General features: G+C 32.7%; 11 non-coding genes across 11 annotated transcripts; 3 read left to right on the top strand and 8 right to left on the bottom strand.

The window, feature by feature from the left end:
• Window positions 1–46,860: 46,860 nt before the first annotated feature.
• On the bottom strand, window positions 46,861–46,986 carry TRNAL-CAA (transfer RNA leucine (anticodon CAA)). The gene is made up of 2 exons: window positions 46,949–46,986; window positions 46,861–46,905 (listed from the first exon to the last, which is right to left on the bottom strand). It is a non-coding gene; the product is annotated as a tRNA-Leu (tRNA).
• Window positions 46,987–53,078: 6,092 nt separating this feature from the next.
• TRNAL-CAA (transfer RNA leucine (anticodon CAA)) lies at window positions 53,079–53,208 on the bottom strand. Its single transcript has 2 exons — window positions 53,171–53,208; window positions 53,079–53,123 (listed from the first exon to the last, which is right to left on the bottom strand). It is a non-coding gene; the product is annotated as a tRNA-Leu (tRNA).
• Window positions 53,209–53,626: 418 nt separating this feature from the next.
• TRNAL-CAA (transfer RNA leucine (anticodon CAA)) lies at window positions 53,627–53,751 on the bottom strand. Its single transcript has 2 exons — window positions 53,714–53,751; window positions 53,627–53,671 (listed from the first exon to the last, which is right to left on the bottom strand). It is a non-coding gene; the product is annotated as a tRNA-Leu (tRNA).
• A 1,083-nt stretch (window positions 53,752–54,834) lies between these two features.
• On the bottom strand, window positions 54,835–54,964 carry TRNAL-CAA (transfer RNA leucine (anticodon CAA)). Its single transcript has 2 exons — window positions 54,927–54,964; window positions 54,835–54,879 (listed from the first exon to the last, which is right to left on the bottom strand). It is a non-coding gene; the product is annotated as a tRNA-Leu (tRNA).
• A 668-nt stretch (window positions 54,965–55,632) lies between these two features.
• On the bottom strand, window positions 55,633–55,762 carry TRNAL-CAA (transfer RNA leucine (anticodon CAA)). Its single transcript has 2 exons — window positions 55,725–55,762; window positions 55,633–55,677 (listed from the first exon to the last, which is right to left on the bottom strand). It is a non-coding gene; the product is annotated as a tRNA-Leu (tRNA).
• A 1,435-nt stretch (window positions 55,763–57,197) lies between these two features.
• Window positions 57,198–57,324, bottom strand: TRNAL-CAA (transfer RNA leucine (anticodon CAA)). Its single transcript has 2 exons — window positions 57,287–57,324; window positions 57,198–57,242 (listed from the first exon to the last, which is right to left on the bottom strand). It is a non-coding gene; the product is annotated as a tRNA-Leu (tRNA).
• A 909-nt stretch (window positions 57,325–58,233) lies between these two features.
• On the bottom strand, window positions 58,234–58,363 carry TRNAL-CAA (transfer RNA leucine (anticodon CAA)). The gene is made up of 2 exons: window positions 58,326–58,363; window positions 58,234–58,278 (listed from the first exon to the last, which is right to left on the bottom strand). It is a non-coding gene; the product is annotated as a tRNA-Leu (tRNA).
• A 189-nt stretch (window positions 58,364–58,552) lies between these two features.
• On the bottom strand, window positions 58,553–58,682 carry TRNAL-CAA (transfer RNA leucine (anticodon CAA)). The gene is made up of 2 exons: window positions 58,645–58,682; window positions 58,553–58,597 (listed from the first exon to the last, which is right to left on the bottom strand). It is a non-coding gene; the product is annotated as a tRNA-Leu (tRNA).
• A 1,173-nt stretch (window positions 58,683–59,855) lies between these two features.
• TRNAL-CAA (transfer RNA leucine (anticodon CAA)) lies at window positions 59,856–59,977 on the top strand. Its single transcript has 2 exons — window positions 59,856–59,893; window positions 59,933–59,977. It is a non-coding gene; the product is annotated as a tRNA-Leu (tRNA).
• A 753-nt stretch (window positions 59,978–60,730) lies between these two features.
• On the top strand, window positions 60,731–60,860 carry TRNAL-CAA (transfer RNA leucine (anticodon CAA)). The gene is made up of 2 exons: window positions 60,731–60,768; window positions 60,816–60,860. It is a non-coding gene; the product is annotated as a tRNA-Leu (tRNA).
• Window positions 60,861–61,429: 569 nt separating this feature from the next.
• TRNAL-CAA (transfer RNA leucine (anticodon CAA)) lies at window positions 61,430–61,559 on the top strand. The gene is made up of 2 exons: window positions 61,430–61,467; window positions 61,515–61,559. It is a non-coding gene; the product is annotated as a tRNA-Leu (tRNA).
• The last annotated feature ends 10,530 nt before the right edge of the window (window positions 61,560–72,089 follow it).

Here is a 72,089-nt window from a genome sequence, read left to right as displayed (position 1 = left end):
CACCATATTTTTTCCCTTAAGAAAACAGTATTTTATCACGAAATTCCTTTTTTCTAATTTGTTTCACAATAACAAAAGTTGCTTCACAAAATACGCTCTATCTCACAAACTAATTGACTTACAGACGTCAAATTTTGACACGAATCATTTGACTATATAAAAGTAATATGCATTTAATACTAGCGACGCCATCTATGTGTCAGACCGGGGACTTATCAGCCAACCTGTTATGATAAGCAAAATTCCCCATCGTATTTTAGGGACATGAAATCTTTGGCCTCATGACAATATTGTTTTCAATATATGATGAGATTGTCTCGACTAATTTTGTTGTTTTTTTTTTTGGTAAATACATAATTACATTTGTGCGCTTTAGTTTTTCAGCGAAATCTTTTATTGTGCTTATTGTCATATCCTGAAAACTTCTAGAACTCATTAATGTTGTGCAAACTATTACATACCTTAGAGAAATAGACAGAAAGTTCTTATCGTAACCTGCATCTACAAGTTACTCAAATGTGTCCTCTTAGTGGAAGCACCCCTTCAAAAACAGAAAAACTTTTAATCAAATTGCATACTTTTCTAACCAAAAATATAGATAACAAAAAAACTTCAGTGAAACTTTGTCGCCAATAACTACTTAAACGGTTAGATGTTTATCTTGTTGCTTAATGGAACTTGGAGGATTTTTATCGTCAACATCATAGATACAATACTTTCGTGGTTCTTGTCATTTTTATCCCCAAAGAAGGTGATAAACTCCGGAAAAAAGATGACAATATGAAAGAAAACAATTTATTTTCACTCCAAATGTTCGGCTCGAGTTGATGCGAAGAAGAAAAGAACGTTTGTTAAATTTTTCTAGCAAAGAAAATATGAACTTCTACTTAAAGGAAATATTCAACTTTTTTTGGTAGGATCTTCTGTTTGTTTTTTGTATTTATACGACATTTTCTCGTTATACAGCTTGACTAGCAAAAAATATTTTTTTATCTAATTCAAAAGTTTTAGGTACGGACAAAAAAGTTGGTATATCATTTTAAAAGTTAGGCAAATTGTTGATTTAATTTTTCTAGTAATATTAGGGGAAAACATTTGTTTGCATTCTGTCATACGAGTACACGGATGAAAAAGACTGTTTTTCATATGTTTGGCTATAAACATTATATGTTTGGAACACAAATTTTTAAACACAATATTTTTGAGTGCAAGCATATAATGTTCATAAACTAGCATAACATGTTTGGGACATATATGTTAATATGTTAGAACATATTATGTTTGGGACATAAAATGTTTGTAAATATAATATGCTTGGATGCAAACATATATTAATTTAGAAATAGCCTATAAACATATATGTGTTTAGTAGCTTGGGGCGCTATTTAACAGGGAGCGATATTGAATTAAGTTGGTGGTTGTTGCTTGTTATTACAAAATTAACATTTTATTTTCCCTTGGGCAATTGATCAGCTACTTCTTTGATCCTTACAAACTGTGTGGTCCGCTGTTCGAATCCCCGTCCGGCAAAAGGTAAAATTAAAATAAAAAAAATCATAAAATTGAATAATTTCTTCTACAATGTTTGTATTACAGAAAAAGGTGCTAAGAACTAAAAAATCTCGTGGAAGTGAGAAAGATGTGAGGGAATATACAATTAGGCAGAAACAAAATTTTGAGCATTCAGGTCGAAAACCTATGTTGTTAGCACCTATATTACCTGTTTAGTTTCATAATTCATTATGATTGTAAATATATAAATAAATAAATAAAATTTTGAGCACAATATTGTTTGGGAGATTTTTTTTTAAGCATATAATATTTTTGGGTGCAAAATGCTTCCAAACATATTATATGTTCACATAATAACATATTGTTTTTTGGAAGACAACATTATTGAATTTGGATGCAAAAATACAAAATGTTTGGCACTTAGACTACCCAAACATATATTGTTTAGACCAATATGCTTTCAAACATATTATATATTGGAAGAGATCAAACATATAAATGTTTGGGCAATACCCAAAAATGTATATGCTTGAAGCAAAATATGTTTGGGAGTATATGTTACAGAAGCGATTTTTTGTGAGCGTGTAGCTGATACGAAATTTCACCGATTTTTGTTTTGGAAGCAGATGTCAATTTCATTGAAATACATATATGTCCCAAACATGTTATGCTAGTTTATGAACATTATATGCTTGCACTTAAAAATATTGTGCTAAAAAATTTAAGTTCCAAACATATAATTCTTACACCCAAACATATGAAAAATAGTCTTTTTCGTCCGTGTACTTATACATTTCATAGGCAATATGGCGTGAATTTGATTGAATTCGAGCCTTTACCCACCGGACCATTTCAGGTGTTGTTGCAGTTTTCTGGGCCTTTAACGAATTATTTTGCGATACACAAACAGTTTCTTAATTCTTAAGTTCGCCTAGTTTTTCCAAGTAAATATCTGACAACAGCACTTGAACTCCGTCTCGAATTAATTTCTTTTTAACATAAACGTAGAACGGCCTCTTGCGGAAAAGCCCAGATTATTTTCCTAATGTGGAAATCAAAAACCGTATAGTCACCCACAACGACAACTCAACAAGCCAGTTCTACTCGCGGTGCTGCAAAATGAAGACTAATTTGCAACTTGAATTTAATCTATTTTACTTTAATCTTAAATAAACATTTAAACAATCACTGGATATTTGAACGATCATTCAACCTAAATTTTATGCCACGATTATTATTGTGAAAAATAATTAAAATATGCTCCTTGCTTTTACTATAAAATTTTTCCATAAAATTTAGGACAAGTATTTTTGAATTTTTTTTGAAGTAAGCCAAATTTTCTCAAAGAAAAAATACTTATTTTGGGGATTTTGTATCATTGGTTTTAATTTTGTTATACCCTCCACCATGGGATGGGGGGTATATTAACTTTGTCATTCCGTTTGTAACACATCGAAATATTGCTCTAAGACCCCATAAAGTATATAAAGGGTGATTCTTTTGAGGTTAGGATTTTCATGCATTAGTATTTGACAGATCACGTGGGATTTCAGACATGGTGTCAAAGAGAAAGATGTTCAGTATGCTTTGACATTTCATCATGAATAGACTTACGATCTGCCACAACGTCGAATTTTCAGTGAATGGGCCCTAGAAAAGTTGGCAGAAAATCCGCTTTTTTATCGACAAATTTTGTTCAGCGATGAGGCTCATTTCTGGTTGAATGGCTACGTAAATAAGCAAAATTGCCGCATTTGGAGTGAAGAGCAACCAGAAGCCGTTCAAGAACTGCCCATGCATCCCGAAAAATGCACTGTTTGGTGTGGTTTGTACGCTGGTGGAATCATTGGACCGTATTTTTTCAAAGATGCTGTTGGACGCAACGTTACGGTGAATGGCGATCGCTATCGTTCGATGCTAACAAACTTTTTGTTGCCAAAAATGGAAGAACTGAACTTGGTTGACATGTGGTTTCAACAAGATGGCGCTACATGCCACACAGCTCGCGATTCTATTGCCATTTTGAGGGAAAACTTCGGAGAACAATTCATCTCAAGAAATGGACCGGTAAGTTGGCCACCAAGATCATGCGATTTGACGCCTTTAGACTATTTTTTGTGGGGCTACGTCAAGTCTAAAGTCTACAGAAATAAGCCAGCAACTATTCCAGCTTTGGAAGACAACATTTCCGAAGAAATTCGGGCTATTCCGGCCGAAATGCTCGAAAAAGTTGCCCAAAATTGGACTTTCCGAATGGACCACCTAAGACGCAGCCGCGGTCAACATTTAAATGAAATTATCTTCAAAAAGTAAATGTCATGGACCAATCTAACGTTTCAAATAAAGAACCGATGAGATTTTGCAAATTTTATGCGTTTTTTTAAAAAAAAAGTTATCAAGCTCTTAACAAATCACCCTTTATATTCTGGGTCGTGGTGAAATTCTGAGTCGATTTGAGCATGTCCGTCCGTCTGTTGAAATTACGCTAACTTCCGAACGAAACAAGTTATCGACTTGAAACTTGGCATAGTTGGTTGTTATTGATGTAGGTCGGATGGTATTGCAAATGGGCCATATCGGACCACTTTTACGTATAGACCCCATATAAACCGACCCCCAGATTTGGTTTGCAGAGCCTCTTGGAGGAGCAAAATTCATCCGATCCGGTTGAAATTTGGTATGTGGTGTTAGTATATGGTCTATAATAACCATGCAAAAATTGGTCCATATCGGTCCATCATTATATATAGCCCCCATATAAACCGATCCCCAGATTTGACCTCCGGAGACTCTTGGAGGAGCCAAATTCATTCATAGGAAATTTTCTTACATTTCTTTTATCTACCTGTAATCGATACCTGTCATCGATGTAATCGATATGGTTGCGCGTGGGTTGTTTTTATACCCACCACCATAGAATGGTGACGGGGGTATAATAAGTTTGTCATTCCGTTTGTAACACATCGAAATATCGATTTCCGACTATATAAAGTATATATATTCTTGATCAGGGAGAAATTCTAAGACGATATGACCATGTCCGTCTGTCTGTCTGGCTGTCTGTTGTAATCACGCTACAGTCTTCAATAATGAAGCAATCGTGCTGAAATTTTGCACAAACTCGTCTTTTGTCTGCAGGCAGGTCAAGTTCGAAGATGGGCTATATCGGTCAAGATTTTGATATAGTCCCCATATAAACCGACCTCCCGATTTGGGGTCTTGGGCTTATAGAAATCGTAGTTTTTATCCAATTTACCTGAAATGTGAAATCTAGAGTTATTTTATGACCATAAAGAGGTGTGCCAAAAATGGTGAGTATCGGTCCATGTTTTGGTATAGCCCCCATATAGACCGATCTCCCGATTTTACTTCTTGGGCTTATAGAAACCGCAGTTTTTATTCAATTTACCTGAAATTGGAAATCTAGAGGTATTGTAGGACCACAAATACGTGTGCCAAAAATTGTGAGTATCGGTCCATATTTTGGTATAGCCCCCATATAGACCGATTTTACTTCCTGGGCTTATATAAACAGCAGTTTTTATCCAATTTACCTGAAATTGGAAATTCAGAGGTACTTTAGAACCGTAAAGAGGTGTGCCAAAAATTGTGAGCATCGGTCCATGTTTTGGTATGGTCCCCATATAAACCGACCTCCCGATTTGGGGTCTTGGGCATATAGAAACCGTAGTTTTTATCCAATTTGCCTGAAATTGAAAATCTAGAGGTACTTGAGGACCATCAAAAGGTGTGCCGAAAATGGTCCGTATCGTTCCATGTTTTGGTATAGCCCCCATATAGACCGATCTCCCGATTTTACATCTTAGGTTTATAGAATCTGTAGTTTATATACAATTTGCTGAAATTGGAAATTTATAGGTATTTTAGGACCATAAAGAGGTATGCCACAAATAGTGAGTATCGGTCCATGTTTTGGTATGGTCCCCATATAAACCGACCTCCCGATTTGGGGTCTTGGTCTTATAGAAACCGTAGTTTTTATCCAATTTGCCTGAAATTAGAAATCTAGAGGTATTTTCGGGCCATAACGATGTGTGCCGAAAACGGTGAGTATCGGTCCATATTTTAGTATAGCCCCCATAAGAACGATCTACCGATTTAACTCCTTAGGTTTCTAGAAACCGTAGTTTTTATCCGATTTGCCTGAAATTGCAAATATACTGGTATTTAAGGCTCACAAAAATGTGTATCGGATTAAGTTTTTATCGGTCCATTGGTATTGCCTCCATATAGACCGATTTCACTTCTTGAGAGTATAGAAGGCGCACTGATCATGAAAATTGCTTGAAACTCAGTGTCAAATTTTCAGATTTTATTTCTCGGGTGAAAATCTACATATTTAAGATTTCAAATCAAGACGTTATTTTATAATTTTCTTGCACATTTACAAGAGATGTTAATGATTCCTCTAAAACTGAAACAAAAATGGGTCTTATAAATCCAGAATCTGATATAGTCTTCATAGGTAAAATCTTTAAATGTATCTTCGTGAAATGTACTGGTTGAACTGCTCTGTTTGATCTGTCCTCAAACCCTCTGAAATTTCAAAGGAAACCCTAATAGTTGATTCATGGTGGTGGGTGTTTAAGATTCGGCCCGACCGAATCTTAAACATTTGTTTTTACATATTATTTACAATTACGAAATTTCTGGGACATTACATTAGTGAGTTTTTAAGCTAGTATTCTTAAATTATGTTATTGAAACGAAAATGTCACATACCAATCTGCACAAGCCTAAACTCAAAAACCAAAAAAAAGTTTACTTGAATCCAAAGATTTTGACCTTTTTAAGGATTTTGGTATTCCGGCTTCTTTAAAATAAACACATGTTCTAGCGAAGTATCTGGCTTTAAATCTAGGATAAATAAAAATAAAATTAATTTATCGAATCTTCATTCTCGTTTTCCGATATGTTAATAAAACTATTCTCATAAAACCAAATGCCAGTTTAAATATCCAAATTATACGGACTACTTCAAAATAAAAAATTTTTTCTTAAATCCAAAAACAAACTTTAAACTAAAGATGCAAAATTCTCAAAATAAGTCTTGGTCTATATTGGAAGCATTTTTATCTTAAATCTAAAGATGCAATATTCCAGTTAATTTGAGGACGATTTCTTTAAATCAAAAAGAGTTTCTTTAGCACAATTGGCTGTAGTTGAAAGACATTAAGGTAGATGCACAAATTTCCAAACTTTGCGCCCAAAAATTAAAAAACAAATGTTGAAGCAATGATTATAAAAATTCTTTTAATTAAAATTTCATTTTTTTAAAGAAATGTTTCCTTAAAGGGTGATACGGTCAAAATTTGGTCAATATAAACTTGACGTATTTCTTTCAATTTTGCATTTAAAAAACCTGAACATCCCTCATTTTGAAGGTGTGTGTGTGTAGAATGTTGCTCCTATTTTGATTTTGGAATTCACTCTTCAGTTGTCAAAATGCCGTCCAAGCAGAAGAGCAGCGTATCAAAATTTTGCTCGCGCATCGCGAAAATCCGAGCTACTCGCACGCAAAGCTGGCAAAATCGTTAAAAGTTGCCAAATCAACCGTTACAAATGTAATTAAAGTGTTTGGGGAACGTTTGTCGACAGCCAGGAAGTCTGGATCGGGGGGAAATCGAAAACCGGAAGCCGCAGAGACGACAAAGAGAGTTGCCGGTAGTTTCAAGCGAAACCCTAACCTCTCTCTCCGAGATGCCGCAAATAAGCTGGGTGTATCGTCTACAACCGTGCATCGAGCCAAAAAACGAGCCGGACTATCAAACCGCAAAGGTAGTGACTCCAAATCGCGATGATAAACAAAATACGACGGCCAAAGCGCGATCCCGGAGGCTGTACACGACGATGCTGACGAAGTTTGACTGCGTGGTAATCGACGACGAAACCTACGTCAAAGCCGACTACAAGCAGCTTCCGGGACAGGAGTTTTATACGGCAAAAGGAAGGGGAAAGGTAGCAGATATTTTTAAGCACATAAAACTGTCAAAGTTCGCAAAGAAATATCTGGTTTGGCAAGCCATCTGTACCTGTGGCTTGAAAAGCAGCATTTTCATAGCTTCCGGGACTGTCAACCCAGAAATTTACGTGAAAGAGTGTTTGAATAAACGTCTGCTGCCTTTCCTGAAGAAACCCGGTTGTTCCGTACTGTTTTGGATGGATTTGGCATCTTGCCATTACGGTAAAAAGGCCATGGAGTGGTACGCCGCCAACAACGTGCAGGTGGTTCCTAAGGACAAGAACCCTCCCAACACGCCAGAGCTTCGCCCAATTAAGAAATACTGGGCTATTGTCAAGTGGAACCTAAAGAAGACCAAAAAAACTGCTAAGGACGAGCAGCAGTTCAAGGCAAACTGGCTTTCTGCGGCGAAGAAAGTGGACAAGGTTGCTGTACAAAATCTGATGGCAAGTGTCAAGCGTGAGGCCCGGCAATTCGGATTTGGAAAAGCGAAAGCCTAACTGCATATTTTTCCTGAATTTTATACTAATTGAACTTGAAAAGGAAATTTAATTTGATTTTTTAAATAAACGATTTCACCGATTTACACGCGTTTTCCCTTGACCAATATCACCCTTTACTATTGTGTAAATGGTACATCATAAAAATTAAGTTGCGTAATCTTTAAATATTTTTTTCAGTGTAGCTAGATGATGATGATTTCTTTTGGGCCTTATATGCTTACTTCTAATGGAAATATGAGAATAAAACTTCCCAAATTGAACCATTTCCACCACCATCACTGTGCATCTTTTTTTATTAAAAATTACTCAATTTTTTAAATTTATTCCACGACAAGGTCAAATTTTGCCAATAGCAGGTGTTTTATATATAATTTTGTTGTTAATTTTTATTCTAAAACAAATAATGGCCTTGGTTTGATATGATGGTACCGCTCTTTTTGCTTCTATTAGTATTTGTGTCCCAAAACTATCATATTTCTCAAACCACTTTTTGTTGGATATAACCCCATTACAGGACTTGTTGAAATTGTGAAGGGAGGGGGTTTCCTTTTTTATGGAATTATATTTAACAAACACATATAGTGTTTGTAAAGGTGACGTTATGAGGGTATCCTACAAACATTCTAATCTATTATTTGTCCCTTTTTTCACTTAACCACAATACATAGGCAATGGGTTTATTGCATAACAAGGAAACCCGCAAGGCAATTCGCAAAAAAAATTCCTTATTTTGACAATCATGTCGGTGAGGGTAGCTCTATATGCTCGTTAGCACTAAGGAGCTAACAAACCGCAAAATTTCAAAACGTGCTGGTATGACAGTTTTTGGCTTCGATACCCTAAAAATAGCTTTGTTAAGATATAAGCTGAAGAACTGTATTCGGTTTTTCATTGTTACGAAAGTAATATGCTTCGCTTCAAAATGTCCTTTTAAAGAGTAAACTAGTTTGTTTTTTTTTTGGCTTTCCTTTATTTTTACGAAGTTTGTGTGTTATGTGAAATTCTTCGCTTGTCGCACAAGTTCCTGGAGACAACAAGAAGTAATTTAATATGCCACTTCAAAAATGAGGATAATGAATCCCAACACATACAACACTCGTAGCCCTTCATTTGTCCCCATTTTTTCAATGGGCACTTCTTCTCATTTGCTGTTGTGAAGGCATGTTAAAGTGGTGAACGAGATAATGTTAGTAGGGGGAGAGTATGGGATAATCACTATGCTTACATGCCAAATTAAACTCAAGCCACACATAAACATTTTTTAGAGCAACAATCCGGGACAAGGAGGAACCCTTTTAAAGACTTAAGTTTTGAGATTTCAAAGAGATTTGCGGCTATTTGGTGAAGATTATCATTGTTACCGGAAACAATAGGGTTTCATTTCATGTATAAAGGTAACCCGTAACGGTATTTGAATTTAAGAGTAAAATATAATAAAAATTTGATAATTTTTCGGTTTAAATTTACGTAAAAAATTAGCCAATAGGGGACCGTTAGTACTTTCCATTACTATACCGACGCTCTAGAGATTTTCGAATAATCATCAAAAGTCAAAAACAACGTCGATTTTTCCTAATCGTCAAGTCGACTTCTGATCGAGCTATTCAAACTTCCGATTGCATTACTTGTTTTTAATGCAATGAAACCAACTTTAGGTTTCTAAAAAGCTAGTATACCAACTTTACAGATTTCGATTTCGATCGCACACCGAAAAAAATTCCGTAGTTAAACTAACTCTAAATGTAACTTATTTTGATTGCAAAAAAATTATTTAAAGTTAAATTTTATTTTATATGAAAATTTACTTTTTTAAGTATATCTCAAACATTTTATGAACTAAACGTGGGTATAGGTTCAATATGAAATAAAGCAAAAGAACATTTTCGTACGATTCCCAAAAGTAGTACGAATGAAATGGTAACAAGTAAAGGGTGATTTGTTAAGAGCTTGATAACTTTTTTTTTTAAAAAAAACGCATAAAATTTGCAAAAGCTCATCGGTTCTTTATTTGAAACGTTAGATTGGTCCATGACATTTACTTTTTGAAGATAATTTCATTTAAATGTTGACCGCGGCTGCGTCTTAGGTGGTCCATTCGGAAAGTCCAATTTTGGGCAACTTTTTCGAGCATTTCGGCCGGAATAGCCCGAATTTCTTCGGAAATGTTGTCTTCCAAAGCTGGAATAGTTGCTGGCTTATTTCTGTAGACTTTAGACTTGACGTAGCCCCACAAAAAATAGTCTAAAGGCGTCAAATCGCATGATCTTGGTGGCCAACTTACCGGTCCATTTCTTGAGATGAATTGTTCTCCGAAGTTTTCCCTCAAAATGGCCATAGAATCGCGAGCTGTGTGGCATGTAGCGCCATCTTGTTGAAACCACATGTCAACCAAGTTCAGTTCTTCCATTTTTGGCAACAAAAAGTTTGTTAGCATCGAACGATAGCGATCGCCATTCACCGTAACGTTGCGTCCAACAGCATCTTTGAAAAAATACGGTCCAATGATTCCACCAGCGTACAAACCACACCAAACAGTGCATTTTTCGGGATGCATGGGCAGTTCTTGAACGGCTTCTGGTTGCTCTTCACTCCAAATGCGGCAATTTTGCTTATTTACGTAGCCATTCAACCAGAAATGAGCCTCATCGCTGAACAAAATTTGTCGATAAACACATTTCGAACCGAACACTGATTTTGGTAATAAAATTCAATGATTTGCAAGCGTTGCTCGTTAGTAAGTCTATTCATGATGAAATGTCAAAGCATACTGAGCATCTTTCTCTTTGACACCATGTCTGAAATCCCACGTGATCTGTCAAATACTAATGCATGAAAATCCTAACCTCAAAAGAATCACCCTTTATATACAGCACTAAGTTCGGCCGGGCCGAATCTTAAATACCCACCACCATGAACCAAATATTAGGGTTTCCTTTGAAATTTCAGGAGGGCTTGAGGACTTGAGGACACTTCCCGAAGATAAATTTACAGATTTCACCTATGAGGACTATATCAGATTCTGGATTTATAAGAACCATTTTTATTTGAGTTTTAGAGGAATCATTAACATCTCTTGTAAGTGTGCAAGAAAATTATAAAATAACGTCTTGATTTGAAATCTTAAATCTGTAGAAGTAACATCTGGAAATTTTACATTGAGTTTCAAGCAATTTTCATGATCAGTGCGCCTTCTACACCCTCAAGAATTGAAGTCGGTCTATATGGAGGCATTACCAAATGGGCCGGTAAAAACTAGATCCGATACTACGGTTTCTAGAAACTCAAGGAGTGAAATCGGGAAATCGTTCTTATGGGGGCTATACTAAAATACGGACCGATACTCACCATTTTCGGCACACCTCTTTATGACCCGAAAATACCTCTAGATTTCCAATTTCAGGCAAATAGGGTAAGAACTTCGGATTCTAGAAGCCCAAGAAGTAAAATCGGGAAATCGGTCTATATGGGGGCTATACCACAATATGGACTGATACTCACCATTTTCGGCACACCTCTTTATGGTCCTAAAATACCTCTAGATTTCCAATTTCAGACAAATTGGATAAAAACTACGGTTTCGATAAGCCTAAGACCCCAAATCGGGAGGTCGTTTTATATGGGGACCATACCAAAACATGGACCGATACTCACAATTTTTGGCACACGTATTTGTGGTCCTACAGTACCTCTAGATTTCCAATTTCAGATAAATTGAATAAAAACTGCGGTTTCTATAAGCCCAAGAAGTAAAATCGGGAGATCGGTCTATATGGGGGCTATACCCAAACATGGACCGATACTCACCATTTTTGGCACACCTCTTTATGGTCATAAAATACCTCTAGATTTCAAATTTCAGGCAAATTGGATAAAAACTACGATTTCTATAAGCCCAAGACCCCAAACCGGGAGGTCGGTTTATATGGGGACTATGTCAAAACCTAGACCGATATAGCCCATCTTCGAACTTGACCTGCCTGCAGACAAAAGAAGAGTTTGTGCAAAATTTCAGCACGATTGCTTCATTATTGAAGACTGTAGCGTGATTACAACAGACAGACAGACAGACGGACATCGTTATATCGTCTTAGAATTTCTCCCTGATCGAGAATATATATACTTTATATAGTCGGAAATCGATATTTCGATGTGTTACAAACGGAATGACAAACTTATTATACCCCCGTCACCATTCTATGGTGGAGGGTATAAAAATGGTCATGATTTGGCTCCAATGATGTTTTCTTTACTTTCAGTTGATTTTTTTTATATGAGGGGGTGTAATTTGGTGAGTTGTAGTTAACCATGAATCGTCTAACAACCGAATCATATTAAAACGACTTGCACAAATTTTGATGCTCACAGCTCGCGTAACGGTGGGGCTATTGAAAGGTGAGTTCGGTGAAAATGTTATTTCACGTTAGCCGCTTAGATCCCGTTTACACATTAAAAGACATCATTGAAACATTTATTTGTGTGATATCGGTCGAAATGTTGCAAAGAGTATGACAAAACTGGACTAAGCGGATGGGTCAGTTGAGACGCAGTCGCGGTCAAAATTTGCATGAAATAATCTTCTAACATTAAATTCTATAGACCGTAGTATCGATTCTTTTTGCGATATATTAATAAAGTCGTTACGTACAAACAAACGTCAGTTTATAGGTCCAAATAATATGAAATAAAAAAATGGTTTCTTAATTCAAAAACCAAAAATGCAAAGTTTTAGCCTACACGCAGAGAAGAAACATGATTGTCACAATCATATTCGAAGAGCAAAATAATAAGATAGCAGCTATTTTTGCGGCGACCATGTAACATTTTAACCTGCAACCATGTTGGCTCAGTGAACATGGTTCTAAGAAAAATACAATTGTCCTCATCTAAAATGTTATATTGATAAAAAGAATTTTGTTTCCATTAAAAGACAATGGTCACGATCTAAAATGTTATGTTATTCGCCAAAAATGTTTTTCTTCTAGTTAAAAGAACATGGTCACAACCGAAAATGTTTTGATTTTTATGAAAAAAACTTTTTTCGTCGTCAAAAAAGGACGCCACTTGAGAAAAGAAATACAAAATCAACTTTATTTATTTGTTTTTATTTATTTATAAACTAATTCATTGTTTATTTGTATTTATATTGTCGTGCAAGCAAACATCACATATTTTTACACACTCTAGTTTGGTTCAATTTCAACAATAAGTAATCATTCCATATTTACTTCGTGCCCATCAAATGTACAAACGCTGGCATCATGTAACTGTAAATAAAAATAAATTATACCATATATCAAAATGGAGAACAAAAACCAGGTACATTTTTTTCAATTACACTTTCCTTTTTTGTATTCACATAAAACCACGTGCCATTTCTGAATAAATAAATTAACACAAAACACAATAATTCCGTATTCTCCGTCCATTCCAACAAACAATCAACACACGACTGACGCGCAAAATGAAAATCGTGTGTACCTGCTCAATGTTTTTATAAAATTCTTGTCGCTGCAAAAAAATTAAAAAATTAAATGGTCACGAAAACAATGTACATGGTCTTTATGGCCATGTAATGGCTGTAGACATGTCTATACGAAAACTATAAAAATACTTTTTTCTCTGCAAAAAAGTAAAAAAAATTGAATGGTCAGGTACATGATTTTCCTGACCCTATAATGGTCTCAAATTCTATCATTTAAATAATAGAACATGTTTGCGGCATTTGAGAACCATTTAAATGCTTATTGCCAACATATATTTTTCTCCGCTCGAAAATTATTTTTACAAAGACAAAATACATGGTTTTCGCGACAATTACATACTCTAAATAAGCATTAAATGGATGCGGCAACCATGTCCAAACATGTTTTTTCTGTGCGTGTATATTTGATGAGTTTTTATAACTTAAATCTAAAGATTCAATATATTAGCTGATTTAAAACCAATTTCTTTATTTCAAAAATGTGTTTTGCTTTTCTATAAAGATATACGACTTTAGCGTAGGGACGCAAATTTCCAAGATTCGTGTTAAGGAAAAACAATTGTAGCAAAGTTTATAAACTTTCTTTTAATTAAAATTTTATCAATTTAAAATATTTGCGTCCAAAAATTGGACGGAAAAATTCACTGGAAATGATCCGAAAAGTGAATCCGCAATTTACATCTTCGATTGGCCAACAGAACTCAAACGCCTCAGATAGTACTACAGTGGACTGTCCTATTCAGCAAAAAGATTATTTGTTTGTAGTAAAATTTTATTATTCTTTTCAAAATGAAATTTTCCGTTTTTTAAGTATGTCTCAAAAAGTTAATGAACTATACGTGGGTATAAAGTTCAATGACTGTATACAAAAGTTCGATATGAGGAAAGTTTTCGTATGAGTCACAAAAATAGTAACAATGAATTACTGTATGGTTAAAATGATCATGATTTGGCGCCAATGATTTTTTCTTTACTTTTAGATCATTTTTTTTCGTGAGAGTGTGTAATTTCGTGAGTTGTAGTTAAAAAGTACATCAAGGCAGAAATTTTTCCTGGTTGTAACAACGCTTTGTGGAAATCTCAAAATGTGGAGTAAAATTTAGTTCAATTTTCGCACCATGTAGTTCATCCTTGCTATAACATAGTTTAATTTTTTCTCTGTAATTTCTTCCGTATAATAATCACTAAAATCTCCGGATCTATATCCGTTTGACTTTTGCGCCTGGAGCATTTTTAAGAGTAAAGTTGAATAAAAAAAATACCAAAGTGTTGATCATCTCAAGACGGCGCTTGGAATGGACAACAAATACCACAGAGCCACTTTCATGCAGCGTTTGATGGCTTTGACGGCTTAGAATTAAATTCTGAGTCGATTTAGCGATGTCCGTCTGTCTGTCTGTCCGTCCGTCTGTCTGTATATGTAATTTTGTGTACAAAGTACAGCTCGCAATTTAAGTCCGATCGTCCTCAAATTTGGCATAGGGCCGTTTCTTGGGACAGAGACAATCGCTATTGGTTTTGGAAAAAATCGGTTCAGATTTAGATATAGCTGCCATATATATTTATCCCCGATGTGGTCATAGTTAGCGTGTTTATCAACCGATTTTCTTGAAATACCGTACATCCAAATATTTTATGAATCTCGAAAATCTTGCAAAATAAATTTTAATTCTAGAGGTTTTGTAGAAGTACAAAAAATTGTTTCCATTAAAAGTATTTGTATCTGGAAATGCAAACTTTTATATAGCTCCCAGCAAATTTTAAGTAGTTGAGCTGGTAACACAAATGTTTGTCTACATAGTGGTGAAGGGTATAATATAGTCGGCTCCGCCCGACTTTAGACTTTACTTACTTGTTTCATTTAAAAAGCTGTTATTTTATTTAATAGAATCAATACTTCCAATAAAGAATACAATTGAATATTTTGGGAATAGTTACTAGTCATTGTTCATTCGATTATTGTAAATAAATTATTATTAATTATTGTTTATGCCAAACAGGAATGTACAACCCTACAAACATCCTCTCATAAACAGATCCCTAAAATCTTAATGAAAATATCCAGTTACTCGTACTAAAAAACATACGATATGTTTGACATTTATCGAAGAAAACAAGTATAAACGGCCGTAAGTTCGGCCAGGCCGAAGCTTATGTACCCTCCGCCATGGATTGCGTAGGAACTTCTACGAAAGACAATACGACTTCATTGAAAAGTTTATCGACTTTTGGACAAGGAAAATAACTTTATTTTAGAGAAATGCGTCTTCTATGCTAAGCAAAATTTGTATTCGTACTTTAAAGACATGAAATCTTTGACCTCACGACAATATTTTTTTCAGTGTAGGTAAGTCTACAAATAATTACGAATCGATATGGACTTTTCACCGATACGTAGAGACCCAGAATTGCAATATGGGGGTCGCTTATATTGGGGCTATATACAATTATGAACTCGATATGGACCAATTTTTGTGTGATTGGGGATCGATTTATCTGAGGGATATATATAACTGTAGACCGATATGGACCTAGTTAGGAATGGTTATTAACGGCCATATACTAGCACAATGTACCAAATTTCAACTGACTCGGATGAAATTTGCTCCTCCAAGAGGCTCCAAAACCAAATCTCGGGATCGGTTTATATGGGGGCTATATATGATTATGGACTAATATGGACCACTTTTGGCATGGTTGTTGGATACCATATACTACCACCACGTACCAAATTTCAACCGAATCGGATAAATTTTGATCTTCCAAGGGGTTCCGGAGGTAAAATGTGGGGATAGGTTTATATGGGGGCTATATATAATTATGGACCGATTTCGTCCAATTTTTGCATGGGTGTTTGAGGCCATATTTTAACACCACGTACCAAATTTCAACTGAATCAGATGAATTTTGGTCTTCCAAGAGGCTCCGGAGGTCAAATCTGGGGAACGGTTTAAATGGGGGCTATGTATAATTATAGATCGATGTAGACGAATTTTTGCATGGTTGTTAGAGATCATATGCTGACACCATGTACCAAATTTAAGCCGGATCGAAACAAATTTGCTTCTCTTAAGAGGCTCTGCAAGCCAAATCAGGGGATCGGTTTATATGAGGGCTATATATAATTATGGACCGATGTGGACCAATTTTTGCATGGTTATTAGAGACCATATACTAATACCATGTACCAAATTTCAGCCGGATAGGATGAAATTTGATTCTCTTCGAGGCTCCGCAAGCCATATTTGGAGGTCCGTTTATATGGGGGCTATACGTAAAAGTGGACCGATAGGCCCATTTGCAATACCATCCGACCTACATCAATAACAACTACATGTGCCAAGTTTCAAGTCGATAGCTTGTTTCGTTCGGAAGTTAGCGTAATTTCAACAGACGGACGGACGGGCGGACATGCTCAGATCGACTCAGAATTTCACCACGACCCAGAATATATATACTTTATAGTGTCTTAGAGCAATATTTCCATGTGTTCCTATGGTGGAGAGTATAAAAATGTTGTAACTTTCTACTAAACCCTACCACGTCAAATGGCAATTTCCGCTAAATTCTTTAGACCTTCTGTCTCAGTCAATTGTTAACTTCTTACTCGTAAGAATCAATCCTCTGGAAATAGATCTTGAATGCCAAAACCAAGTCTAACTCCCGTGTTTTTCCTCCTTATTTCTTGGTTCATATGTTTATTGGGAACATAACATATTCTCCCCGAATTCGTTTGGAGGTGCAAAGCCAACCGTCATCTGCCACTCTTTGCATCATATTCATCCGCTCTGCCGTCTCTCTCGTAGATCCACCACTTTCTCCGTGCAACATTTGTCTAAATTGTAAAACTAATTGAATTTTGTAATTTCATTTAAAAATTTAATTGGACCAATTAATTACTTTATTGAAAAAAGTAAAAAAAACAAGTATATACATCAGTAAGTTCGGCCGGGCCGAATCTTAAATACCCACCACCATGAACCAAATATTAGGGTTTCCTTTGAAATTTCAGGAGGGCTTGAGGACTTGAGGACACTTCCCGAAGATAAATTTAAAGATTTCATCCATGAGGACTATATCAGATTCTGGATTTATAAGAACCATTTTTGTTTGAGTTTTAGAGGAATCATTAACATCTCTTGTAAGTGTGCAAGAAAATTATAAAATAACGTCTTGATTTGAAATCTTAAATCTGTAGAAGTAAAATCTGGAAATTTTACATTGAGTTTCAAGCAATTTTCATCATCAGTGCGCCTTCTACACCCTCAAGAAGTGAAGTCGGTCTATATGGTGGCATTACCAAATGGACCTATAAAAACCTAATCCGATACACGTTTTTGTGAGCCTAAAATACCAGAATATTTACAATTTCAGCAAATCAGATAAAAACTACGGTTTCTAGAAACCCAAGGAGTTAAATCGGGAGATCGTTCTTATGGGGGCTATACTAAAATATTGACCGATACTCACCGTTTTCGGCACACCTCTTTATGAGCCGAAAATACCTCTAGATTTCCAATTTCAGGCAAATAGGATAAAAACATCGGATTCTAGAAGCCCAAGAAGTAAAATCGGGAAATCGGTCTATATGGGGGCTATACCAAAATATGGACCGATCCTCACCATTTTCGGCACACTTCTTTATGGTCCTAAAATACCTCTAGATTTCCAATTTCAGACAAATTGGATAAAAAATAAGGTTTCTAGAAGCCCAAGACCCCAAATCGGGAGGTCGTTTTATATGGGGAACATACCAAAACATGGACCGATACTCACAATTTTTGGCACACGTATTTGTGGTCCTACAATACCTCTAGCTTTCCAATTTCCGGTAAATTGAATAAAAACTGCGATTTCTATAAGCCAAAGAAGTAAAATCGGGAGATCTGTTTATATGGGGGCTATACCAAAATATGGACCGATGCTCACAATTTTTGGCACACGTATTTGTGGTCCTACAATATCTCTAGATTTCCAATTTCAGGTAAATTGAATAAAAACTGCGGTTTCTATAAGCCCAAGAAGTAAAATCGGGAGATCGGTTTATATGGGGGCTATACCAAAATATGGACCGATACTCACAATTTTTGGCACACGTATTTGTGGTCCTACAATACCTCTAGATTTCCAATTTCAGGTAAATTGAATAAAAACTGCGGTTTCTATAAGCCCAAGAAGTAAAATCGGGAGATCGGTCTATATGGGGGCTATGCCAAAACGTGGACCGATACTCACCATTTTTGGCACACCTCTTTACGGTCACAAAATACCTCCAGATTTCAAATTTCAGGCAAATTGGATAAAAACTACGGTTTCTATAAGCCCAAGACCCCAAATCGGGAGGTCGGTTTATATGGGCACTATATCAAAACCTGGACCGATACAGCCCATCTTCGAACTTGACCTGCCTGCAGACAAAAGACGAGTTTGTGCAAAATTTCAGCACGATTGCTTCATTATTGAAGACTGTAGCGTGATTACAACAGACAGACAGACAGACAGACAGACAGACGGACAGACGGACATCGTTATATCGTCTTAGAATTTCTCCCTGATCAAGAATATATATACTTTATATAGTCGGAAATCGATATTTCGATGCGTTACAAACGGAATGACAAACTTATTATACCCCCGTCACCATTCTATGGTGGTGGGTATAAAAACTGATTGTAGTTGTTAAAATTTTAAATAAAAAATTAATATTTTTTTAATCAAATCAAATTCAACTATACCAATTAAAATTTTTTTGTATTAAAAGATATCTCCAAATAAATATATAATTAAACTTTTCTTTGGGGTAATTAGTTTCTATATACAGTGAGCGTCAAAATATAGTGTACAAAGTGTTTGTTTAAAAAAAGTGTTTTGAGGTGTTAATTTCTTTTGATTTTTTGGTTTATTTAGAGATATGAATACACTTTTGCTATACCAAATAATGGTCAATAAGATTGTAAATATAAATGTTGAAGTAAAAGTTAATTTACAACAAATACTTAAGTGCTGGTTATTTTGACGCTGACTGTACATACTCATTCATTAATTGATTCACTAAATTTTAGCCAAAAAAGATTCCAAGTATTGTTACTATCGAAAAATGCATAAAAATCTATAAACTCTTATAAAAACACAAGAAACAAATTCCTAATGGCAAAATAATTATATATAATAATACAATAAATAATTGATTGTCTCAATAAAAAAAGTAATTGAGTTTTTCGACTACAGCATTTTTTTTAAATGCTTTAAATTTAAATTGAATCAGAAAAAACATTTTTTTTGTGTAGATGACACAAAAAATTTAAAATGGTATTACTTTTTTTGTATAACTGTCATTTTCCTATTTCCATAATATCATATGTTATGCGATGATCTATGTGTATTTTACTGAATGTGACTCTCCCCAACTCTGAATTCCTCATGGAAAAACCTTGTATCTAAGAGATGACAAAAAAAAACCGACCATCACATCTCATTCCTTTGTGGATAATGGTGAATGGAGTTGTAATTGTCATGCTCCATATTGGTCGTAACATAGACACATAGTACTACATTTGAATATAGGAAAAAATGCTATAATAATGAACTGCATATGGTTGTATATGGTATGTTGGTGGATCTGCAACATTCCCATAAAGCCCGAGAGGCATTTGCATCACCAGACAATATGGGCTTCTGTGACTGGAGCGGAAAGCACATGACACCACATCATAGGACCATCATCGAACGAGGTGTTATGTAAAAATGTTATAATAAATATTTATTATAAATAATTACAAAACTATTTGCATGTAGTAAATATGTTGTGACAGCTAGTGCAAGATGGAGGTTTGGTTTTTATATTAACCCTTTCAACAACGAATAAAATCTACGGCACTGAAAAAATATTCCCTTGGTTTTAGTATTGAAAATAATTTTAATTTACTTGTACTAACAGAATATAGAAAACAATTTTAATTTCGAGAGCCTACCTTAATTACCCAGCAAAAACTCTCATTGCCCGGTAATCATGTAGGTAAGCCTATTTAAAAATTAATAACCACTTATTAATTGGCATCGCTTCGGATTACATTTACATACGCATGTCCTAGGAGGAAAGTACTTCTCCCCAGGCATACTTTCGGCCATGAAATAAGTAGTGCTTTTAAAGCATATAATCACCTAATATATAATCACTTATTCGTACACCCTCAAAAAAAATCGCTTCTTTAACATATGTTCCAAACATATTTTGCAGGAAGCACATATATTATTGGATACTGCCGAAACATTAATATGTTTGTTTTATGTGAACATATTATATGTTTGGAAGCATTTTGAGCCCAAAAATATTATATGCTTGGAAGAAATTTTGCCAAAGACGATTGTGCTCATTCCCTAACATACTCGTAATTTTCACTTCCACGAAATATTTTAGTTCTTGGCACCTTTTTCTGTAATACAAATAATGTTGAAGAAATTATTCACTTTTATACATTTTTTAAATATTACCTTTCGCCTGCACGGAGAATCGAACCGAGGATCATACAGTTTGCAAGCCAACACACTATCCACTGGCCTACGTAGCTGTTGTAGTCACCAGCAGATAATTATCGTTATAAGTTACATTTATATAGCGAGCCCATGCAAACATAACATTATTTAACAGAAACATACATTTGTTTGCCACGTGGAGCTGCCTTGCATACAAAGGGTCGTGGGTTCAATCCCTGCTTCGACGGAACACTTTTTTTTAATTTACAGATTTATATTTATACTATATTAAATTTTTATAATGAAATTTCGAAATGTGGGTTATTAAAGATTTATAGTCAGTTACAGTGCTTGATGTAGACGAAATTGACTGATTTTTGGATAAAATATTATTTTTTTATTGCAAAAATAACAATTTTGTAACAAAAAACCTATATTTGGTACAAAATTTTTTGAAAGGAATTCAAAAACTCTAACAAAAGAAGAACGTGGAGTCGAGTATAAACATACATAAATAATTTTAAATACAAACATAAATTTATTTAGGCGTGAACAGTTTTTTACTAGCATTTAACACCATCGCTCTAAAATGCCTTTTATTTTTCTTTAATAATTCATTTTAAAGAAAATAAACTCTTTAAATTGTTTTAGCTGCAAAACTCTAACTTAATGCCCGCTTTTATATTTGAAGGTGTCCGTAAACTCCTCGTGGACTACTTATTAATAAAGAGGAACTAAACTTTGTTTTTATACATTTTACTGTGTAACAGAAATTTACTGTGTTACAGAAATTGTTCTCTTTTGAATCTTTCGCTGTGTATGTTGATATCTTTTGTCAACTCTCCCGGTTTCCATCTCCATTTCTTTCTCTATACTCTCTCTATCGCTTTGAATAAAATATCACAACATATGTATGTTTAGTCGAAATTTGTAAATTTACATATGTTTGCATTCACACATCTGATTTTTATGAAACATTCATACCCCAAACATAATATATTCTAACATATTAACATAGATGTCCCAAACATTTAGTGTTAATTTAGGAACATTACATGTTTGCACTTAAATATATTGTGTTTTAAAATTGTGCCCGAAACACATTTTGTTTATATCGGAACATATGAAAAACATATTTTTCTAAGAGTGTAGATACACCAAAGCTTGCAAAATAGCCACTTATTGTCTCAGGCAACCAAATCTCTAAAATATTGATTTCTATCGCCGATTACAATGGATCAAAATATGGCGAGTAATGCTGTAAAAGGTAATTAATTTAAAACGAAACTACACCCTCAAAAAAAAATCGCTTCTTTAACATATGTTCCAAACATATTTTGCAGGAAGCACATATATTATTGGATACTGCCGAAGGGTCGTGGGTTCAATCCCTGCTCCGACCGAACACTTTTTTTTTTTTTTAATTTACACATTTATATTTATACTATATTAGATTTTTATAATGAAACTTCGAAATGTGTGTTATTAAAGATTTATAGTCAGTAACAGTGCTTGATATAAACGAAATTGACTTATTTTTGGATAAAATATTATTTTTTTCTTGCAAAAATAACAATTTTGTAACAAAAAACTGTTTTTGGTACAAAACTTTAAAATTTGGAAGGAATTCAAAAACTCTAACAAAAGAAGAATGTGGTGTCGAGTATAAACATACATAAATAATTTTATAACAGTTGAACAGTTTTTTTAATAGCATTTAACACCATCGCTCTAAAATGCCTTTTATTATACCCTCCATCATAGGATGGGGGTATATTAACTTTGTCATTCCGTTTGTAACACATCGAAATATTGCTCTAAGACCCCATAAAGTATATATATTCTGCGTCGTGGTGAAATTCTGAGTCGATCTAAGCATGTCCGTCCGTCCGTCCGTCCGTCCGTCTGTTGAAATCACGCTAATTTCCGAACGAAACAAGCTATCGACTTGAAACTTGGCACAAGTAGTTGTTATTGATGTAGGTCGGATGGTATTGAAAATGAGCCTTACTGGTCCACTTTTACGTATAGCCCCCATATAAAGGGACCCTCAGATTTGGCTTGTGGAGTCTCTAACAGAAGCATATTTCATCCGATCCGGCTGAAATTTGGTACATGGTGTTGGTACATGGTCTCTAACAACCATGCAAAACTTGGTCCATATCGGTTCATAATCATGGTTGCCACTAGAGCCAAAAATAGTCTACCAAAATTTTATTTCTATAGAAAATTTTGTCCAAATTTTATTTCTATAGAAAATTTTGTCAAAATTTTATTTCTATAGAAAATTTTGTCAAAATTTTATTTCTATAGAAAATTTTGTTCAAATTGTATTCGGTTCATAATCATGGTTGCCACTCGAGCCAAGATTTTATTTCTATAGAAAATTTTGTCAAAAGTTTATTTCTATAGAAAATTTTATGAAAATTTTATTTCTATAGAAAATTTTGTCAAAATTTTATTTCTGTAGAAAATTTTGTCAAAATTTTATGTCTAGTTTGTCAAACTGAATTATATACGTATTGGATCGATCTTTTTTGATTTAATATATACCACGTATGGACTTACATACAATTTAGAAGATGGTGTTAGGAGGTTGTAAGATACCTTGCCATCGACAAGCGTTACCGCAACTTAAGTAATTCGATTGTGGATGACAGTGTTTAGAAGAAGTTTCTACGCAACCCATGATGGAGGGTACATAAGCTTCGGCCTGGCCGAACTTACGGCCGTATATACTTGTTTTTCTTTAATAATTCATTTTAAAGAAAAAAAAAAACTTTTTAAATTGTTTTAGCTGCAAAACTCGAACTTAATGCCCGCTTTTATATTTGAAGGTGTCCGTCAACTCCTCGTGGACTACTTATTAATAAAGAGGAACTAAACTTTGTTTTTATACATTTTACTGTGTAATTTTTCACTATTCCCTCCTTATTTAATTTTACTGTCCCAACTCTAAAAAGAGTATAGTGCCCTTTCGTTATTTTTATGAAGACCCCTGATTTCTTTTAACGAACCAAGAAAAAAATTGTGCCCATAATGTCAAAATGATAAACAAAACACATGTCCACACATACATAAAATGCTGCTCTCAAGGCGAAAACATATGCTGTTTGTTTTTTAAATGTCTATTCTCTTGGTTCCGAATGTCTATTCTCTTTATTCAAATTAAATAATATTTAGACTTAAGCATATCAAATGTTTGGCCTTATCATAAAACAGTTTTCCGAAACAACATACAAGCGGTTTCACAGAAATTGTTCTCTTTTGATTCTTTCGCTGTGTTATGTTGATATCTTTCGTCAACTCTCCCGGTTTCCATCTCTATTTCTTTCTCTATACGCTCTCTTTCGCTTTAAATAAAATATCACAACATATGTATGTTTAGTCGAAATTTGTAAATTTATATATGTTTGCATTCACACATATGATTTTTATTAAATATTCATGCCCCAAACATAATATATTCTAACATATTAACATAGATGTCCCAAACATTTAATATTTGTTTAGGAACATTACATGTTTGCACTTAAATATATTGTGTTTTAAAATTGTGCCCGAAACACATTTTGTTTATATCGGAACATATGAAAAACATATTTTTCTAAGAGTGTATAAGGAAATATTTGTGATAAAAATTTTTTAACGAAAAAATCTTCAGAATTATTGTTACATTACATATTCTGTTTGATTTTTTAAGTAAATGCTCAATTATGTGAATAATTATACCTAATTGTACCATTATTTATTCTATTTTATTAAGTCATTAACAGCCAACTACCTAAACATTTGAGAATAACAATTAGAAAATTACCGAGAAGTATTTATTTTTATCATTACAAGTTAGTCATTATAACTCACCGCAATGTAATGCAACGTGTAGTGACAGCTTTGCTCCTGGTAATGCCAATTGTAATGAGATGTGGTTACCTAGTTTTTGCTGGGTAGTAAAAACAATATGCATTTCTTAAAAATATTAAAATGAATCTCAGATAGTAATATTCCAAAATAGGAGGTGTTTACTTCCAATATAAGACGTTTACCTCAAACGTGGTACAATTTACACTTCAAGGCACATATCACGGCCGCCACTCGAACCCAAAATAATCTACCAAAATATGAAGAAAATTTTACCAAACCAAAAAAATCTTATTTTGTCAAAATTTTATTTCTATAGAAAAATTTTTAAAATTTTTATTTCTATAGAAAATATTGCCAAAATTTTATTTCTATAGAAAATTTTATCAAAATTTTATTTCTATAGAAACTTTCGTCAAAATTTTATTTCTATAGAAAATTTTGCCAAAATTTTATTTCTATAGAAAATTTTGCCAAAATTTTATTTCTATAGAAAATTTTGCCAAAATTTTATTTCTATAGAAAATTTTGCCAAAATTTTATTTCTATAGAAAATTTTGCCAAAATTTTATTTCTATAGGAAATTTTGCCAAAATTTTATTTCTGTAGAAAATTTTGACAAAATTTTATTTCTATAGAAAATTTTGCCAAAATTGTATTTTTTATGGAAAATTTGGTCAAAATTTTATTTCTATAGAAGATTTTGTCAAAATTTTATTTCTATAGAAAATTTTGGCAAAATGTTATTTCTATAGACAATTTTTGTCAAAATTGTATTTCTATAGAGGTTTTGTCAAAATTTTATTTCTATAGAAAATTTTGTCAACATTTTATTTCTATAGAAAATTTTATTTTTTTACAAAATTTGGCCAACATTTTATAGAAAATGTTGTCAAAATTTTATTTCTATAGAAAATTTTGTCAAAATTTTATAGAAAATTCCATCAAAATTTTATTCCTATAAAAAATTTGTGAAGTACCTATTATATGGAGAGAAATAATTTGCAAAATCTACCAAGACATCAAGAATTCTACCAAACTGTAAAAAATCTACCATTTTTGGTAGAATTCTATCAACTGTGACAACCGTGGTCAATAAAGAAATTTAAATTGTGATTAACTCGATTTTAATGGACTTTAATACCACATGATGAAAAGGAGATGTCACAAATAAATTCAATTGTTTTCCCCAGTGTCTACAACACAAAACTCGAATTTAAAGAGAAATGTGTCTTATGATCATCCTTAGTGCAATCTTCGAAGACCGGCATGCTTGTTTCAATGTGGTTGATTACTGACGTTGTTTCATACAAGTACAGAGCTGACTATAATTATGAAGTTTATTGATTTTAAGTTGGAAGCAAAGACAATTAAAGAGGAAGATGTGAATTGGGCTTTGATGGTGTTAGTGTCAGAAACCAGAGATTAGCCCCATACTTGTAGGAAAGGCGCTCCGCACTTACTGGTTTGATGCAGACAATTTTTATTTTGCTATTTTCTCAAAAGTTCCCGCATATTTCTGTGTCGATTGCACCAAATTATTAATTAAATGTTTCATGAAGTGTTTTTGTTCTTCTAAAAGTTAAAAAAATTGCTAAAATAAGTGAATTGGCTTTTGTTACGAATGCAAAATGAAAAGAGAAACCGTACATGTTCTCATCGAACATGTATGGGGCTAATCTCTGGTTCTTGAGAAAAAAGAATAACAACATGCCCAATTCACACCTTCCTCTTTAATTGTCTTTGGTTGGAAGTTAGATATTGACTTATATGTCAGTATAGAAGGTACAATTTATATAAAGGATATAATATTAATTATTATAAATTTCTCGTTATTATAAATTTCAAAAGATATTTTGTTAAGTGCAAGGTGGTATTGTTTTTTATTTTTTTTTTAACATGCATCACCGCATTGTTTACATAGCTTTTGTTTAATTATGTAGATTTCAGATTCTCTGATGTTTGCAACATCATTGTTTTGTCATCTTTTTGTACATTTATATTTACAGAACATACTTGTGGTTTTGTTTTAAATTAGTGGGTTTTATTGTTGTTTTATTCAGGGATAGATATTTTTGACAAGAAAAAAAAACACAAAGCAAGGAAAAATATATATTCGATCTTTTACAGCACAAGAACTTTGAATATAAATAACATCTCATAAAAACTCGGTCATATAGCACATGCTAAATTTAATTTTATATGTGAAATATTCAAATTATTCCTAGACTCAAAAAAAAAGTGAACTCTCTATTCACTAAAGCCAATTTAACTTTATTTTAGTTCATGGAATTATTATGTTTGGAGAAGGTTTCCTTTACTCTAATAATTTTTTGTGTACGTTAGTTAAATTAACTAAAACCGAGGAAAATGAAGCATAAAGATTAACTAAATTCGTGTTTTCCACAAAATAGTTCAGAATTTCTTTAAATTTGTAAATTTTACCAAAAATGCGTCCATCATGAACTTCGTATGTCACTAAAGACATTCTTGCAATTTTGAACTCCAAGTCTTTCCTTCAAACTACAAAATTTTCTTTAACAAGTGAAAAAACTTAGTTATGTCTAATAAATTTTCTTGAATTTGTCGAAAAATATTTACTTATTTTTATGACATCGGCGTGATGCCAACGTTTGTAATACTGTTTAGTTAAAATTTTCTACAAATATTCAAAATTTTCTAAAATTAACCGAAAGTTTCCTTCCTGGTGGCTTCACTTTTTTTCAGTGTATTAGAGAAGATTTCTATTCCATTTATCATTTATATAAAGTTGTTTTCCTGGTCCAAAAGTCGATAAACTTTTCAATGAAGTTGTTCTATGATTATAGTTAAGTAGTTTGACACAAACATTGATATCTTTGTATGAAAGAAAATGTTGTTGGAACTTGGCATTAAAATTCTGAAAAATTTTTCGAACCTAATGAAATTGTCTTTCAATTTGACGTTCAAAAATAGGAGCTGTCTTTCAATACTTTATTTTAAAGTAGTCTATTACTTTAAACATAGTATATTTTTACTCGAAGTCGAGCCTGAAATTTTGGAAATTTAAGTTGACGTTAACAAGTTTTTAAAGAGATCTGATAACATATGAAGAAAACAGCAGAAAAAAGTTATAAAATCATATTTGTTTGCTAGTATCCTTACACCGAAAAAAATTTTCGTAGTTAAACTAACGCTATATTTAACTTATTTTTTTTTTTTTGGGAAAAAAATTATTTGTTGGTAGTTAAATTTTATTATTTTTTTCGAAATTTTCCGCAGGCCAATGAAATTTTCGTTTTTTTAAGTATGTGTCAAACCCTTTATGAACTAAACGTGGGTGTAAAGTTCAATGACCGTACACATGAGTTCAATATGAACTAACGCAAAAGAAAATTTTCGTGCGATTCCCAAAAATAGTAAGAATGAACTACAGTACGGTTAAAATGGTCATGATTTGGCGCCAATGATTTTATTCTTTACTTTTAGTTCATTTTTTCTTCTATGAGAGGGTGTAATTTCGTGACTTGTAGATAAAAAATACAACAGGGCATTAAATTTTCCTGCTTTTAACAACGCTTTGTGGAAATCTCAAAATGTGGAGTATAATTTAGTTGAATTTTCGTACGCGATAGTTCATTTTTCCTATGAAATAGTTTACTTTTTTTCTGTGTACTTTAATAATCTGCTTCGTTGGGTCGGAATCTATACAAAAATCATTAAAGACAAAATCTTTGCAACCGGATATGCTTTTTTTTAGTGAAGCATTTATATCCAATAGGATTATTCCTGTATAAATGACTGATTGAAATCTAAATTTACTAATACTCTAGATCCCTCGAAGGGCAGATCTACTGACACCATGTTGCATGAAATAGACACCCCCTTTGAAAGCTATCTATCTATCAATGAATACACAATTAACAATAAAATAACAATCTTCTTCTTCTTTATTTGCGTATCCGATATTCGAATATAAAGCGATCATACAATATTACATATTTTTTTTCTTTGAATTCTCATATTCTTATATTAATTGTGTTAGTTCTCGATTTTTAGCAGCATATATTGTATTTATTTCGTCCCTGTATCCTGTCCAATCTTGAATGTTTTTAAGCCAGTACATTTCTCTTCTGCCTCTGCTTCGGCGTCCTTCAATAGTACATTTTAATATAGATTGTACAAATTTGTATTTGTCATTTCTCATTATATGACCATAATATGCGACTTTCCTTCTTTTGACTGTGTTTAATAGTTGTCTGTCGGTATGCATTCGTCTCAGAACTTCTTGATTTGTAGTGTGAGAAGTGTAGGCTAACTTCAGGATTCGTCGATAAATCCACATTTAAAATGCCTCAATTTTTTTCTCGTCTGCACTTTTGATGGTCCAAGTTTCCGCTGCATATAGTACAACAGATCAAATATAACATTTGACAAATCGTATTTTCGTTGTGAGATTTAGTTCGTGGTTTGTGAGTGTCTTTTTGTATTTACAAAATGCATCTCTAGCCATCTCCACGCGGCGCTTAATTTCGTCACTTTTGTTCCATTGGTCGTTTAATAGAACTCCAAGGTATTTAAAGTTTTTGACCCGTTCGACCATTTCACCTTTAATTTTCAATGTTGTTTCATTTATATTCTGTTTTGGACTTATAATATCTTTTTGATATTTATTTTAAGGCCATGTGATTCACTTGTGTGTGTGAGATTCTGTAGAAGGTTTTGTAGCCCAGATATACTGCAAGCAATGATTGTGGTATCATCTGCATATCGTATATTATTAATAATTTTGCCTTGAACCTTTATGCCAATTCTTTCCCCCTCTAATGATTCCTGAAATATTTTTTGGGAGTAAATATTAAAGAGGAGCGGTGATAATATGCATCCTTGTCTGACTCCTTTAGATATTGAAATTTCTTCAGTCAGTTCACCATTTATTTGAATTCTTGCAGTTTGGTTCCAGTATAGATTTTGGATGCATCGTGGCCATCATCTCAACAACTGAGAATTATTAGAATATATTCAGCGAGATTGGACTGATCGTTTACACATTGTTGTTCTCAAAACTATGACAGCACATTTGAAACACTGATTTGCAATAGTAAATATTATGCTCCGGAATTCAACCTGCAATCAAATTCATGGGACCCGTGCTCCTCAGATGGATAGCAGTATATACAAATCTCTCAACGAGATGGCTAATCACTTAAAATCTCTCTAATATGTGTATCTGTCTACAGGAACTTTAATAAGATGGCAAGCACAATTCAAAATATTCAAAATCTACCTCCAGATATTCTTCGGTTGAATAACATTTTCTATAGCTATCGCTGTTAAAGTTTTAGTAACAACATTTGCAGTGGAATAAACAAACAGATTTACTATTGCAAAATTCCACTAATTGCAATAAAAAACTGGTAAAATTCAAAAACAATAAAAAAAACTGGTAAAACGCAAATATTAACAATGCAGTTATTTGCAATAACAAAAACAAAAAAATAAAACCATTAGTGATGTTACATTTTTACAATATAGACATCTTGAAACTAATTTCCATAATCCAATTATTTAATTACTGTTAGCAGTAAAGGCGTAGTCAATAGAACAGGTTAGAATAATTATTGAACGGCATATCTTATAAACTGTTATACAATGTACACTTATCATGTATAAAAACAAAATTTTATGTAAGAATAATGTTTTTGATTTAAAGTCGGAAACTGAGTTCTTTATAAAATTTAAATACTACGATAAATATGAATCATCAATGCTATGTTCGCAGTTAAACGATGGTGACTTCGTCTAAAATATTATGATCATTAGGATAATAGTTTGTTTCCAATTAATAGAAAAATTAAATTATCACTCAAAAAATATACATGGTATTTATGACCATGCAATAGCTCTAGATATATTTATACCTAAACGATAATTTTTGTTTCGGTGCCAAAAAGTAAAAAAAAATTGAATGGTCAGGAATAACAAGTGTATGATTTATATAATAGAACATGTTATTCGTAGTTGAGGACCTTTAATTGTTTATTACCTTTGTATTTTCATTCAATGATTTTTTTCGACCTTATAACTATTTATTTTTAAAAGTAAATAATTTAATTTTTAAAATTTCTTTTACTTTTAGGTAAGCAATCTGGTCTTGAACGTTTTATATTCTTAAATAAATGCCCAAATGGTAAGTTGTATCGATTTTTTTGTAACTACAGGAAATTGACTTGTGTTCTATTTATTTAGAGGAGGTTTCGAAAGAAATCCAAATATAAGAAGAAAATAATGAAACCTTCAAATCGCACTGAGTTTCTTTTTTTGATTCAGCCATGAAATTATTTGATCCAATAAATTTTTAATTGAAATTTCTTCAATCACGAAAATTGTTGTATCAATCACAGAATTAGAAATAAAAAATATTCTTGATTTCTTCCGGCATTTTCAATTAATTCTTAATTGTGACAATAAATTACTTATTGTATTATTGTTTACTTATTTATAATTACATATGATGAAATAATTTTCTTCTAATTTTACAATTATGAGTTTTTCGGTTATAATTATAGTTGACATTTTCTTTACATAGAAAAAAATATTTCCAAAATATTTCCAATTAAAAACTTAATTGAAGCTGACAACTTTTTCAATTAAAAAATTAATTGATACAATTAACTTTGTAATCAAACTAGGAAGACTAAGTGATTGCATTTTTAATAAACAAATTAATTTATACAATAAATTTTTTAATATAAAAAAAAAGAACAACACAAAGTCAATTAAGAAAGTGATTGAAAATAGTTACGTCTTTAATTAAAAAATTATTTGATACAATCCATTTTTTATCAAACTAAGACACAAAGTTCGCGGTTTTTATTAAACAATTAAATGTCCCAACTAATAATTTAATTAAAAAATTTAATAGATGTCGATTGCAAAACTCAATTGCTTGTTTAATTGATTTAATTACAAAAGCTATTGGAAATAGGATTAAAATTAAACTAAATAATAAATTGAGTCAATTAGAAAATAAGTTGATTTTTGCAATCAACATCAATTAACTTGTTAATGGAATGAATTAAAAAATTAATTTATTCCATTAACGTTTTCGTCATTGAAGTCATTTCAATTAAAAAAATAATTGGATCAATTAATTTCGCGATTACGTCAAAAAATTTTTTTTGTACATAGTTCAAAATTTAATATACCAATGAATAGTATGAAACTAATCCTTTCCGAATAAAAAGTTCAATTATGTTTTTTATTTGGAAATATTTTTTTTTACAAAATTAAATTGTTAATGTGGGATAATAAATAGTTAAAAAAAAATAAAATGTTGATTATCTTTTCAGCTTCAATCAACGTTTTAATTGGCAATATTTTGGTTATATTGTTTGTTTTGTAATTTAGGAAAAAATCTCCATGTCCTCTTTTACGATTTATATACACTGAAAAAAAAAATATTGTCGTGAGGCCGAAGATTTCATATTTTTAAAATACGAATGCAAATTTTGCTTAGCATAGAAGACGCATTTTTCTAATATAAAGTTTTTTCCTTGTCCAAAAGTCGATAAACTTTTCAATGAAGTCGTATTGTCCTTATAATTAAGTGATTTGACTAAAAATGGGTATCATAACATGAAAGAAAAAAGTTTTGGGCTGAAGTCACCTTGACTTTAAAAATTCATAAAAATTCTTTAAAATTAATGAAATTGTCTTTAAATTTGTTGTCGTTTTGCAACTTGACTACAAGGCAAAAAATCGTTCAAAAATAGGGCATGTCTTCCAACTCTTTATTTTAAAGACGTATTTTACTTGAATCATAGCATAAATTCTACTGAAAGTCGAAAAATAAAGAAAAATAAAGTTGTCGTTAACTCGTTTTTAAAGGACTTTAATAGCTACGAAGAAAAAAAGTTGAAAAAGCGAAAAATTAAAATTTGCTTCCTAGAAGCAAGTACACAAAACCCAAATTTGCAAGAGAATTGTGTTTTAAAAGTATCCTTACTTGTAAAGGGTGATTCTTTTGAGGTTAGGATTTTCATGCATTAGTATTTGACAGATCACGTGGGATTTCAGACATGGTGTCAAAGAGAAAGATGCTCAGTATGCTTTGACATTTCATCATGAATAGACTTACTAACGAGCAACGCTTGCAAATCATTGAATTTTATTACCAAAATCAGTGTTCGGTTCGAAATGTGTTTCGCGCTTTACGTCCGATTTATGGTCTACATAATCGACCAAGTGAGCAAACAATTAATGCATTTGGAGTGAAGAGCAACCAGAAGCCGTTCAAGAACTGCCCATGCATCCCGAAAAATGCACTGTTTGGTGTGGTTTGTACGCTGGTGGAATCATTGGACCGTATTTTTTCAAAGATGCTGTTGGACGCAACGTTACGGTGAATGGCGATCGCTATCGTTCGATGCTAACAAACTTTTTGTTGCCAAAAATGGAAGAACTGAACTTGGTTGACATGTGGTTTCAACAAGATGGCGCTACATGCCACACAGCTCGCGATTCTATGGCCATTTTGAGGGAAAACTTCGGAGAACAATTCATCTCAAGAAATGGACCGGTAAGTTGGCCACCAAGATCATGCGATTTGACGCCTTTAGACTATTTTTTGTGGGGCTACGTCAAGTCTAAAGTCTACAGAAATAAGCCAGCAACTATTCCAGCTTTGGAAGACAACATTTCCGAAGAAATTCGGGCTATTCCGGCCGAAATGCTCGAAAAAGTTGCCCAAAATTGGACTTTCCGAATGGACCACCTAAGACGCAGCCGCGGTCAACATTTAAATGAAATTATCTTCAAAAAGTAAATGTCATGGACCAATCTAACGTTTCAAATAAAGAACCGATGAGATTTTGCAAATTTTATGCGTTTTTTTTTTTTAAAAGTTATCAAGCTCTTAACAAATCACCCTTTATTAACGTCACGTACCAAATTTCAACTGAATCAGATGAATTTTGGTCTTCTAAGAGGCTCCGGAGGTCAAATCTGGTGATCGGTTTATATGGGGGCTATATATAATTATGGACCAATGTGGACCAATTTTGGCATGGTTGTTAGAGACCATATACTAACACCATGTGCCAAATTTCTGCCGGATCGGATGAAATTTGCTTCTCCTAGAGGCTCCGCAAGCCAAATCGGGGGATCGGTTTATATGGGGGCTATATATAATTATGGACCGATATGGACCAATTTTTGCATGATTGTTGGAAACCATATACTAACACCATGTAGCAAATTTCAGCCGGATCGGATGAAATTTGCTTCTCTCAGAGTCTCCGCAAGCCAAATCGGGAGATCGGTTTATATGGGGGCTATATATAATTATGGAACGATGTGGACCAATTTTTGCATGGTTGTTAGAGACCATATACTAACTCCATGTACCAAATTTCAGCCGGATCGGGTGAAATTTGCTTCTCTTAGAGGCCTCGCAAGCCAAATTTGGGGGTCCGTTTATATGGGGGCTATACGTAAAAGTGGACCGACATGGCCCATTTGCAATACCATCCGACCTACATCAATAACAACTACTTGTGAAAAGTTTCAAGTCGATAGCTTGTTTCGTACGGAAGTTAGTGTGATTTCAACAGACGGACGGACGGACGGACATGCTCAGATCGACTCAGAATTTCACCACGACCCAGAATATATATACTTTATGGGGTCTTAGAGCAATATTTCGATGTGTTACAAACGGAATGACAAAGTTAATATACCCCCCATCCTATGGTGGAGGGTATAAAAATTATAAATATTTCCTTTCTATTTCATTAACTATTTTATTTGGCAAAAATTGTTCATGTAAACTAAATGTCAGTTTATAATCCCAATTTATAAAAGATACTGCAAAGTAAAAAAAACGTTTTCTTAATTAAAAAAAGTAAATAAAAGATGCTTAATCCTCAAAATAAGTCTTAGACTATATTTGAAGCGTTTTTATCATAAATAGAAAATTTCAATATCTCAGTTATATCAAAGATGATTTCATTAAGTCAAAAATGTTTTCGTAATTTTAAGTTAAATTTGGCTTACTTCAAAATACTTGACTTTAACGGAGGCACGCAAAATTCAAATTTTAATGAAAACAGTTTTTGAAGCAAAGTTTATAAACTTTCTTTTAATTAAAATTTTTGTGTAAATTGTGGGTCCTTATATTTAGGTTGTAGAATATATTTCTTTAAAACTAACAAAAAAAGATTCAGTTTTAAAAATTATGTAATTAAATTTACCATATTCATCTTAAAAATAAATTCGTATTCCTTTGAAGTAAGGCAAACTTTCCTTAACGGTAAGAAAAACATTTTTGACTTAAAGAAAAAATCCTCAAATTTCTTCTTTTCTTCCAAAGATTTTGTCTTTACACTAATGATTTTGGTATTGATTCCGAGCCAAAGAAGCGGAGAATTGAAATAACGATACATTTATGACAGTTTTTTTTTAATTTGACTTTCTTTCGCATTTTTCATTACCTTCCATTTTTTTTCGCATTTTTCATTACCTTCCATTAAAGTCATTCCAAGATGGCGCAATAACAACTTAAATTTTCAAACTCCATCTTTAAAATAAAGTATTGAGAAACATCCTCCATTCTTTAACGCTTTTTTACTTTGTAGTCCAGATAGAAAAAAATCAAAAAATTTGAAGGTGATTTCATCAATTTTGAAGAATTTTTCTAAATTATTAAGGCTTTAGTAAAACAAACAAATGAGGACAACACGTCGTCATTGAAAAGTTTATCGACTTTTAGAAAAAGGAAAAACTTTATGTCAGAGAAATGCGACTTCTATGGTAAGCAAAATTCACATTCATATTTTAACCCTTTCACTACCGAAATAAACCTAATGTTAATAACTTTTTTCTTCTGTTTTTACTTGTACTAACAGCATGTAGAACAAAAATTACCATTTTGAAAACCTACCTCAATTACTTCAAGAGCTATATGAGCTTGTTCTGAAAACTTGATTCTTGAATTATGACCAAATGGCCTTACGAAAATAAGCGCTATTTGGCTTATAATATCCTTCAAAGTGTGAGAAAAAAATACAAAAAAGAACCCGAAAAAGTATCAGCTATAGTTTTTGTATGAATGTCCATTTACTAGAAACATATAGTAGAAAAATTTTCTCAAATTTTCATATTTTTCGTTTATTGCTAAAGAAGTTTATAAAAAATGTATTTTTGACCTCACCAATATGGAAAATATTTATAGCTTATTTAGATTAAAGCCTCTACTTTAAAATAACATCGAGAAATAAATCGAAACTAAGTGGGAAAATAGAATTTGGTGCCTTTTTCGAATGTCCTTCTAAGTGGACATCGGTAGTGAAAGGGTTAAGTATATGAAATCTTTTGCCTCACGACAATACTATAGAAGTATTTTGTTAAAGAAATTGTATTTAAGTCAAGGTTTTATATGCTTATATCTGGGATGTAGATCTTATTTATGGTTGTTTCTATTTTCGTTTTAACGCATTTTAGTTATTCGTTTTAACGAACACAAGAATTTCAATTTGAAATTTCATTGGTTTTGAACCCATTCAGTTTTCTTTCAAACACACAGGGTAACAACAAACTTAAATTTATTATCACAACATTCACCCTAACTTTAAGATATTATGCTTTGATTGCAATAGTTTTTGCTTGAGCATTTATATGCTTGGTCATTATTACTGAAGGTGTCAATGTTCGCTTATAATGATAGATGAAATCATATCACATCAGACGATATTTGCGGCAAAAGAAAACAAAAACAGCGCAAATGCCTCGTAAGGTCTCTTATAAATAAGTTTATAAATAAATACGAAACCGTGACAATTAAAGTTATACGAAATATATTAAGTGCCCAAAGACTTTAATTTTAACCCAAAATAATAATGGGGAAAGAATAAAAGTCGATATCGTACACTAAAAAAATATTGCCACAATATTAAAAATTGTTCAAATTGTTTTTTAAGACACTAAATTTGCACAATATGAAAGAAAGAAAAATTTGCTTCCCTACACTAAAGTTATGTCTTTTTATTTTCCTTAATAGAAAGAAATAAACTTTAAATTAACCGAAAAGTTTCATTTTTCGGAAGAAAGAAAACAAGGCTTCAAAAGTCTTTTCTAATCTTTTGTATCTTTCAGACTTTTGACTAATTAACTTTTCGTCGTAGTCGACTTTTGATCATTTTCATATTCGGCTAATCGATCTTCGATATTTTAGAAAATCAGCTCAAATCAATTAATCGCCGTTTGGTGTTGGTTAAAATCGCATTCTCCACACCTCTGCTACTATATATATATATATATATATATATATATATATATATATATATATATATATATATATATATATATATATATATATATATATATATATATATATATATATATATATATATATATATATATATATATATTGTACCTATACACAGAAAAAAATTTTACAAAAAATTTTCCAATTAAAATTTTAATTGAGTTTTAAAAAATATTCAATTAAAAATTTAATTATATCAACAAATATTTTAATTGAAACAAAAATCAATCACAAACATTAATAGTATCAATTAATTTTTTAATTGGATCAATTAATTTTTAATTGGCCTTCAATTAATTGTTTAATTGATACTATCATTTCTGTGATTGAAGACATTTCAATTAAAATATTAATTGGATCAATTAATTTCGTGATTGGATCAGAAAAAAATTTTTTGTGTGTACCCAGAGAAGAATATGATCACCTCAAACATGTTTAAAGAGCAAAGTGTTATTTTTGGAGGGAAACATGTAACATTTTTGTCGCAATCAATGTTCTCGGAAATGATGTATCTGATTTCGGCATTTATGTTATGTTTGTCGAGAAAACAAAATTTTTGCGTTAAACATTTTACATGACCACCATCCAAAACTAACATTTTGCTCTTGAAACATGTTTGGGATGATCATATTCCTTCCCTGCGTGTATGTTTAATTTATAAAGTGTTTGAGACATACATGTTATATCACAGAAAAAATATCACCAAAATATTTCCAATTAAAAAGTTGATTGAAGTTGAATTTTTTTCTTCAATTAATAAATTAATTGATACATTTAACTTTTTAAGCAATGTATACAAATTATGTTAATTAAGTCAATGATTGAAAATTTTTAAATTTTTAATTAAAAATTTATTTCAAACAATACATTTTTAATCAAACTAAATACACTAAGCCAGTTAAGAAAGTAATTGAAAATAGTTACGTTTTAAATAAAAAAATTAATTGAGTTTTACAATCAACATCAATTAAATATTTAATTGAATCAATTAAAAAAATTAATTAAAGTTTTCTTATGAAATCCATTAATTTTTTAATCAAGTATTTTGTATGCCCAGTTAAAACTGTGATTGATACTTTCACATTCGCTATTGAAGACATTTCAATTTAAAAATTAATTGGATCAATTAATTTCGTAATTGAATCAGACAAACATTTTTTTGTGAGTATGAAAAATTGTTTTGAACTGTGGAAACTTTCGAAAATAATAATTAAATTAAAACCAAAAAAATTAAATATTTAATTGAATCAATTAAAAAATTAATTAAAGTTTTCTTATGAAATCCATTAATTTTTTAATCAAGTATTTTATATGCCCAGTTAAAACTGTGATTGATACTTTCACATTCGCTATTGAAGACATTTCAATTTAGAAATTAATTGGATCAATTAATTTCGTAATTGAATCAGAAAAAAATTTTTGGTGAGTATGAAAAATTGTTTTGAACTGTGGAAACTTTCGAAAATAATAATAAAATTAAATTAAAACCAAAAAAAAAATATTTTGTACTAAAAATGAGTAAAATCTAGCATCATAACGACGGACATTGCAGAATTATTAAATAGAACCTATTTTTGTTTACGCAAAAAAATGAATTTCTTTTCTGAGAAAAGAAATCTTTCATCAACGAAGTCTTCGTTTTAGTATCATTCAAGCCAAACAAAGTTCGTGACAAAACGTGGCAACCGGTACCATAAACAAAGATTTGTTTGCCTTTATAGAGTGAGTGAGTTTAATTAGAAAAACGAACTTCGTTGGTGTAAAGTTGCGTTTCGGAGGAAAGTATTTTTTTTAGATAGTATAAAGTTAATTTGGTTTACTCAATTTTGAATACAATGTTAATAGTGCTCGTTCAAATTTGTATACTACTTTTTAGTACATCCCTCCAAGAAGAGAAATGTCAAAATTCGAAATTCCGCCAACTTGGTTGAGAGCATCTCTCATGTCACTTGTTATTGATAAGCCAATTGGTGTTGGAAACTAGGTAATATTGTTTATATTTGAAACCTAATCAATAAAGTATTTTGCTTTATTATATATTGAAAAAACTAAACTATAGTGTTTTTTGTTTTCTATATTTCCATATTTTTCGCAATCGGCGAACAGTATTATTTTTTTGTGTATTGGTTCTCCAAACATATATTAATAAAACTCTTTGTGATTAATATTAAATAAAAAAATCAAAGATTCAAAATCATAAAAGATTTATATGAAAGTAAATTTGCTGTACTCCAACCTTTAAAGCAATATTAAAAACGAAATATTCATGATTTCAAATCAAGTAAAGTTGAAATCAATAAATATAACAAATTTTATCAATAGGTTTTGAAAATAATATCATCTTAATTATAACAATATGCATAATATATTATAATTTTAGTATTCTAATATGTTCTATTAAGTCAATATTGGTTTTTCAGTGTACATCCGTTTTTTTTTCTTGGTATTTGCTTTACAAAGAGAGGGACAAAACCTAAGCATATCTTCGCTAAGGCAACTCAACTCATCTAATAAATTTATTGAAGACAACATGCTATATTTTATAAAAAAAAAAAAAATATATCGAAGTTATAAATCAGTTCATACCTTAGGCCATCAAGAGATCTTAAATCAGCCCGCAAGGTTTATATTTATCTCTGCGTCCATTTAAATTTATTAGAAGTAACTTACGGAAAAAAGCCACATACTAGATTCCCAAGTTAATCCATTCTAAAGCTGTCACAGATGTCAAAGTCTTAACAATAGATCATACAATAGAGAGTTCGTAGTGAAATCAGCTCAAATGATTAATGTGAGATACATGTAAAAAAATTAACTCGAAAGATTATGATATAAATGATAATGACAGAGAAAATTATGATCCAAATTCATAACAATGCTCCACATAATGACGTCAGAAAGTCATTCAATCTAAATCAGGTCAACTAATGCATCTTGGTATACTGCTGCTTTTCTAAATAAAAAGGCAAAGGACGATAGGGATACAAACTGCGAACAGTGGACTACAAGAAACAAATTCACCTTCGAGGAGAGAAGGTGAACTCAAAGATAAGAAATCTTCTTACTGCACTAAATAAAATTGACTTAAAAAATGTTCACTTAATTCGGTGGTTATCTTCACGGACTAGTATTGTCAGTATATTCCTGGCTTTCGTCCCCAAAAATCCCACAAGTAAATTAAAATTCCTTACAAAAATCGACAATAAATTTTGGTTTGGGTGATCTATTGAAGTCGTTGTTAAAAATGGGCCGATATAAACCATATTCGTCACCTATCCCCATCCATGAACAATTTTCCCGAATTTGGGACAAATCTCCAATACTGGCACCGTTGTCACGAATATTAAGAAATTTTGAAGTTGACTACTGAATTTATTTTTCAACAACTTTCTCTTCAATAGATGAATTACAAAAGTCGCTATAATTAATGTGGATTAGAATTAATTACGTTAGTGTTAGAAAATATATAAACGGATGCACTTAAGCCTTCTATAAATAAATAAACAATGTGTCAATTTGTCATTGTGCTAATGAACTGAAGTCTAAGTGAACTAACCGGCTGCGACAATACCTAATCGAATCTAATACCAATTAATGTTGGTGGGGGGTATACTAACTTTGTCATTCCGTTTGTAACACATCGAAATATTGCTCTTAGATCCCATAAAGTATACATATTCTGGGTCGTTGCGAAATTCTGAGTCGTCCGTTGTCACGGATATTAAGAAAATTTGAAGTTGACTAATGAATTTATTTTTCAACAACTTTCTCTTCAATAGATGAATTACAAGAGTCGCTATAATTAATGTGGATTAGAATTAATTAAGTTAGTGTTAGAAAATATATAAACGGATGCACTTAAGCCTTCTATAAATAAATAAACAATGTGTCAATTTGTCATTGTGCTAATGAACTGAAGTCTAAGTGAACTAACCGTTTGCGACAATACCTAATCGAATCTAATACCAATTAATGTTGGTGGGGAGTATACTAACTTTGTCATCGAAATATTGGTCTTAGATCCCAGTCACCGTGGTGCAATGGTTAGCATGCCCGCCTTGCATACACAAGGTCGTGGGTTCGATTCCTGCTACGACCGAACACCAAAAAGTTTTTCAGCGGTGGATTATCCCACCTCAGTAATGCTGGTGACATTTCTGAGGGTTTCAAAGCTTCTCTAAGTGGTTTCACTGGAATGTGGAACGCCGTTCGGACTCGGCTATAAAAAGGAGGTCCCTTGTCATTGAGCTTAACATGGAATCGGGCAGCACTCAGTGATAAGAGAGAAGTTCACCACTGTGGTATCACAATGGACTGAATAGTCTAAGTGAGCCTGATACATCGGGCTGCCACATAACCTAACCTAACCTAGATCCCATAAAGTGTACATATTCTGGGTCGTTGCGATCTAGCGACATCATCTGATCCGTTTGAAATTCGGTACGTGGTGTTAGTTCCTCTAACAACCATGCAAAAATTCGTTCATATCTATCCAAAATTATATATAGCTCCCATGTAAACCGACACCCAGATTTGACTTCTGAATTCTCATGGAGGAACAAATTTCATTCGATTAGGTTGAAATTTGACCCCCTAATTACGGTGCGAAAATTTGTTCAATCTAAATTTTAGGATGAGCAATTTACAAAATATTAAGCACAAATTTCTTCAAAATAATGGAATTTTAATTTAAATAAAGTTTATAATCCGTGCTTCAAATTTTTGTTATCAAATATACAACACACATTTTGGAAATTTGCGTCCCTCCGATAACACTATATGTGTTTGACCTAAGGCAAATGAAACAAATGTTTGGTTTAAAGAAATCGTCCTTAAATTAAGTGAAATATTGAATCTTTAGAGTTAAGACAAAAACGCTTCAAATGTAGGCAAAGACTTATATTGAGGATTTAGCATGTTTGACCTAAAGTTTTTGTTTTGTTTTTGGAATTAAGAAAATATTTTGTTACTTTGAAGTTATAGGTTGGATTTTTAAACTGGCATTTATTTGTACGGAAAGAGATTAAAAATTCGACAACTGAGATCTGTATCCTAATTATAATTTTATTCATCCTAGATTTAAGACCAGATAGGTCGCCAAACATGACTGTATTTTAAAGATGTCGCATCTTTGGCTCCAAATCAATACCAAAATCCTCAAGGGAAGGTCAAAATCTTTGGATCCAAGTAAACTTTTTTTAAGTGCATCCCAGCAAAAAAAAAAAAGAGCGTCCAAAAAAGTAGTTTGAATCCCCAATTTGTATCATCTCCAATGAATTTACCATGGGCTTGTCATAGGACTGAAGTACTCCATTTTTGGGTCCTTTGCATTACTTTAGAAGTTGTGCCTCGGAAGTTCATTTGGATGAAGAAATTTAAAAAACTAAAAAACAAAAATTGTTCTTCCAATTTCACTTTTTATTAATATCAGTATTTTTATACCCACCACCATAGAATGGTGACGGGGGTATAATAAGTTTGTCATTCCGTTTGTAACGCATCGAAATATCGATTTCCGACTATATAAAGTATATATATTCTTGATCAGGGAGAAATTCTAAGACGATATAACGATGTCCGTCTGTCCGTCTGTCTGTCTGTCTGTCTGTCTGTCTGTCTGTCTGTTGTAATCACGCTACAGTCTTCAATAATGAAGCAATCGTGCTGAAATTTTGCACAAACTCGTCTTTTGTCTGCAGGCAGGTCAAGTTCGAAGATGGGCTGTATCGGTCCAGGTTTTGATATAGTGCCCATATAAACCGACCTCCCGATTTGGGGTCTTGGGCTTATAGAAACCGTAGTTTTTATCCAATTTGCCTGAAATTTGAAATCTGGAGGTATTTTGTGACCGTAAAGAGGTGTGCCAAAAATGGTGAGTATCGGTCCACGTTTTGGCATAGCCCCCATATAGACCGATCTCCCGATTTTACTTCTTGGGCTTATAGAAACCGCAGTTTTTATTCAATTTACCTGAAATTGGAAATCTAGAGGTATTGTAGGACCACAAATACGTGTGCCAAAAATTGTGAGTATCGGTCCATATTTTGGTATAGCCCCCATATAAACCGATCTCCCGATTTTACTTCTTGGGCTTATAGAAACCGCAGTTTTTATTCAATTTACCTGAAATTGGAAATCTAGAGATATTGTAGGACCACAAATACGTGTGCCAAAAATTGTGAGCATCGGTCCATATTTTGGTATAGCCCCCATATAAACAGATCTCCCGATTTTACTTCTTTGGCTTATAGAAATCGCAGTTTTTATTCAATTTACCGGAAATTGGAAAGCTAGAGGTATTGTAGGACCACAAATACGTGTGCCAAAAATTGTGAGTATCGGTCCATGTTTTGGTATGTTCCCCATATAAAACGACCTCCCGATTTGGGGTCTTGGGCTTCTAGAAACCTTATTTTTTATCCAATTTGTCTGAAATTGGAAATCTAGAGGTATTTTAGGACCATAAAGAAGTGTGCCGAAAATGGTGAGGATCGGTCCATATTTTGGTATAGCCCCCATATAGACCGATTTCCCGATTTTACTTCTTGGGCTTCTAGAATCCGATGTTTTTATCCTATTTGCCTGAAATTGGAAATCTAGAGGTATTTTCGGCTCATAAAGAGGTGTGCCGAAAACGGTGAGTATCGGTCAATATTTTAGTATAGCCCCCATAAGAACGATCTCCCGATTTAACTCCTTGGGTTTCTAGAAACCGTAGTTTTTATCTGATTTGCTGAAATTGTAAATATTCTGGTATTTTAGGCTCACAAAAACGTGTATCGGATTAGGTTTTTATAGGTCCATTTGGTAATGCCACCATATAGACCGACTTCACTTCTTGAGGGTGTAGAAGGCGCACTGATGATGAAAATTGCTTGAAACTCAATGTAAAATTTCCAGATTTTACTTCTACAGATTTAAGATTTCAAATCAAGACGTTATTTTATAATTTTCTTGCACACTTACAAGAGATGTTAATGATTCCTCTAAAACTCAAACAAAAATGGTTCTTATAAATCCAGAATCTGATATAGTCCTCATGGATGAAATCTTTAAATTTATCTTCGGGAAGTGTCCTCAAGTCCTCAAGCCCTCCTGAAATTTCAAAGGAAACCCTAATATTTGGTTCATGGTGGTGGGTATTTAAGATTCGGCCCGGCCGAACTTACTGATGTATATACTTGTTTTTTGTTACACTTTTATTTTCTTATTATCTAATTTTTACAAATAGAAAAACTTCTTCGCTTCCACCGGGGGTTGAACCAGGGTCCTGAGATGTTCTTTATTATAATGAATGAAAAAATTAAGAACGCTGGTTCAAAACTTAACAGCGGCAATTGTTTTATTAAATATTTTTCAAAAAAAAAAAAAAAATACTTTTTTATGTTATACATCGGTTTTATATGTTTTTTTTTCGGCATATATTTTTGTAGAAATATATTTTTTCTACTAAAAATAAAAAAAAAAATAAAATAATAATGATAATGATAATAATAGTAATAATAATAAAATTATCGTAATTTGCAAAACCTTCTCAAAAGAACTTCCATGGAAGTGAAACAGTCAAACGGCACAGATTCAAATCCCAGCGGGGATGATTTTATTTTTTATTATTTTTTTAACTTTTTTTATTGATTTTCTATTTTTTTTTGCGAAATTTAATTATTCAAAACTTAAATTTTCACTCAAAACGGCTTAATTCCATACTTTCTATGGCTTGCCCAAAAGGATTGCATGGGAATGGAAAAAAATTGATAGGGGATCCCGGGATACGCTTTAAAAGAAATGTTTCTGGACTTGTCCAAAAGGATTGCATGGGAATGGAAAAAATTGATAGGGGATCCCGGGATACGCTTTAAAAGAAATGTTTCTGGACTTGTCCAAAAGGACTGCATCGGAAGTGGAAAAAACTTGATGGGGGATTCCGGGATGCGCTTTAAAAGAAATGTTTGCGGACTTGTCCAAAACGACTGCATCGGAAGTGGAAAAAAACTTGATGGGGGATTCCAGGATGCGCTTTACAAGAAATGTTTGTGGAACAACTTCCAATTTTTTTGCTGGGATATAAACTTCTATATAATCAGAATTTTCTTGAATAAGTATTTAATCTGCGTTTTTGTCTAACATAGACTCTATATCGATTAATTTCCAGTTTGGAAGACAATGTAAAGAAGGTTAAAGCAACCCCACCATCGAGTAATTCGATTGAGGATGTCTTTAGTAGAACTTTCTATGCAATCCATTGTGGAGAGTACATAAGATTCGGCCTGACCGAAATTTTGGCCGCATATACTTATTTTGTCTAAGTTTATTCCTTGCTAGCGCAACAGTGCCGATGAATTTATCATTGGTATCACCGTGTACCATTTATGATGTTCAAGATAAAATGCTTCTAAAATATATTTTTTTAAACTACATCCACTTACATTACTTTATTAATTCTATACCCATAAAATAATGAGAACAATGAACTTTTTATGATGTATTTTGCATGAACAATGCGACTGAATTCATCATGGAGAAAAGTTTGTATAAGCGACCTACTTGTTGCTTAATGTACTTTTTGATGGTTGACAAATGTAAACAAAATCTTGTAATAGTTTTTGCAAACGTACTTGGTGGGGTGGTATTAGATAGCGTACTAAATATTTTAAATCGTATATGTTTAAATTTCGTGACGTGTCTCGTACATATTTTCTTTAAGCAAATAACAATAAATAGTTCTATATTAGAGCGTATATATTTAAAACTACGGAATTTCAAGGTGATCGACGTCTTTAAGGCTATGTATACATAGAAACACCTCTCACTAAATATTTTTCAAGTAAAAATCTTGTTTAAGTTGGAAAATTTAATTGATATAATCCATCATTTAACTAACTTATGAAAACTGTTCAATAACCAATAGATTTGAAGTATTGTCATTTCAAATTGAAGAAATAATCGATTCAATCAATTAATTAAATTAAATAAATTTTCCATTAAAATAACGAAAAATTGTTGCTGCATTCTTAAGTAACAAAAGCCAATACATGAAAGATGAATGAATTTAAGAGATTATGCATAGTGGGTGCTAGATTTGATTCGATTTACAAGAGTATAATTTTCCATAAAAAGATAGCATTTAACACCCAAATTGAGTCATATTTACCAAACAGATCTATGCTGAAGGCTTTTGCAATATCCTCTCGCCATGACTAAAATATGACGGAAATTTTCCTCTCAAAAGTGGAAAATTCTTGTGAAATGTTTGCTTTATTAACACATTCCAATTAACCTCTCATAACTGAAAACCTCCCAAATTTTGACAAATTTTGGCGAACGTGGTTATCTATTGTTTCACTGTAAACATTAAAAAAAAATTATAGATCCTAGATTTAAACCCAGATAGGTCGCAAAAAAAGTTCCTTATTTTAAAAAATCCGCATCTTTGGCTCGGAATCAATACCAAAATCCTAAAAGGAAGGTCAAAATCTTTGGATCCAAGTAAACCTGAATTTTCCTCCAAAAAGTGGAAAATTCTCGTGAAATGTTTACTATATTAACACATTAAAATTAACCTCTCATAACTGGACACCTCCCAAATTTGGACGACCGTGGTTATCAACTGTTTCACTGTAAATATAAAAAAGAAAACAATTGGAAAGAAAACACTTGTTTTCAATAAATTCGTTAATTTTCAGTATAAGGGAGAATGTCTTCCATATTTTTTATGCTTTACAAAACAACTCAAAATATTTATTGTCAGAAGTGGGATTTGAACCCACGCCCTCAGAGAGGACCAGAACACTCAATAGACACATTCTGTTTAAACAGAACAAGTTTTCACACTTGAGTCTGGCGCCTTAGACCGCTGGGCCATCCTGACTTATTGCTAATGACCAAATTGGTTTATATTTTTTTTTGCTTTAAACAATCACTCTCGTTTTAATATGCACTCAAAAAAATTATAATTATATCGATTAATCTTCCATACTAGACAAAGTACTATTGTAGGTGGTTCAAATAATGCACGCTATTTATCAAAATTTAAAATTATTTATTTTTAGAAATTGATAGCAATAATTTGAAAAAGTAAAAATTGAAGTGAAAAAATAATTTGACAAAAAACACAAAACAAATTAGATTTAAAAAATCAAAATTCTTGAGTGAGTTTCAAACGATGTCGTGTTATCATCGACGTAAGTTGGTTTAAGTCGATCCACTGTAACGTTCTCTTCGTTCCTACCCATTCGAATCTTAAAGTACTTTGAAGATCGCTCAGTCACTTCATAAGGTCCTGAATATTTGGGCATTAACGGCTTTTGAACTTTATCAATTCGTAGCCATACATGTGAGCAATTGTTTAAATCTTTGTTTAAAAATGGTGTGTTTTTGGCATGATTACTGGTCTTAGATGGTCGTAAATTGTCGAACACATTACGAAGATGTTGCAGATAATCTGATGGTTCTTGTGATGTATCAGCTGTATTTCGGAAGAATTCTCCTGGGAGATGTAAGCTTTCACCATATACCAACTCAGCACTAGTTGTACCAATATCTTCCTTTAAAGTTGATCGTATCCCTAGCATCACAACAGGGAGTGTTTTTGTCCATTGTATGTTTTTATGGCATGTTATAGCGGTTTTTAAAGTGCGGTGAAAACGTTCCACAATGCCATTTGCCTGAGGGTGGTAGGCGGTTGTATGATGTACTTTTGCACCTAGAAATGTTGCTATGTTTAAAAAATTTAGTGAAGTAAATTGTGCACCTCGATCTGTGTATATGTTATCCGGGCATCCAAATCGTGAGACCCAACCTGATATAAGTTATTGCATATGGTTACCGAAGTGATGTCTTTAAGTGGAATTGCTTCGGGCCAACGTGTAAATCGGTCGACAACAGTGAGTAGGTATCGATGGCCTTCTGACTGTGGCAATGGTCCCACAATGTCTATATGTATATATGCGAATCTGCGGCTTGGCAAATCAAAATTACCCAATGCGGATTTTGTGTGACGGTGTATCTTACACGATTGACAAGATTGACAGTTTATAGTCCATCGATTAATGTCTTTATTCATAGAGGGCCACACAAATCTGGAGGAAATAAGTTTCCTAGTTGAGCGGATGCCAGGATGTGACAGGTTATGTATATCTTCGAAAATATTTTTTCGAAACTGTCGAGGCACATAGGGGCGTGTTTTGTTAGTTGAAACGTCACAGTAAATGCTTTTTTTGCTATAAGGTATTTCCAATTTCTTTAGCTTTAGTTTTGTTTTGGAAGACAACAAGTTAGTGAGTTCTTCATCGTTTTGTTGAGCCAAGTAAATTTGATTGTAATCAATTGCAGAGTTTTCTGATATTCTGGAGAGGGTATCTGCCACGCTATTGTCTCGACCAGATATGTGTCGTATGTCAGTCGTATATTGCCCAATTAGGTCAAGGTGTCTCCATTGTCTGGGAGTTGACTTTTCTGAATTTTGGTTAAAAGCAAAACAGAGCGGTTTGTGATCTGTGAATAAAGTAAATTGTCGACCTTCTAGTATATGACGAAAGTGACGGATGGCTTCATAAGCGGCTAATAATTCGCGATCATACGCGCTGTATTTGATTTGTGAAGGGCTTAGTTTTTTAGAAAAGAAAGCCAAAGGTTCCCACCTACTATCAACCATTTGTTCCACAACGGCCCCAATGCCGTTATTGGAGGCGTCAACTTTAAGAGCCATTGGGGCATTAGGCTTGGGGTGAGATAGCATAACAGCTCTAGCAAACAACGACTTGTAGCGGACGAATGCATTTTCGGCTTCCATGGTCCAAATAACTGGTCTTTTATCTTTCTTTGTGACTCCTTTTAGATATTCATTTAAAGGTATTTGAAGCTCAGCTGCCTTGGGTAAAAACCGCCTATAATAATTGCTCATTGCTAAAAATTGTCGCAACTCCTGAATGGTGTTTGGTTTTGGGTAGTTTGTAATAGTTTCCACTTTTGAGTCTGTGGGCATTAATCCGGATGCGTTGATTTTGAAACCAAGGAAATTTATTTCTGAGAGTCCAAATTTGCATTTCGTTTGGTTTAAAATGATTCCATGATCTTGGAATCGTTGAAAAATGATCCTAAGATGTTGCAAGTGTTCTTCATGATTTTTTGATGCTATTAGTGCGTCATCCAAGTAGCAAAATACGAAGTCGAGGCCACGTAGTACCGTATCCATAAGCCTTTGAAAACTTTGTGCAGCATTCTTTAACCCAAATGGCATTTTAATATATTCGTATAAGCCAAAAGGCGTAATAATTGCAGTTTTTTTGATATCATCTGGAAAAATGTCCACTTGGTGATATGCCCTCACCATATCTAAAGTTGAAAAAATTGTGCAGCCGTTAAGTTTTTGGTTGCAATCAGTAACAAACGGTATGTTGTATCGATCTGGGACAGTTTTCTTATTCAAATCGCGATAGTCTCCACAGCATCGCCAAGTGCCATCTTTTTTGGGCACCATGTGCAAAGGACTTGACCATTCCGATTTCGACGGACGTATTATACCATTTTCAAGGAGAAATTCAAATTCTTTTTTAGCTGCCGCTAATTTTGTGGTGTCCAGACGGCGGGCCCTGGCATGCGACGGTGGACCTCTAGTTTCTATATGATGAAAAACTGTATGTTGTGGTAGACGTTGGAGGGCATTTGACATCCGATAAATATTTGGAAATTCCGATAGTAACTTTGTAAATTGACTATCATCTTTAAGAATTGCCGTAATACCGCCGGAGGATTCCTTTGTTATGGTAGCTTGAGATTTAATCATTGTTTGTCCGTCAACCAATTGATTATTTTTCAAGTCAGGAAGAATATGAAAATATGACAGAAAATCTGATCCGATAATTGCTTTGGTTACGTCAGCTATAACGAAGTTCCACTTAAAATTTCTGCGTAGACCAAGGTCTAAACAAAGAATACTAGTCCCGAATGTTTTAATTGGAGTACCGTTAGCCGCGAAGAGATTGACAGGTGCATTATTATTATTTGCAATTAAAATGGAGTTTTTACAGAATGATTTAGGAAGTACAGAAATGTCTGCGCCAGTATCTATTAAGAAGGTATTTTGTGTTTGGCGATCTTTAACAAAGAGGCGGCAAGAGTTTATTGCTTCGCATTCGGCTGCCGCAAAATCCGAATGCAATTCTATTTTTTTGGAAATGAGCAGGGCGCTATGCACTTAAGCGCCTTATCCTTGAAGTTGTTATGATACCAGCAATACTCCTTTCGGCCTCTGGATTTACTTCGAGATCTATTTCGTGATCTTAAAAATTCTGGTGAACGGGATCGAACCTGATCGAAACGTTTTTCAAGGGCGTCGATTTTATTTAATATAGCAGACATATCGTAGGAATGATTGTTCTCGATTCCAAATATTGATGGATTTAGTTGCTCCATTAATTTGTCTGCTTGTTCTGCAATGTCTTCCAAATTACCTTTGTTGCCAGTGAGAATTATTTTAACTTTCTCTGCCATCTGTTCATAGAATAACGCTCTTAAAACTGATTCACTAACCTGACCAGTTGCCGCATTGCGCATCATTTGTAAGTAATGGCTGGGTTTTTGATCACCAATGGCATTTCCCAATAAAAGACGCCTGAGTTTCTTTTCATCGGATCCTGTGAATGCGGAAATAAGTTTCTTTTTTAAAGCCTCGTACTTACATCCCTCGAATGTTGTAGCCATTATAATATCTGACGCGAATTCTAGTGTTTCCGGGTCTAAATTACAAATTATGTGGTCGTATTTAGTTTCACTTCTTGTAATTCGATTGACTTTGAATACCGCTTCAACTTGAATGAACCAGAGTTTAGGGTTTTGCTTCCAAAATGGTGGAATTTTTACGCTGGTTGTGGAGGCAATCTGAGGCTGTGCCTGTTGGAAAGCTAAAGAGTTTTGAAGGTCTGAGCCTTCTCTTCCCGTATTTTCTTCAGTCATAGTGTTCTTATGTCGGGGTCACCAATGTAGGTGGTTCAAATAATGCACGCTATTTATCAAAATTTAAAATTATTTATTTTTAGAAATTGATAGCAATAATTTGAAAAAGTAAAAATTGAAGTGAAAAAATAATTTGACAAAAAACACAAAACAAATTAGATTTAAAAAATCAAATTTAAAAACGAGTGTCGCCACACTATCTTTGAACTATGTTATTAGTTTTTTTTATTGTTTTCTATTTTCAAGACTATTCAAGTTTATTAGACAATCCCCCATGTTCCGATATTCGGAATCGCAAATCGCAAGAATTTATTTTTCTTATAACGAATACCATTAAAGTTTGATATATATGTGTCTCTAGTAATATATATACCTATATAAAAAAAATCTTTTAACTTCATAAATTCTGTTTCTATAGAACACATTTTTACACTTGACTCTCGTGTACTAAACCTACTGTTATTAACTATTCTTCATTAAAACAACGAAATTTTCCTTGATTTTCGTAAATTTTACGAATAACTTTTATGAATATTTTACGAAAAAATCCGCGTTACAATTTCTTCATAAAAAGTACGAATTTACGTAGAAGTTTCATTGCGGCATAAATTGGTCTCTAATAATGTACTTGAGTATTTACCTTTATTCAATTTTGTAGTGCATGCCTATGCTACTGAAAATTATTCAAAACTTGAAATTTAAAGTAGTTGTGGCGTTTTTCAAACTAGTTACACTAAAAAAATATTGACCTAATGTGGAAGATTATGCAACTTAAATTTTAGGACTCAATTTACGCAAGGACAAAATTCTTTAAAATAATGACATTTTAATTAAAAGAAAGTTTATAATCCTTGTTTCAAAAATTTTTTTTCATTAAATTTAGGACACAAATCTTGAAATTTTGCGTTCCTCTGTTATAGTTGTAAGTCTTTGAAGTAAGGCAAATGTTCATTAAAATAAAGAAAGACATTTTTCATTTAAAGAAATCGTCTTTAACTCAACTGACATATTGAATTTTTAAATTTAAGATAAAAACGCTTCAAATATAGACTAAGACTTATTTTAAGGATTTGCATCTTTGGTTTAAAGTTTTAGCATTCAAAAAATAGTTTTTACTTTGAAGTACTTGGGATAATTTGGATTTTGAAACTGGAATTTGTTTGTACATGAATAACTTTATTAATATATCGCCAACAGAGAATAAAAATTCGATGAATGAGATCTGTATACAATTTTAATTTTATTGATCCTAACTTTAAAGCCAGGAAGGCCCGTAAAAATGTCTTTATTTTAAAGAAGCTGCATCTTTGGCTCGGAATCAATACCAAAATCCTTAAATGAAGGTCAAAATCTTTGGATCCAAGTAAACTTTTTTTGAGTGTACTACAACAAATTTCACTTTTGACGATACATATTTTTCTAACAAATAGAACAAAAATTGTTCATGAAAAATACGAAAAAATACCAAAACTTTTCATAAAAAGTGGGAACCTTTTTCATAAAAAGTACGAACATTTGTCATATTTGTTCGATTTTTCTACCAAAACATTAAACGATTAAATTTTTATCAAGTCTAGTGAAATTATGGATGGAAAAGATCCAGGACATTGATTGCGATACATTTCATATTTCCAAATTAATTGATTCAAAAAAGTAACCATGAAAACAAGCTGGTTTTCAGCTTGAAAATTGAATATAGAACATACCTTAAAGTAAGAAACTTTTTTTATAAAAACTACGAAAATTCATCATACACCTATAAAGAACAAATTTTGTTTCGAATAGAAAAATAAATGAAACGATTTTTTTTTCATTTATTGGAGTTTTTGTTTATTCAATAGAAATATAAATAAAAAACTTCACAATTTTCACTGAGTATTAGATTGAAAAAAATAGTGCGGTGTTCACAAAGATTTCTTGTCCTTAAAACGCGAAATTTCTTTCTTTGCGTACTATGAAAGACGTATTTCTCTCTTGGAACGAAACCTTTCCTTGAAAAAATTTTTTTGTCAGAAGTGGGATTTGAACCCACGCCCTCAGAGAGGACCAGAACGCTCATATTTCGTACGAATTCTGTTTGAACAGAACAAGTTGTAACACTTGAGTCTGGCGCCTTAGACCGCTCGGCCATCCTGACATATGTATTATATAAATAATTTTAATAATTCAAAATTTTTGCCAAAAGTAAATAAAGGCAAACAATTTTTTCATAGATTTTGGAAAATTAATTAACACTTTGCTTAATATTGGTTTGATCAGTATTTCGTTATTTAATTTTATTTTTAATAATAATCTATATCCTTTTGATATTTTTCCATTTTATTTAAATGCTGATTGGAAATGAATGCTTAATTTATATATAAATTTAAACTTTTAGTCATCACAACACAATGTGTTTATAAATACTTAGCTGATACTAAAGTCGTTGTTTTATATACAACAAACTCATTTTTTTTTTATAATTATAACTTAATCATTCTTTCATAAATACAATTAATTTTATAGTTGGTTTTGCACCTAAATATTTGCAAAGGCAGTCATTCGCAAAAATGTTTTGTCAGAAGTGGGATTTGAACCCACGCCCTCAGAGAGGACCAGAACGCTCGTCTACAAATTCTGCTTGTGCAGAACAAGTTTTAACACTTGAGTCTGGCGCCTTAGACCGCTCGGCCATCCTGACTTTTGCAAATTCTTTTAGATTAATTCAATTGAATTATGATTTAAATTCTAACTTTGTCTGAATTCATTTGATTTGACGAATCCAATTTTTAGATCGAATTATCTGCGGTTCTCTACACAATACTTGATATAATTTGTACTCACGCTAAAAAAAATCCGCATGTAAACTAATGCTAAGTTTAACTTATTTTTATTGTACAAAAATTATTTATTTTACATTTTATTATTTTTTTCGAAATTTTCCATAGCCTAATTAAATTTTCCTTTTTTTTAAGTATGTCTCAATAATTTTATGAATTAAATGTGGGTATTAAGTTCAATGACCGTACACATAAATTCAATATGAACTAAAGCAGCGGGAAATTTTCGTACGATTCCCAAAAATAGTAAGAATGAACTACTGTATGGTTGAAATCGTCATGACTTGGCCCAATGATTCCTTTTAAATTAAATTTATATTTGTTTCTTCTCTGAGAGGCTATACTTTCGTGAACTGCGGTTAAAAAATATCCCGCTGTTACAACGCTTTGTGCAAATCTTAAAATTTGAAGTTCAATGTTTGTATATGTTAAGTTAGTTCATTCTTCTTATAAAACAGTTTACTTTTTTTTCGGTGCATTAAAAAATATTAAAATCATTAGTTGTAATGTACATCCAAGAATGCTCTTCTATAGATTGTTTAGTTTGTTAGAAGTATTTTTGAAGTGATATGTTATATAAAAACCATTTGTTTTACACTATTTAAATTGAACATTTTTATATTAAGGACAAATAAGAAACTGTGCATTTTATTTCACCTTAGACTTTTCGGCCATCCTGGCATATTAAAGTTGTTATTATTTAATTAAACTTATTTGTCGAATAAGTTATCTGGATACGACTTTCCAACGAACATAAGTTGTCCTGCCGCAACCTCAGTTAATTTTTTTTATTAACACTATATGGTCTTACAATGATCAAAATTATTTATGTTCTAAACATTTATGTACATAAATATTCTTACGACGCTGAAATAGCTCATATTCTTCTTTACTATAAACATTCCTTAACGCATTCCATATTCATATCCGACAAAACTATCGTTTGTCAGAAGTGGGATTTGAACCCACGCCCTCAGAGAGGACCAGAACGCTCATATTTCATACGAATTCTGTTTGAACAGAACAAGTTTTAACACTTGAGTCTGGCGCCTTAGACCGCTCGGCCATCCTGACACATGGAAGTAGTCAGGGTTTAATTAAATTTAACGTTCGAATAAATTCTAATAAGGAGATCGTGATGATCAAGATGTAATACTTGTGCAAAGATTTTTAGAAACCCATTTCGTTTATCCCTGTACTGCTAATTCATTCAAAATATAAATATTTTTATGATTTAAAATATAAATGAACTCCATAAGTGAGACAAGTGTCCAGCACTTTTCGTGGTCCTTTCTCGAGGGCATGGTCGGAAGAGGACTATATTAGGGTAGTTCTTACTTCTGGTGACTCCCTGTAACTTCTTCGTACTTTTATTCAGCTCATATGATTTCTGGGGATTTCCACGCGACCATTTGATTTTCGAAATCTCTCCTAGGAAATTATTAGCACTGCTCGAATCTGGAGATAGCCTTACAATCAACATCAGTTGTCTTGTTTCAACCATAGCTAATTTTTATTACTTATGTTATATATTTTTTCCTGCTCTTATCCTACTTATCAACAGTATTTATTGCCTTCCGTGTTGAAACATTGCAGACAACTATTTTGTTATGGAAAAATACATAAATCTTTATCTTTTTTCTCTGTTTTTATTTTTGTTTCTTACTCATCTATACTTTACAGGACCCTTACATATTATAGTTCTGTTGAGAAGTTTTTTTTAGCAATGATAAAAATTATTTTGTCAGAAGTGGGATTTGAACCCACGCCCTCAGAGAGGACCAGAACGCTCATATTTCATACGAATTCTGTTTGAACAGAACAAGTTTTGACACTTGAGTCTGGCGCCTTAGACCGCTCGGCCATCCTGACATATTAAAGTGATTAGAATTTTATTAGATTTAATGGTCGAATAAGTTCTAATGTAAAGGTCGCGATGACCACGATTTAATAATTAATGGTCGAATAAGTTCTAAAGGTCGCGATGACCACAAATTAAAAATTATGCCAAGAATTTTGCAAACATATTTCGTTGATCCTTATGCAGCTAATTTAGTGTATGGTTAAAGATATAAAAGATCTGCTTCCGCCAGACAAGTGTTCTTTCAGTAATTTTTCTACTCCTTCTATTTTGTTCACGTGGTCTAGATGAGGGAAGGGTCGAAGGGAGAATGCTAGTTCTCCTCTCAGTTGCCTTAGATTTTATCTTCACCGTATTAGTATTCGTATAGGTCCTACTTCTAGCCTTCAACTCTTTAGTAGTCTTATTGGGCTCATATAGTTATAGCGGTCTTCTATGTGACCGTTTCCCTTTCTAAATCTCTCCTAGGAGTTTATTAGTCCATTTCGAATCTAGAGATGACATTCCAATAAATATCAATTGTTTTGCAGCAACCTCAGTTAATTTTTCTATTTTATATACTTGCCTGCTCTCATCCAACTTGCATTAAAGGTTTTTATTGTCTCCCTAGTACACTAAAAAAAAAAAAGTTTACTTGGATCCAAAGTTTTAGACCTTCCCTTAAGGATTTTGGTATTGATTCCGAGCCAAAGATGCGGCTTCTTTAAAATAAAGACATTTTTTAACGACCTATGTGGCTTTAAATCTACGATCAATAAAATTAAAATTAGAATGCAGAACTCATTTATCGAATTTTCGTTCTCCTTTCGCAGTATATTAACAAAGCTATTCACGTACAAACAAATGCCAGTTTTAAAATTTAAATTTGAACAGATACTTCAAAGTAAACAGCGATTTCTTAATTCCAAAAAAACTTTAAACCGAAGATGCTAAATCCTCAAAATAAGTTTTAGCCTATATTCGAACCGTTTTTATCTTAAATTTAAAGATTCAATATTTCAGTTAATTTAAGGACGATTTCTTTAAATCAAAAATGTGTTTCTTTACTTTAAGGGAATTTTGCCTTGGTTTAAAGACATGCGACTTTAACGGAGGGATGCAAATTTCCAAAATTTGCGTCCTACATTTAATTTAAGAAAAATTTGAAGCAAAGATTATAAACTTTATTTTAATTAAATTTGCATTATTTTAAAGAAATTTGTCTTTAATATTTTGTAAATTGCACATCGTAAAATTTAGGTTGCGTAATCTTAAATATCAGGTAAATATTTTTTTCAGTGTAGAAACATCCGATACAATTTTGTTATTATGGGAAAATACCTCAATTTTTTTTTCATTTGTTTCTATGCTTTAATTTTATTTTCATTATGTTTTTCTTACCGAAACTAATCATATTATAGTTAGTTTTATTAATCTTTTTTTTTAATAATGTTACAAAAATTATTTTGTCAGAAGTGGGATTTGAACCCACGCCCTCAGAGAGGACCAGAACGCTCTATCGTACAAATTCTGCTTGAGCAGAACAAGTTGTGACACTTGAGTCTGGCGCCTTAGACCGCTCGGCCATCCTGACATGTGTGTGCTATACCTATACTAGATATGCTGTCGAATGACGATTAAAGCAAATCAAGCGATAAGAATAATCAGAAGCTAAAAATAAAACAGACAACTGTAGACTCAGTGGTTGGACATTGTGTCTGGCTGAAAAATTTTTGAATGTAAATAAATCACAAAATTGTTTTTGCTTTAGACTCGTGTGTTTGATAAAAGAAAAGTAAATTTTTTATGGAACTACACGTGTCTGTTAAGCAGTGTGGAATAAATTTAAGAATACATGTGATGAAATTAATAACGACAAATAGCACATCTAGACGAACAAATTGACCTAAGTATATCCTCGCCAAAAAAAGTTCTCTTATTAAAAAGAAATATTAAGTCCTTAGTTTTGTTGACCTGTTGTTCTAATTTATTTTTTTATTATTTCGGCTTGAGGTCCTTTTAATAAAAAAAAATATTAAGTTAAATAACTCAATTCCTCTAGGTGTTAATTGGGTTCTATTTCTTACCATTAATTCAATTTTAAATTAATGCAACAGATCTTTTTATTTAAAATTGAAATCAATTTTTAGTTAATAGTTTGACTCAATCATTTATAAAAATAATTTGACTTTAATTACAAAATTTAATTATTCATTTAAACTAACACTAAGAAATCAATGAACTTTTTAAGAGATTCCTTTAAAGACTTAACTGACCATAGAATGTCACGCTAATTTTGGAACATTTGAAGAGTTCCTAGTTCTGAGAAAAAGAAATCTAAATAGAGATATCTACATTAGAATCTGCTTACTTTTTTATATGTTATAATGGTATTATATACTCTTTTGACTAGTACATAACATTATCATTGCTACGTAAATACAAATAAATTACTAATTCTTCCCACCACTATTGGCCACGACAGTGATTGGAAAAAATTCTTTGTCAGAAGTGGGATTTGAACCCACGCCCTCAGAGAGGACCAGAACGCTCATATTTGATACGAATTCTGCTTGTGCAGAACAAGTTTTAACACTTGAGTCTGGCGCCTTAGACCGCTCGGCCATCCTGACATTTGCAAATTCAATGAAATCAGTTAAATCGAATTAAGATTTCGAGTCTATTAAAGACAAATTTTACCTCAATTTCATAAATATTTTTATGCATATATTACCTAGGACCCTGAGAAATTGTTCATATTCTGTTTTACAATAATTATATCGTCGGAGTATTTTAAATTTCTAAGAGACAAAACTATTGTTTGTCAGAAGTGGGATTTGAACCCACGCCCTCAGAGAGGACCAGAACGCTCATATTTCTTACAAATTCTGTTTGAACAGAACAAGTTTTGACACTTGAGTCTGGCGCCTTAGACCGCTCGGCCATCCTGACATATTAATGTGATTAGGGTTTAATTAAATTTAATGGTCGTATAAGTTTCCATGAAAGTATAGATTTAATAATCATTGATACCTACTTCACTAATCCTCCTCCTGAGTTAATGAATGACAATTTCGTAAATGATAAAATTGCTTTACGGTGCAATTTACCCTATAGTATCGCATAAAGTTGAAGTCTTTATAAAATTGGAACTTTCCTTACTCCTTATTTAGTACTAATCCTTTATCCGTCCTGAAAAGAAAAAAAATATAGAGGCCTATACTTTAGCTCCTCATAGATCTATGTCTCAATTTTTGTTGACCTAGGTGGTCAGAAAGGAAGATGCAAAGTTTATCCCATTTTTCTGAATGTTGGTGTTTCTTATAAGCCACAAAAGGATTAACTGAATTTGCAGGTTGTTTAGAAGTAACATAGTTTGTGAAAAATGTTGACGTATTTTACACACAGGAAACTATCTTATGGTAAAAAAATGAACTATTTCGTGCGAAAATTGAACTAAATTGTATTAAAAAGTTTGAGATTAATTAAATTATCGAAAATTTTCTAACATCACATGGATTTTTATCTACCATTTACGAAAGTACCGAAAAAATATTAAGTGCCAGATCATTACCATTTTATCCACGACGAAAAACGTCTTCTGTTTTAGCTAGCATTGAACCTATTTGTATGTCTTTGAAATTTTACTGGCATATAGTTCATAAAATTTTTGAGACATACTTGGAATAATTTTTTTTGGAATGGGGAATTTTTTTTTAAAAATTGTAAAAATAAACTAAAACATTTTTTTGTAATAAATTAGCATCAGTTTTACGACTGATATTTTTTCTGGACAGAATGTAAAAATAATATAATAAAAATTAGCTCATTACAAAAGAAAACAAAATAAAGAAAAAGACAAAGCATTTAGTTGGAAAGTTTGTTCTTTTCCTTTTGGAAAGGGAAATAAAGTAAATTTACTCGTATTTCAAACATTTTTACGAGATTTTGAAAATACTGCTATTTAATTAAATTTTTACTATGATACCACAAAACATGTCATATTTCTTTGCGTGTAGATACTGTACGAATCGATTCTCCGTACTCCTCTTGGATTATTTTTTAGTATGACACTAAAATCACGGAATTTAGTTATCATCACTGCACCATTTGGTTCTTTAAAATGTCAGGATGGCCGAGCGGTCTAAGGCGCCAGACTCAAGTGTTGAAACTTGTTCTGTTTAAACAGAATTTGTAGAGCCTTCTGGTCCTCTCTGAGGGCGTTGGTTCAAATCCCACTTCTGACAAAATAACTTTTTCTTGAAATTTGGTAAAATACCTTTTTAACCGCATTTGCTAATATTTAATTATTTCTTTAATTCATTAAATTTTATTTCAAATTGTGGTAAAACTTAATAATCATGCCTTAACAAAGTTACGTATAGTCTCTTGTTAAAATATGAAATAAATTTATCTTTGTCATTTACTCAAAAGAAGATGATATTTTAAAAGTAATTGTCCATTAATAATTTAACCTTTTGTCGGAAACAAAATCACGCAAATTCAATTTTAAACATTAAATTAATCATTATTTTTCCCCTATTATTTTTATGGCTCTCTTGATTGTAATTGCAATAAAAAAGATTTTGTAATCCATTACTGAATTTTTAATTTTTTTCTTTTTTTTGTTGAAGCAACACATTTTTGTTCATTACTAATCTCCCAGGAAGGTGAAGTCATTAATGAAATGTGTACAGAAGGAGAAGAAGAAGAGAAGAAATAAACTAACAAACATTAATTTATGTATAATAGCTGAATTACAATGTCTATCTGCTGCATTAGGCTCCAACTGAAGGTGAACTGGCAGCTATAGCATTAAATTAAATAAACATCGAATCAAAGCGCAATTCATAATTTCTATTGTAAATAAATTTATTTGAGGTAAAAAGAGAAACTGTGATAAAAATGAAAAATTATAGTTCCTCCTATGGCGTTGAAAATTACAATTGCAATTTTTATAGATAAACTTGAGACCTAAAATATGTACGTACATATACACTGTCAGGATGGCCGAGCGGTCTAAGGCGCCAGACTCAAGTGTCACAACTTGTTCTGTTTAAACAGAATTCGTAAGAAATATGAGCGTTCTGGTCCTCTCTGAGGGCGTGGGTTCAAATCCCACTTCTGACAAACAATAGTTTTGTAGGATAGAAATGTGGAATGCGTTAAATAATGTTTATAGTAAAGAAGAATATGACCTATTTCAGCGTCGTAAGAATATTTATGTAAATAAATAGTTAGAAAAAATATCTTTGGTGCGAGAACGATGAGAGCAAGAAGATATATAAGTAATAAAAATTAACTAAGGTTTATTATAAGACCATCTTCTAGATCCGAATAGGGTTAATAAAAGCCTCAAACCATATGAGCCAAATAAGACTATCAAGAACAGGAATGTGATAAAATCCACGAGAGTTGAGAAGAGAATTTAACGTCAACCTGCAACTTCAACTCTCGTCTAATCCAGGTGAACCAACAAAATGGAGGAAGGAGCAAGAAAAATGCTGATCCAACACCAGTCTAACCGAAATAGTTCTTTTATATAAAAATTGTTATTTTATCAATTAATTATGATGTTCTAAATTGGGAATATAAATATCCCTAATTCTTTGCACAAGTATTAAACCTTGGTCATCACGATCTCTTCATTAGAACTTATTCCATCAAAAAATTTAATTAAAACCTAATCACTTCCATATGTCAGGATGGCCGAGCGGTCTAAGGCGCCAGACTCAAGTGTCAAAACTTGTTCTGTTCAATCAGAATTCGTATGAAATATGAGCGTTCTGGTCCTCTCTGAGGGCGTGGGTTCAAATCCCACTTCTGACAAAAAATTTTACTAGGCGCTTTATGGCATTATAAAACAATATGGAAGCGATTTTTTTTGTAGACCAGGTAAATATTGAAATGCTCATCCATTTTGGGATTAGAAAACAAAAACAAATATAAATTATCAATAGTAGTTTTATTGTTATTCCATATATTCCCCATTACGATCTATATAATTTTGCATACGTTTGAATCAATTGTCGAAGCACTTTTGCAACTCTGATTGAGGTATTTCCAAAACATTCATTCTAAACGCATCAACCGCTTCTTCAGGTGTAGAGAAACGTTGACCTCTCATTCTAGTTTTTACATACGTGAATAAAAAAGAAGTCATTCGTTTCCAAGTCAGGACTATACGGCGAGTGACCCACCAAATCGATGTTTCTCTTATTTTATTTTTTACGTACGTGAATAAAAAAGAAGGCATTCGTTGCCAAGTCAGGACTATACGGCGGATGACCCATCAAATCGATGTTCCTCTTATTTTAGTTTTTACGTACGTGAATAAAAAAGAAGTCATTCGTTGTCAAGTCAGGACTATACGGCGGATGACCCATCAAAACGATGTTCCGAGTGCTCAAAAAGTGCCGATGTGTGAGAGCTCGCATTGTCGTCAAGAACAGTGATGAACAGTCTTCGGCGGTTGGTTTCTTGGATGACAGCTGGTAAACAAATGGTTGTGTCCAAATTGACTGTTCTGCGTTATTCTAGTGATACGATAGCGTTCGGCGGTTGGTTTTTCTGATTTATTGGATGACACACTGAAAAAAAGTATGCCCGGTTCCAAAGATTTTGTCTTTAATGTAAAAATTTTGGTATTGATTCCGAGCCAAAGAAGCGGAGAATACAAGTAAGGATACTTTTAAGACACAATTCTCTTTTAAATTTAGGTTTTGTGTTCTTGCTTCTAGGAAGCAAATTTTAATTTTTCGCTTTTTCAGCTTTTTTCTTCATATGGTATCAAAGTCCTTTAAAAACGAGTTAACGACAACTTTATTTTCCAAATTCAGACTCGACTTCCAGTAAAAATTATGCTATGTTTCAAGTAAAAAACGTCTTTAAAATAAAGTGTTGAAAAACATGTCCTATATTTGAACGATTTTTTGCTTTGTAGTCAAGATGCAAAAAGACAACAAATTTAAAGACAATTTCATTAATTTTAAAGAAGTTTTCTGAATTATTAAAGTCAAGTTGACCTTAGCCCAAAATTTTTCTCTTTCATGTTATGATACCCAGTTTTAAGTCAAATCACTTAATTATAAGGACAATACGACTTCATTGAAAAGTTTATCGACTTTTGGACAAGGAAAAAAATCTTTATATTAGAGAAATGCGTCTTCTACGCTAAACAAAATTTGCATTCGTATTTTAAAGACATGAAATCTTTGAACTCACGACAATATTTTTTTCAGTGTATAACCTCAAAAATGTTAAGGTAGAACTATCAGTTGACAGATTGCTAAACAAGGGATGCCCAATCCCGATATATAATAAGCGATTTTAATTTTTTCGTTTTTTCTCTGTTTTTTTTTCTTTATGTGCAATTAACCCTTTCACTACCGATGTCCATTTAGAAGGACATTCGAAAAAGAAACCAAATTATATTTTCCCACTTAGTTTCGGTTTATTTCTCGATGCTATTTTAAAGTAGAGGCTTTAGTCTAAATAACATATAAATATTGTCTATATTGGTGAGGTCTAAAATGCATTTTTAAAAACTTCTTTAACAATAAACGAAAAATGCGAAAATTTGAGACAATTTTTGTACTGTATGTTTCTAGTAGACATTTATACAAAAATATATACTTTACGGGTTCTTTTTTGTATTTTTCCTCATACTTTGAAAGATATTATATGCCAAATAGCGCTTATTTCCGTAAGGGCATTTGGTCACAATTCATGAATCAAGTTTTCAGAACAAGCCCATATAGCTCTTGAAGTAATTGAGGTAGGTTTTCAAAATGACAATTTTTGTTCTACATGGTGTTAGTACAAGTAAAAACAGAAGAAAAATAACAGTTTTTATCATTAGGTTTATTTCGGTAGTGAAAGGGTTAAAGTCCTTTAAAAACGTGTTAACGACAAATTAAATTTTCAAATTCAGACTCAACTTTAAGTAGAAATTATGCTATGTCTCAATTAAAAATCGTGTTTAAAATAAAGTGTTGAAAAACGTCTCCTATTTTTAAACGCTTTTTTGCTTTGTTGGCAAGATTCAAAAAGACATAAAATTTAAAGATTATTTCTTTAATTTTGAAGAATTTTTCACAATTACTAAAGACAAGTTGACTTTAGTCAAACCAAATTTTCTTTCAGTTTAAGATACCCATTTTTATTTGAATCACTTAATTATAAGAAAAAAAAAAATACTTTATAAGAAAAGTTTATCGTCTTTCGGATAAGGAAAAAAACTTTATATCAGAGAAATGCGTCTTCTATGCTAAGCAAAAAACGCATTCGTATTTTAAAGATATGATATCTTTGGTCTCACGACAATATTTTTTTCAGTGTATAACCTCAAAAATGTTAAGATAGAACTATCAGTTGACAGATTACTAAACAAGGGATGCCCAATCCTGATATATAATAAGCGATCCTCGTAGCACAGAGCGTATTGAGGAAACACTAATATCTTTCTTACACAGATATTTTTTTCTGAAATTAATTGATCGAATAAAAATTTTAAATGAATTTGCTTCAATCGCGAAACTGATTTATCACGACGGAACTATATAAAGGGTGATACGGTCAAAATTTGGTCATGGGAAAATGCGTGTAAATCGATGAAATCGTTTATTTAAAAAATCAAATTAGATTTCTTTTTCAAGTTCAATTAGTATAAAATTCAGGAAAAATATTCAGTTAGGCTTTCGCTTTTCCAAATCCGAATTGCCTGCCATCAGATTTTGTACAGCCACCTTGTCCACCTTCTTCGCCGCAGAAAGCCAGTTTGCCTTGAACTGCTGCTCGTCCTTAGCAGTTTTTTTGGTCTTCTTTAGGTTCCGCTTGACAATAGCCCAGTATTTCTCAATTGGGCGGAGCTCTGGCGTGTTGGGAGGGTTCGTGTCCTTGGGAACCACCTGCACGTTGTTGGCGGCGTTCCACTCCATGGCCTTTTTTACCGTAATGGCAAGATGCCAAATCCGGCCAAAACGGTACGGAACAACCGCGTTTCTTCAGGAAAGGCAGAAGACGTTTATTCAAACACTCTTTCACGTAAATTTCTTGGTTGACAGTCCCGGAAGCTATGAAAATGCTGCTTTTCAAGCCACAGGTACAGATGGCTTGCCAAACCAGATATTTCTTTGCGAACATTGACAGTTTTATGTGCTTGAAAATATCTGCTACCTTTCCCCTTCCTTTTGCCGTATAAAACTCCTGTCCCGGAAGCTGCTTGTAGTCGGCTTTGACGTAGGTTTCGTCGTCCATTACCACGCAGTCAAACTTCGTCAGCATCGTCGTATACAGCCTCCGGGATCGCGCTTTGACCGTCGTATTTTGTTATCATCGCTATTTGGAGTCACTACCTTCTTGTTAGTCGATAGTCCGGCTCGTTTTTTGGCTCGATGCACGGTTGTAGACGATACACCCAGCTTATTTGCGGCATCTCGGAGAGAGAGGTTAGGGTTTCGCTTGAAACTACCGGCAACTCTCTTTGTCGTCTCAGCGGCTTCCGGTTTTCGATTTCCCCCCGATCCAGACTTCCTGGCTGTCGACAAACGTTCCCCAAACACTTTAATTACATTTGTAACGGTTGATTTGGCAAGTTTTAGCGATTTTGCCAGCTTTGCGTGCGAGTAGCTCGGATTTTCGCGATGCGCGAGCAAAATATTGATACGCTGCTCATCTTGCTTGGACGGCATTTTGACAACTGAAGAGTGAATTCCAAAATCAAAATAGGAGCAACATTCTACACACCGTGGTGCAATGGTTAGCATGCCCGCCTTGCATACACAAGGTCGTGGGTTCGATTCCTGCTACGACCGAACACCAAAAAGTTTTTCGGCGGTGGATTATCCCACCTCAGTAATGCTGGTGACATTTCTGAGGGTTTCAAAGCTTCTCTAAGTGGTTTCACTGGAATGTGGAACGCCGTTCGGACTCGGCTATAAAAAGGAGGTCCCTTGTCATTGAGCTTAACATGGAATCGGGCAGCACTCAGTGATAAGAGAGAAGTTCACCAATGTGGTATCACAATGGACTGAATAGTCTAAGTGAGCCTGATACATCGGGCTGCCACATAACCTAACCTAACCTAACATTCTACACACACACACCTTCAAAATGAGGGGTGTTCAGGTTTTTTAAATGCAAAATTGAAAGAAATACGTCAAGTTTATATTGACCAAATTTTGTCTGTATCACCCTTTATATAAATATAAATATACCTAATTAGAAAATGAATTGATTTCTAATATATTTTTTTTTAATTGGTTCAATTTAAATTTTTATTGTTTTTAGCGCAAAAGTCAATTAAAACAACTTATAATTTATTTAATTACATTTTTTTACCGATGAATAATATTAAATTAATTGAAAATAAAAAAAAAATCAAATTTATTTTTCATTTGATTAAAATGATGATTTGATTAAATTGTAACAGTCAATTTTTTTTGATTAATTGACCTTAAATCAACAATTTTATTGGAAATATGTTTGAAGCCTCGGATGTACATTATCAAAAATCTATTCATTCTCGCTTACATAGCATTCGAAAATTCTCTTTGAGTTGTTTCAATATTCCTTTAGAAAGCTCTTTTCCTAATGTAGAAACTAAAATATTCATCCATGATGTAACTTGATTTTAAAAAATGGTCTTTCTAATCACTCGTCGCTTTCACAATAAAATTTATAGAAAGTTTTTATCCTTCGTTATGGCTACTTTTTTATGGCCTTATAGTTTTGTAATCATTTAAGTTTACCGAATAGTTGGTGGAATTTTTATTTTAACTCGTACTGAGGCTTTTATCGTCAAAATTAAATTCCCTTTATTCACTTGGAGTTAACTCGTTCAATGAACTTGAATAATTGTCAATGGAATTTAATAGCAGGTTTTATTATAATATATAAAAAAAAATATTCTATTTAAAATGCCACACCTAATATACTTGATAATATGTACATCAAACAACAATATTATCTACTTTGAAATATTTCAAATAAATCTGTGGATATTTGCATACGAATATCTGTGGGAGTTTTTCTTAAATATTTTCTCCTTACATTGACTAATGAACTCAACCACTTGCTTGAAAAGAGCAAACAAGAATTTGCTGTCATTGACTGACCATACTATGAATGAGTAATTTCAAGTTTCATTCAATCTCCTCCATCGTTATGGTGGAATTAATTAAGATAGCAATATCAAAAAAAAAACAAAACAAAAAAAAAAAAAACACAAATGACAAGTTTATATACTATATAACTAAAAATAGCACGAGAGAAAAAAAAGTTTATTAACCCAGTAAACTTTTAAACAAAAATGAAAAACAAAACCCGCAAACAAAATTTTAGCACAACTTGCTACAAAACCCAGCCGTTTTAAGAAAATGAAAAAAAAAAACGCAAAAAATATCATTAGGTCATAGTCGACACAGAGGCAGAGACAGACGGACGGACACATAAGGTGTTAACATGACAGCAATAATAAAATACAATGCAATGGCAAACCAATAACGATACAACTTGCTATACAACGAATAAAATGCTGCAGACAAAAATTCAATAAAAATAATTTAACGCCACGGGAGTAGTGTACACAGTGAGTACATCAATGTGAATGCATGAAGAAACGCAAACTAAGCAGTCCATCTATCTCCATCTTAGGCTAAAAGTGACTAAGTCAAAATTAAAAGAAAAGAACAGTGGCTTCCATTTTAAAAATAATGTAAATATAATTGCAATTATTTTAAAATTATTGCTTTATTCGAATCGATGTGACATAGTAAATGTTGCAAATTAAATAATTTTCTTCAGAATCGTTTCTTTTAATCGACTTCACATTTTTTTACTATCAATGGGCATGTATGTTACCAGGCAGATCGATGCTCTACATCTCCATTCGAGTCATCACACTAACAATGATACCAAAAAAGCCATTTACAGTAGTTTAATTGCTGCGGCTTCTGGTGGCCTGAACTCAATCGAAATAAAAACCAATACAAGTGATGTAAGTTTTTTTTTTTTGAAAAATGACTGTATATTCATTTTCCAAGATGGAAAATTTGCCAAAAAAGCATACGGGAGGCAAATTCATTTTCGTGTGACATACACTCAAAAAAAGAGTGAACCTATATGACACTAAATCCAATTTAATTTTATTTTAGTTCGCGGAATTATTATGTTTTGAGAAAGTTTTCTTGACTTTAATAAATTTTTGCGTATATTAGTTAAATGAAGTACACTCAAAAAAGTGATCTCTCTATTTCACTAAAGCCAATTCAACTCTATTTTAGTTCATGGAATTATTATATTTGGTGCAATTTTTCTTTACTCTAATCATTTTTTGCGTACGCCCAATACCGCCTTTAGGCTTTTAGTAAAACACGCTTTAAGACAACAAAAGTGGCTAAAATAAAAATAAAACTTAGTTAAAACTGTTCATGAGGCTTTGCAGCATATACTAAAATTAACCATATAAACCTAGTTTTCTTGCTTTTATATCGTTAACATTGAATATTTAATCAGCTGGCAAAAAAATCTGGGGCATTAGAGGGTTAAAAGAACTAAAAATTGGGGAAAATTATACACAAATCAAGCCTAAAGATTTACTAAATTCGTACTTCTCACAAAATAGTTCATACTTCGTATGACATTAAAGACATTCTTGAAATTTTGAACTTTTGTTGAAGAATATTTACTTATTTTTGTGATATCGGCGTGGTGTCAGCGTTTGTAATATTGTTTAGTTAAAATTTTCGAAAGATAATCTAAATTTTCTAAAATCAACCAAAAGTTTCCTACCTGGTGGGTTCACTTTTTTTCAGTGTAATAAAGGGTAAAACTTATATAGAAATGAAGCATAAGGATTTGCTAAATTCGTGTCTCCCACAAAATAGTTCAGAATTTAATTTTTTTATTTTTGCAATTTCGAACTTAAATTTATTCCTCCAAACTACGAAATTATTTTAAACAAGCGAAAAAAAAATAATAAGTATGTCTAATAAATTTTCTTGAATTTGTTGACGAATAAGGTTGGCTGATAAGTCCCCGGTCTAACAAAGAAAAACACATTTTTTTTGTCAAAATTCGTTTTTATTATTCAACATAGTTCCCTTCAAGAGCGATACAACGATTATAACGACCTTCCAATTTTTTGATACCGTTTTGGTAGTACTCCTTCGGTTTTGCCTCAAAATAGGCCCCAGTTTCGGCGATCACCTCTTCATTGCAGCCAAATTTTTTCCCTGCGAGCATCCTTTTGAGGTCTGAGAACAAGAAAAAGTCGCTGGGGGCCAGATCTGGAGAATACGGTGGGTGGGGAAGCAATTCGAAACCCAATTCATGAATTTTTGCCATCGTTCTCAATGACTTGTGGCACGGTGCGTTGTCTTGGTGGAACAACACTTTTTTCTTCTTCATATGGGACCGTTTTGCCGCGATTTCGACCTTCAAACGCTCCAATAACGCCATATATAGTAGTCACTGTTGATGGGTTTTCCCTTCTCAAGATAATCGATAAAAATTATTCCATGCGCATCCCAAAAAACACAGGCCATTGCTTTGCCAGCGGACTTTTGAGTCTTTCCACGCTTCGGAGACGGTTCACCGGTCGCTGTCCACTCAGCCGACTGTCGATTGGACTCAGGAGTGTAGTGATGGAGCCATGTTTCACCCATTGTCACATATCGACGGAAAAACTCGGGTGTATTACGAGTTAACAGATGCAAACACTGCTCAGAATCATCAACACGTTGTTGTTTTTGGCCAAATGTGAGCTCGCGCGGCACCCATTTTGCACAGAGCTTCCGCATATCCAAATATTGATGAATGATATGACCAACACGTTCCTTTGATATCTTTAAGGCCTCTGCTATCTCGATCAACTTCATTTTACGGTCATTCAAAATCATTTTGTGGATTTTTTTGATGTTTTCGTTGGTAACCACCTCTTTCGGGCGTCCACTGCGTTCACCGTCCTCCGTGCTCATTTCACCACGCTTGAATTTTGTATACCAATCAATTATTGTTGATTTCCCTGTACTGAAAAAAAAGCATGCCCGGTTCCAAAGATTTTGTCTTTACTTTAAAAATTTTGGTATTGATTCCGAGCCAAAGAAGCAGAGAATACAAGTAAGGATACTTTTAAGACATAATTCTCTTTTAAATTTAGGTTTTGTGTTCTTGCTTCTAGGAAGCCAATTTTAATTTTTCGCTTTTTCAGCTTTTTTCTTCATATGCTATCAAAGTCCTTTAAAAACGAGTTAACGACAACTTTATTTATTAAATTAAGACTCGACTTCCAGTAGAAATTATGCTATGTTTCAAGTAAAAAAGTCTTTGAAATAAAGTGTTGAAAAACATGTGATATATTTGAACGATTTTTTGCTTTGTAGTCAAGATGAAAAAAGACAACAAATTTAAAGACAATTTCAAATTTAATGAAATTGTCTTTAAATTTGTTGTCTTTTTTTTCTGAATTATTAAAGTCAAGTTGACCTTATCCGAAACATTTTTTCTTTCATGTTATGATACCCATTTTTAAGTGAAATCACTTAATTATAAGGACAATACGACTTCAGTGAAAAGTTTATCGACTTTTGGACAAGGAAAAAAGTTTTATATTAGAGAAATGCGTCTTCTATGCTAAGCAAAACTTGCATTCCTATTTTAAAGACATGAAATCTTTGACCGACGATATTTTTTTCAGTGTGGGGCAGAGTCCGGAAACTCATTATCAAGCCAAGTTTTTGCTTCCACCGTATCTTTTCCCTTCAGAAAGCAGTATTTTATCAAATCACGAAATTCTTTTTTTTCCATTTTTTTCACAATAACAAAAGTTGCTTCACAAAAGACGCTCTATCTCACAAACTAATTGATTTACAGACGTCAAATTTTGACACGAATCATTTGAAGGTTGGTACTATATAAAAATAATATGCATTTAATACTAGCGACGCCATCTATGTGTCAGACCGGGGACTTATCAGCCAACCTGTTATGTACCCTCCACCATGGATTGCGTAGAAACTCCTACGATTGCGTAGAAACTCCTACATCAAAAAGCTTGTTTCGTTCAGAAGTTAGCGTGATTTCAACGGACGATGTGTTACAAACGGAATGACAAAGTCAATATATCCCCCATCCTATGGTGGATGGTATAAAAACATCTCCAGATATAGGCTAAGATATATTTTGTGGATTTTGCATCTTTGACGAAACATAAACTAACACCAACATTTTTCCAATTAAAATTTTAAACAAATTTTTAAATTAATCAAAATCCAATCACAAAAATTAAATATCAAAATATCAATTAAGTTTTTAATTGGTCCAATTATTTGTTTTATTTGATTGATGTTGAATCTATAATTTTTGTGAATGAAGAAATCTCAATTAAAAATTCATTGTATCAATTAATTTCGTAATTGAAGATAATATTTTTTTCTAAATAGGACTTTAGGTTAGGTTAGGTTAAAGTGGCAGCCCGATTAAGATTCAGGCTCACTTAGATTATTCAGTCCATTGTGATACCACATTAACTAAAAGTACCTATTACATATGGACACTTCTAGTTTTAACCGTTGAACCTTCTCGATTATTTTCTTCTGTTGAACCAACCAGATTGTTCCAAAAACATTAGCAGACTTAAGTTAACGTTAACGTTTTCCAGGTCAGCCAGTAATCTGAAGCTATATGCCACTAAAATTTGCTTACGCCTTACACAAAATGCAGGACACTCATACAAGAGGCGTTTTATTGATTCCTTTTCCTCCGCATCATGACAGCTCATACAATAGTCATTATACTTCGCACCAATAGTTTTTGCAAAATCGCCTATCAGGCAGCGACCCGTTGTAGCAGATATCAGGAGTGAAATCTGGCGTCTCGAGAACACTAGCATATCTAGTGTGCGGTTTAAGTTTAAATGGGGCCATATTTGCTTGGTGTCGTTACAACCCTTACAATTCTCCCATCGAACATTTGCCATCATGACAGCCTTCTCACGCAGTAAGAGCTTGCAGGTAGCCAGAGGCACACCAACAGATTCTAGTTCCCCTGGAATATGTAAGGTAGTTCCTAGCCTTGCTAGCTCATCTGCTTCGCAGTTCCCCGGTATGTTCCTGTGGCCAGGCACCCATATTAGGTGAATATTGTGCTGCTCAGCCATCTCATTGAGAGATTTGCGACAGTCGATGGCCGTTTTCGAGTTTCAGGAACACAGAGTCCAAGGATTTTATTGCAGGTTGAGTATATATTAATGCCAATATTGCGTGGAGCATTACTTCTCAGCCAATTCACCACTTCTCTTATTGCTAATATTTCAGCCTGAAAAACACTACAGTAATCAGGAGTTTGTTCCTGTCTTGC

Source organism: Haematobia irritans, chromosome 2, assembly GCF_050003625.1.
Source record: "Haematobia irritans isolate KBUSLIRL chromosome 2, ASM5000362v1, whole genome shotgun sequence".
Lineage (NCBI taxonomy): Eukaryota > Metazoa > Arthropoda > Insecta > Diptera > Muscidae > Haematobia > Haematobia irritans.
This window is presented reverse-complemented; position numbering and strand designations above follow the sequence as displayed.